The sequence below is a fragment of the Balaenoptera physalus genome, assembly GCF_965194825.1.
Source record: "Balaenoptera physalus genome assembly, chromosome: 14".
NCBI lineage: Eukaryota > Metazoa > Chordata > Mammalia > Artiodactyla > Balaenopteridae > Balaenoptera > Balaenoptera physalus.
Genome location: NC_138893.1, coordinates 93,271,376 through 93,343,464, shown reverse-complemented (window position 1 = coordinate 93,343,464; position 72,089 = coordinate 93,271,376).

Sequence of the window (72,089 nt, the reverse complement as noted above, 5' to 3'; positions counted from 1 at the left end):
ATGTTCTTGAAAATTCTGCCTGTTTTGAATTTTTTTTATCCATTCCCTACCTCAGCCAATTTTGGGGGCAGGTGTCCTTTAGAGCCCTGAGTCCTTGTGAATGGTAAGTGACCATTAGCTGTGGGTTAAAAGCTGCTCTTGCGGGAATCGGCCACAAGGCGGCAGCATTTCTGCTTTACCAAATCTGGTTACTAGGGCAACAGAGCCTTACTGGAAGTGGTGTTCTAGGTTGTAAATTAGAATGGAATGTGCGAGGAAAAAGCCCTTTAAGTGTATGTCTCCTTACTTCTTGTTGGTATTTTTAACTTAAATTTTATTTTTTATCACAGCAAACTTGATTACAATGTTTTGTTTGTTCTAGGTGTGCAAGATGTGGTTCTTTCACACATATACATATATCTATTCTTCTTTGGAGCCTTTTCCCATGTAGGTTATGACACAGTGTTGAGTAGTCTTCTCTTGGTATTGCGTAGGTCTTTGGTGATTATATATTTCACATGTGTTTGTATGTCTCTGTTAACCTCAATATGGTAATGTATCCAATCCTCACACCTTTCCATTTGGTGAACCGTAAGTTTTTTTAATGAATCTATGATAGTGTTTGTCTGTGGAAATATCTTTGTTTGTATCATTTTTTAGGTAACCCCTATATGTGATATGATAGGATATGTGTCTTTTGCTTTCTCACTTACTCCAAGTTGCGTGATTACTTCTAGACTCATCTATGGTGCTTCAAATGGCATTGTTTCATTTTTTCACTAGCTCATATTCCATCTGTACAGGTAGCAGTTCTTCTTTGTCCACGCATCTGTCGGTGGACTTTTTGGTTACTTCCATATCTTGGCTATTGTAATACTATGGAATGCAGATTTGCGTGGCTGTGTCCTTCCAATTCTGTCTTCTTAGTTTATAGGTCCAGGAATAGGTCTGCTGGATCATATGGAAGCTCAATGTTTACCTTTTAAAGGTACCTCTGTTCTGTTCTCCTTAGTGGCTCTTTCCAGGTTACGTCCCACTTAAAGTGCAGGGCATGTATTTCTTCCCAGCACCTTCAGGATTTATTCTTTGTAGTTTTTGCTGATGATTATTCTGAGTGGTGTGAGCTGATACCTCTTTGTGTTTGAATTTGCATGTGTTTCATAATGCATTGAAATTGAGCTTTAAGACATGTCCTTTTTATTTTTCCAGCTGTGATTAGAGCTTATTTCTTCAAAGTGTTTTCTTAAAGTATGTGTCACCATTTGAAATATTTTGGCCATTATCTCCTTCAAGACATTTTGAGGGTAGGTTTCATTTACAGCCCTGCAGTACTTGTTCATATGAAGTGACCATTAGCTCAGGCTTTAAACCTGCGTTTGCAGGTAACGGCCAGAGAGCGGCAGCCTTTCTACATTCCCCTTGCTGGTACTAGGGAAACAGACCTACCGGCCAGTGGTGTTCTTCGGTTATAAATTAGACTGCAATGTGCCCGGATAAACCCACAAATGTTGATGTCTCCTTGCTTTTGTTTGTTTTTAAATTTAATTTATATTTATTATTAGAGTAATATTCCATTGTGTACGTGGACCATTTCTTCTTGGTGCATTCCTCGGTTGATGGACATTTTCATTGCTTCCAAGTGCTGGCTATGGTAAATCTTGCTGGCGTACAGGTTTGCCAGCCTGTGACTTTTTGATTCTCATTTTCTCAGGTGATAGGCCAAGCAGTGGTTGTGATTAATTAACTGGTAGCTCAATGTTTCCCTTTTCAAAGCACCTACACTGTGTTTTCATTAGTGGCTCTTTACATGCCCCCCCTTAAAACCGAGGGTACGCATTTCTCCACACTCCCTTCACCGTTTATTTTTTGCAGCATTTTTCCTAATGGCCATTCTGACTCCTGTGAGCTGATAGGTTTTTGTAATATGGGTATGCATGTCATTAAAATTTTTTAAATTCGTCATATTCCTACCCCTTTTTCTTTTCTCTTAAAATAAAACCCCGTGAGTACTATATATCTCTTGAAATTGTCTTCTTCGAAGGTTGCCCTCTTGTGAAGTTTTTGGTCGATTTTTGACCCCAAAAATTTTCTGGAGGGCAGGTGTCATTTACAGAACTGCAAGTTGGTGAAAATTTAGTGACCTTTTGCAGTGGGTTCAAAGCTGCTGTTATGAGAAACGGCCACAAGGAGGTAGCATTTCTCCATTCTCCAATCTGGGTACTAGGGCAGCAGAGCCTTTCTGGAAGTCATTGTCCTAGGTTGTAAATTAGAATGGAATGTGCCAGGAGAAATCCCCATAAGTTTATGTCTCATTACTTCTTTTTGGTTTTTAAAATTTTTTTAATCTGTGTAATGTTTAGAATATTGTTTGTCCTAGGTGTACACAATCTGGTTCATTTGTACATTATGTATGTCTATTAATGTACAGATCCTCTTCCCATGTAAAATATTACAGTGTTCCATCGACCTCTCTTGCTATAGGTTCGGTCTTTTTGATACATGTATATAATATGTATTTGTATATGTAGAGTAACACTAATCTTCATTTCTCAATTTCCCCCCTCCTTTCCTTTCAGATGAGCATAGTTTGTTTTCTAAGCCTGTGAGTGTCTTTCTCTTTGGAAATATGTTCATATGTGTCAGTTATTAGATAATGCCATAAGTGATAATATAGGATATAGCTCTTTTGCTTTCCTACCTACTTCATGTTTTGTGATTATCTCCAGGCTCATCTATGGTGCCTCAAAGAGCAGTGCTTCAATGTTTTCCATGGCTAATATTCCATTGTGTACTTGGACCACTTCTTCTAGGTGCATTCCTCCGTTGATGGACATTTTCGTTGCTTCCAAGTGTTGCCTATGGTAAATATTGCTGGAGTGCAGGATTGCCAGCCTGTGATTTTTGTTTTCATTTTCTCAGGTGATAGACCCAGCAGTGGGTATGATTGATTGACTGGTATCGTAGCTCAACGTTTACCTTTTCAAGGCACCTCAATTGTGCTTTCATTACTGGCTCTTACCACGTGCCCCTTAGAATCGAGGATACGCGTTTCTCCACAATCACGTCAGCATTTATTGTTTGCAGCATTTTTGTTGATGGCCATTCTGACTGGAGTGAGCTGATAGGTTTTTGTATTTTGGGTTTACATGTCTGTAAAAATTCCTACAATTCATTATTTCTCCACGGCTTTTTCTTTTCTGTTAAAAGATAAAGCAAAAAATGTGAGTGTAATATACCTCTTCAAATTTTCTTTTTTGAAGGTTGCACTCTAGAATTTTTTGGTCGAATTTCGACCTCAGTATTTTTTGGAGGGCACGTGTCATTTACAGAACTGCAATTGGTGAATATTTAGTGAACTTTTGCAGTGGGTTTAAAGCTGCTGTTGTGGGAAATGGCCACAAGGATGAAGCATTTCTCCACTACAAATCTGGGCAATAGGGCATCAGAGCTGTTTTGGAAGTCGTTTGCCTAGGTTGTAAATTTGAATGGAATGTGCCAGGAAAACCGCCCATAAGTTTATGTCTCATTACTCCTAGTTCGTTGTTTTAATTTTTTCAATGGGGTAATGGTTAGAATGTTGCTTGTGCAAGGTGTACACACTCTGGTTCATCTTCATATTCTATATACCTATTTATGTAGAGATCCTCTTCCCGTGTAAATTATTACAGAGTGTTTCGTAAACCTTCCTTGCTATATGGTCGGTCTCTTTGATATATGTATATAATATGTATTTGTATACATATGGTAATGCTAATCTTCATTTATCCATTCCCCCCACCTTTCCTTTTAGATAAGCGTAGTTTTTTTTAAGAAGTTTGTGATTGACTTTCTCTGTGGAAATATGTTCATTTGTGTCAGTTATTAGATAACGCCTATAAGTGATATCATAGGATATAGGACTTTTGCTTACCGACTTACCTCATGTTCTGTGATTATCTCCAAGATCATCTATGGTGCCTCAAAGAGCAGTGTTTCATTGTTTTCCATGGCTAGTATTCATTGTGTACACGGACCACTTCTTCTTTATCCTTTCATCTGTTGATGGACATTTTGGTTGCTTCACTGTCTTGTATATTGTGAATAAGGCTGCAGTGCAGCTTTTGCAGCCCGGGTCTTCTTCATTCTGGTCTTCTCAGGTGAGAGGCCCATTGGTTAACCTGCTGGATTGAATGGTACCTCAATATTTCCTTTTAAACGCAGCTCCTTTCTGTTCTCATTATTAGCGTTTAACCCTTTTACATCTCACCAGCAGCTAGAGGGCATACAGTTCTCTAAAACCTCTTCAGCATTTATTGCTTGTAGACTTTTTGCCAATGGTCAGTCGACTGGTGTGAGTTGAAAAGTTTTAGTAGATTAGATTGCATGAGTCTAACACTTCCTGAGGTTGAGTTTTACCCATTTTCCTTTCTTTCGAAAGAGAGTGAGTAAAACTTGCCTCTTCATACTATGTTCTTGAAAATTCTGCCTGTTTTGAATTTTTTTTATCCATTTCCTACCTCAGCCAATTTTGGGGGCAGGTGTCCTTTAGAGCCCTGAGTCCTTGTGAATGGTAAGTGACCATTAGCTGTGGGTTAAAAGCTGCTCTTGCGGGAATCGGCCACAAGGCGGCAGCATTTCTGCTTTACCAAATCTGGTTACTAGGGCAACAGAGCCTTACTGGAAGTGGTGTTCTAGGTTGTAAATTAGAATGGAATGTGCGAGGAAAAAGCCCTTTAAGTGTATGTCTCCTTACTTCTTGTTGGTATTTTTAACTTTATTTTTATTTTTTATCACAGCAAACTTGATTACAATGTTTTGTTTGTTCTAGGTGTGCAAGATGTGGTTCTTTCACACATATACATATATCCTTTCTTCTTTGGAACCTTTTCCCATGTAGGTTATGACACAGTGTTGAGTAGTCTTCTCTTGGTGTTGCGTAGGTCTTTGGTGAATATATATTTCACATGTGTTTCTATCTCTCTGTTAACCTCAATATGGTAATGTATCCAATCCTCACACCTTTCTATTTGGTGAACCATAAGATTTATTTATTTATTTATTTTTATTTTATTATTATTTTTTTTTATTTGTTAACATTCTGATTTTTTTTAAGAAATTCACGTTCTTTTATTTATTTATTTATTTATTTATGACTGTGTTGGGTGTTCGTTTCTGTGCGAGGGCATTCTCTAGTTGTGGCAAGTGGGGACCACTCTTCATCACAGTGCGCGGGCATCTCACCATCATGGCCTCTCTTGTTGTGGAGCACAGGCTCCAGACGCGCAGGCTCAGTAATTGTGGCTCACGGGCCCTGTTGCTCCGTGGCATATGGGATCGTCCCAGACCAGGGCTCGAACCCGTGTCCCCTGCATTGGCAGGCAGATTCTCAACCACTGCGCCACCAGGGAAGCCCCAAGATTTTTAATGAATCTATGATAGTGTTTCTCTGTGGAAATATCTTTGTTTGTATCATTTTTTAGGTAACCCCTATATGTGATATGATAGGATATGTGGTTTTCGCTTTCTCACTTACTCCAAGTTGTGTGATTACTTCTATACTCATCTATGGTTCTGCAAATGACATTGTTTCATTTTTTCACTAGCTCATATTCCATCTGTACAGATAGCAGTTCTTCTTTGTCCACCCATCTGTTGGTGGACTTTTTGGTTACTTCCATATCTTGGCTATTGTAATAATATGCAATACAGATTTGCGTGCCTGTGTTCTTCCAATTTTGCCTTCTTAGGTTATAGGTCCAGGAATAGGTCTGCTGGATCATATGGTAGCTCAATGTTTACCTTTTAAAGGCACCTGTATTCTGTTCTCCTTAGTGGCCCTTTCCAGGTTACGTCCCACTTAAAGTGGAGGGTATGTATTTCTTCCCAGCACCTTCAGCATTTATTCTTTGTAGTTTTTGCTGAGGGTTATTCTGAGTGGTGTGAGCTGATACCTCTTTGTGGTTGAATTTGCATGTGTCTCATAATGCGTTGAAATTGAGTTTTAAGACATGTCCTTTTTATTTTTCCAGCTGTGATTAGAGCTTATTTCTTCAAAGTGTTTTCTTAAAGTATGTGTCACCTTTTGAAATATTTTGGCCATTATCTCCCTCAAGACATTTTGAGGGCAGGTTTCATTTACAGCCCTGCAGTACTTGTTCATATGAAGTGACCATTAGCTCAGGCTTTAAACCTGCTTTTGCAGGTATCGGCCAAAGTGCGGCAGCCTTTCTACGTTCCCCTTGCTGGTACTAGGGAAACAGACCTACCGTCCAGTGGTGTTCTTCGGTTATAAATTAGAGTGAATGTGCCCGGATAAACCCACAAATATTGATGTCTCCTTGCTTTTGTTTGTTTTTAAATTTAATTTATATTTATTATTATAGTAATATACCATTGTGTACGTAGACCACTTCTTCTTGGTGCATTCCTCAGTTGATGGACATTTTCGTTGCTTCCAAGTGCTGGCTATAGTAAATCTTGCTGGCGTACAGGTTTGCCAGCCTGTGACTTTTTGATTCTCATTTTGTCAGGTGATAGGCCAAGAAGTGATTGTGATTGATTGACTGGTATCACAATGTTTCCCTTTTCAAAGCACCTACATTGTGTTTTCATTAGTGGCTCTTTACATGCCACCCCTTACAACCGAGGGTACGCATTTCTCCACACTCCCTTCACCGTTTATTTTTTGCAGCATTTTTCCTAATAGCCATTCTGACTGCTGTGAGCTGATAGGTTTTTGTAATATGGGTATGCATGTCATTAAAATTTTTAAAATTCATCATATTCCTACGCCTTTTTCTTTTCTTTTAAAAGAAAAAACCGTGAGTACAATATAGCTCTTGAAATTGTCTTCTTCGAAGGTTGCCCTCTTCTGAAGATTTTGGTCGATTTTTGACCCCAGAAATTTTCTGGAGGGCAGTTGCCATTTACAGAACTGCAAGTTGGTGAAAATTTACTGACCTTTGGCAGTGGGTTCAAAGCTGCTGTTGTGGGAAACGGCCACAAGGAGGTAGCATTTCTCCATTCCCCAATCTGGGTACTAGGGCAGCAGAGCCTTTCTGGAAGTCATTGTCCTAGGTTGTAAATTAGAATGGAATTTGCCAGGAGAAATCCCCATAAGTTTATGTCTCATTACTTCTTCTTGGTTTTTAAATTTTTTTTAATCTGGGTAAAGTTTAGAATATTGTTTGTCCTAGGTGTACACAATCTGGTTCATTTGTACATTATGTATGTCTATTAATGTACAGATCCTCTTCCCATGTAAAATATTACAGTGTTCCGTCGACCTCCCTTGCTATATGTTCAGTCTTTTTGATACATGTATATAATATGTATTTGTATATGTATAGTAACACTAATCTTCATTTCTCAATTTCCCCCCTCCTTTCCTTTCAGATGAGCATAGTTTGTTTTCTAAGCCTGTGAGTGTCTTTCTCTTTGGAAATATGTTCATCTGTGTCAGTTATTAGATAATGCCATAAGTGATAATATAGGATATAGCTCTTTTGCTTTCCGACCTACTTCATGTTTTGTGATTATCTCCAGGCTCATCTATGGTGCCTCAAAGAGCAGTGCTTCAATGTTTTCCATGGCTAGTATTCCATTGTGTACGTGGACCACTTCTTCTTGGTGCATTCCTCTGTTGATGGACATTTTCGTTGCTTCCAAATGTTGCCTATGGTAAATATTGCTGGAGTGCAGGATTGCCAGCCTGTGATTTTTGATTTTCATTTTCTCAGGTGATAGACCCAGCAGTGGGTATGATTGATTGACTGGTATGGTAGCTCGACGTTGACCTTTTCAAGGCAACTCAATTGTGCTTTCATTAGTGGCTCTTACCACGTCCCCCTTAGAATCGAGGATACGCATTTCTCCACAATCACGTCAGCATTTATTGTTTGCAGCATTTTTGTTGATGGCCATTCTGACTGGAGTGAGCTGATAGGTTTTTGTAATTTGGGTTTACATGTCTGTAAAAATTCGTACAATTCATTATTTCTCCACGGCTTTTTCTTTTCTGTTAAAAGAAAAAAGCAAAAAATGGGACTATAATATACCTCTTCAAATTTTCTTTTTTGAAGATTGCACTCTAGAATGTTTTGGTCGAATTTCGACCTCAGTATTTTTTGGAGGGCACGTTTCATTTACAGAACTGGAATTGGTGAATATTTAGTGACCTTTTGCAGTGGGTTTAAAGCTGCTGTTGTGGGAAATGGCCACAAGGATGCAGCATTTCTACATTACAAAATCTGGGCAATAGGATATCAGAGCTGTTTTGGAAGTCGTTTGCCTAGGTTATAAATTTGAATGGAATGTGCCAGGAAAACCCCCCATAAGTTTATGTCTCATTACTCCTAGTTCGTTGTTTTAATTTTTTCAATTGGGGTAATGGTTAGAATGTTGCTTGTGCAAGGTGTACACACTCTGGTTCATCTTCATATTCTATATACCTATTTATGTAGAGATCCTCTTCCCGTGTAAATTATTACAGAGTGTTTCGTAAACCTTCCTTGCTATATGGTCGGTCTCTTTGATATATGTATATAATATGTATTTGTATACATATGGTAATGCTAATCTTCATTTATCCATTCCCCCCACCTTTCCTTTTAGATAAGCATAGTTTTTTTTAATAAGTTTGTGATTGACTTTCTCTGTGGAAATATGTTCATTTGTGTCAGTTATTAGATAACGCCTATAAGTGATATCATAGGATATAGGACTTTTGCTTTCCGACTTACCTCATGTTCTGTGATTATCTCCAAGATCATCTCTGGTGCCTCAAAGAGCAGTGTTTCATTGTTTTCCATGTCTAGTATTCATTGTGTACACGGACCACTTCTTCTTTATCCTTTCATCTGTTGATGGACATTTTGGTTGCTTCACTGTCTTGTACATTGTGAATAAGGCTGCAGTACAGCTTTTGCAGCCCGGGTCTTCTTCATTCTGGTCTTCTCAGGTGAGAGGCCCATTGGTTCACCTGCTGGATTGAATGGTCCCTCAATATTTCCTTTTAAACGCAGCTCCTTTCTGTTCTCATTATTAGCGTTTAACCCTTTTACATCTCACCAGCAGCTAGAGGGCATACAGTTCTCTAAAACCTCTTCAGCATTTATTGCTTGTAGACTTTTTGCCAATGGTCAGTCGACTGGTGTGAGTTGAAAAGTTTTAGTAGATTAGATTGCATGAGTCTAACACTTCCTGAGGTTGAGCTTTAACCATTTTCCTTTCTTTAAAAAGAGAGTGAGTAAAACTTGCCTCTTCATACTATGTTCTTGAAAATTCTGCCTGTTTTGAATTTTTTTTATCCATTCCCTACCTCAGCCAATTTTGGGGGCAGGTGTCCTTTAGAGCCCTGAGTCCTTGTGAATGGTAAGTGACCATTAGCTGTGGGTTAAAAGCTGCTCTTGTGGGAATCGGCCACAAGGCGGCAGCATTTCTGCTTTACCAAATCTGGTTACTAGGGCAACAGAGCCTTACTGGAAGTGGTGTTCTAGGTTGTAAATTAGAATGGAATGTGCGAGGAAAAAGCCCTTTAAGTGTAGGTCTCCTTACTTCTTGTTGGTATTTTTAACTTAAATTTTATTTTTTATCACAGCAAACTTGATTACAATGTTTTGTTTGTTCTAGGTGTGCAAGATGTGGTTCTTTCACACATATACATATATCTATTCTTCTTTGGAGCCTTTTCCCATGTAGGTTATGACACAGTGTTGAGTAGTCTTCTCTTGGTATTGCGTAGGTCTTTGGTGATTATATATTTCACATGTGTTTGTATGTCTCTGTTAACCTCAATATGGTAATGTATCCAATCCTCACACCTTTCCATTTGGTGAACCGTAAGTTTTTTTAATGAATCTATGATAGTGTTTGTCTGTGGAAATATCTTTGTTTGTATCATTTTTTAGGTAACCCCTATATGTGATATGATAGGATATGTGTCTTTCGCTTTCTCACTTACTCCAAGTTGCGTGATTACTTCTAGACTCATCTATGGTGCTTCAAATGGCATTGTTTCATTTTTTCACTAGCTCATATTCCATCTGTACAGGTAGCAGTTCTTCTTTGTCCACGCATCTGTCAGTGGACTTTTTGGTTACTTCCATATCTTGGCTATTGTAATACTATGGAATGCAGATTTGCGTGGCTGTGTCCTTCCAATTCTGTCTTCTTAGTTTATAGGTCCAGGAATAGGTCTGCTGGATCATATGGTAGCTCAATGTTTACCTTTTAAAGGTACCTCTGTTCTGTTCTCCTTAGTGGCTCTTTCCAGGTTACGTCCCACTTAAAGTGCAGGGCATGTATTTCTTCCCAGCACCTTCAGGATTTATTCTTTGTAGTTTTTGCTGATGATTATTCTGAGTGGTGTGAGCTGATACCTCTTTGTGTTTGAATTTGCATGTGTTTCATAATGCATTGAAATTGAGCTTTAAGACATGTCCTTTTTATTTTTCCAGCTGTGATTAGAGCTTATTTCTTCAAAGTGTTTTCTTAAAGTATGTGTCACCATTTGAAATATTTTGGCCATTATCTCCTTCAAGACATTTTGAGGGTAGGTTTCATTTACAGCCCTGCAGTACTTGTTCATATGAAGTGACCATTAGCTCAGGCTTTAAACCTGCGTTTGCAGGTAACGGCCAGAGAGCGGCAGCCTTTCTACATTCCCCTTGCTGGTACTAGGGAAACAGACCTACCGGCCAGTGGTGTTCTTCGGTTATAAATTAGACTGCAATGTGCCCGGATAAACCCACAAATGTTGATGTCTCCTTGCTTTTGTTTGTTTTTAAATTTAATTTATATTTATTATTAGAGTAATATTCCATTGTGTATGTGGACCATTTCTTCTTGGTGCATTCCTCGGTTGATGGACATTTTCATTGCTTCCAAGTGCTGGCTATGGTAAATTTTGCTGGCGTACAGGTTTGCCAGCCTGTGACTTTTTGATTCTCATTTTCTCAGGTGATAGGCCAAGCAGTGGTTGTGATTAATTGACTGATAGCTCAATGTTTCCCTTTTCAAAGCACCTACACTGTGTTTTCATTAGTGGCTCTTTACATGCCACCCCTTACAACCGAGGGTACGCATTTCTCCACACTCCCTTCACCGTTTATTTTTTGCAGCATTTTTCCTAATAGCCATTCTGACTGCTGTGAGCTGATAGGTTTTTGTAATATGGGTATGCATGTCATTAAAATTTTTAAAATTCATCATATTCCTACGCCTTTTTCTTTTCTTTTAAAAGAAAAAACCGTGAGTACAATATAGCTCTTGAAATTGTCTTCTTCGAAGGTTGCCCTCTTCTGAAGATTTTGGTCGATTTTTGACCCCAGAAATTTTCTGGAGGGCAGTTGCCATTTACAGAACTGCAAGTTGGTGAAAATTTACTGACCTTTGGCAGTGGGTTCAAAGCTGCTGTTGTGGGAAACGGCCACAAGGAGGTAGCATTTCTCCATTCCCCAATCTGGGTACTAGGGCAGCAGAGCCTTTCTGGAAGTCATTGTCCTAGGTTGTAAATTAGAATGGAATTTGCCAGGAGAAATCCCCATAAGTTTATGTCTCATTACTTCTTCTTGGTTTTTAAATTTTTTTTAATCTGGGTAAAGTTTAGAATATTGTTTGTCCTAGGTGTACACAATCTGGTTCATTTGTACATTATGTATGTCTATTAATGTACAGATCCTCTTCCCATGGAAAATATTACAGTGTTCCGTCGACCTCCCTTGCTATATGTTCAGTCTTTTTGATACATGTATATAATATGTATTTGTATATGTATAGTAACACTAATCTTCATTTCTCAATTTCCCCCCTCCTTTCCTTTCAGATGAGCATAGTTTGTTTTCTAAGCCTGTGAGTGTCTTTCTCTTTGGAAATATGTTCATCTGTGTCAGTTATTAGATAATGCCATAAGTGATAATATAGGATATAGCTCTTTTGCTTTCCGACCTACTTCATGTTTTGTGATTATCTCCAGGCTCATCTATGGTGCCTCAAAGAGCAGTGCTTCAATGTTTTCCATGGCTAGTATTCCATTGTGTACGTGGACCACTTCTTCTTGGTGCATTCCTCTGTTGATGGACATTTTCGTTGCTTCCAAATGTTGCCTATGGTAAATATTGCTGGAGTGCAGGATTGCCAGCCTGTGATTTTTGATTTTCATTTTCTCAGGTGATAGACCCAGCAGTGGGTATGATTGATTGACTGGTATGGTAGCTCGACGTTGACCTTTTCAAGGCAACTCAATTGTTCTTTCATTAGTGGCTCTTACCACGTCCCCCTTAGAATCGAGGATACGCATTTCTCCACAATCACGTCAGCATTTATTGTTTGCAGCATTTTTGTTGATGGCCATTCTGACTGGAGTGAGCTGATAGGTTTTTGTAATTTGGGTTTACATGTCTGTAAAAATTCGTACAATTCATTATTTCTCGACGGCTTTTTCTTTTCTGTTAAAAGAAAAAAGCAAAAAATGGGACTATAATATACCTCTTCAAATTTTCTTTTTTAAAGATTGCACTCTAGAATGTTTTGGTCGAATTTCGACCTCAGTATTTTTTGGAGGGCACGTTTCATTTACAGAACTGCAATTGGTGAATATTTAGTGACCTTTTGCAGTGGGTTTAAAGCTGCTGTTGTGGGAAATGGCCACAAGGATGCAGCATTTCTACATTACAAAATCTGGGCAATAGGATATCAGAGCTGTTTTGGAAGTCGTTTGCCTAGGTTATAAATTTGAATGGAATGTGCCAGGAAAACCCCCCATTTGTTTATGTCTCATTACTCCTGGTTCGTTGTTTTAATTTTTTCAATTGGGGTAATGGTTAGAATGTTGCTTGTGCAAGGTGTACACACTCTTGTTCATCTTCATATTCTATATACCTATTTATGTAGAGATCCTCTTCCCGTGTAAATTATTACAGAGTGTTTCGTAAACCTACCTTGCTATATGGTCGGTCTCCTTGATATATGTATATAATATGTATTTGTATACATATGGTAATGCTAATCTTCATTTATCCATTCCCCCCACCTTTCCTTTTAGATAAGCATAGTTTTTTTTAATAAGTTTGTGATTGACTTTCTCTGTGGAAATATGTTCATTTGTGTCAGTTATTAGATAACGCCTATAAGTGATATCATAGGATATAGGACTTTTGCTTTCCGACTTACCTCATGTTCTGTGATTATCTCCAAGATCATCTCTGGTGCCTCAAAGAGCAGTGTTTCATTGTTTTCCATGTCTAGTATTCATTGTGTACACGGACCACTTCTTCTTTATCCTTTCATCTGTTGATGGACATTTTGGTTGCTTCACTGTCTTGTACATTGTGAATAAGGCTGCAGTACAGCTTTTGCAGCCCGGTTCTTCTTCATTCTGGTCTTCTCAGGTGAGAGGCCCATTGGTTCACCTGCTGGATTGAATGGTACCTCAATATTTCCTTTTAAACGCAGCTCCTTTCTGTTCTCATTATTAGCGTTTAACCCTTTTACATCTCACCAGCAGCTAGAGGGCATACAGTTCTCTAAAACCTCTTCAGCATTTATTGCTTGTAGACTTTTTGCCAATGGTCAGTCGACTGGTGTGAGTTGAAAAGTTTTAGTAGATTAGATTGCATGAGTCTAACACTTCCTGAGGTTGAGTTTTACCCATTTTCCTTTCTTTAGAAAGAGAGTGAGTAAAATTTGCCTCTTCATACTATGTTCTTGAAAATTCTGCCTGTTTTGAATTTTTTTTATCCATTTCCTACCTCAGCCAATTTTGGGGGCAGGTGTCCTTTAGAGCCCTGAGTCCTTGTGAATGGTAAGTGACCATTAGCTGTGGGTTAAAAGCTGCTCTTGCGGGAATCGGCCACAAGGCGGCAGCATTTCTGCTTTACCAAATCTGGTTACTAGGGCAACAGAGCCTTACTGGAAGTGGTGTTCTAGGTTGTAAATTAGAATGGAATGTGCGAGGAAAAAGCCCTTTAAGTGTATGTCTCCTTACTTCTTGTTGGTATTTTTAACTTTATTTTTATTTTTTATCACAGCAAACTTGATTACAATGTTTTGTTTGTTCTAGGTGTGCAAGATGTGGTTCTTTCACACATATACATATATCCTTTCTTCTTTGGAACCTTTTCCCATGTAGGTTATGACACAGTGTTGAGTAGTCTTCTCTTGGTGTTGCGTAGGTCTTTGGTGAATATATATTTCACATGTGTTTCTATCTCTCTGTTAACCTCAATATGGTAATGTATCCAATCCTCACACCTTTCTATTTGGTGAACCATAAGATTTATTTATTTATTTATTTTTATTTTATTATTATTTTTTTTTATTTGTTAACATTCTGATTTTTTTTAAGAAATTCACGTTCTTTTATTTATTTATTTATTTATTTATGACTGTGTTGGGTGTTCGTTTCTGTGCGAGGGCATTCTCTAGTTGTGGCAAGTGGGGACCACTCTTCATCACAGTGCGCGGGCATCTCACCATCATGGCCTCTCTTGTTGTGGAGCACAGGCTCCAGACGCGCAGGCTCAGTAATTGTGGCTCACGGGCCCTGTTGCTCCGTGGCATATGGGATCGTCCCAGACCAGGGCTCGAACCCGTGTCCCCTGCATTGGCAGGCAGATTCTCAACCACTGCGCCACCAGGGAAGCCCCAAGATTTTTAATGAATCTATGATAGTGTTTCTCTGTGGAAATATCTTTGTTTGTATCATTTTTTAGGTAACCCCTATATGTGATATGATAGGATATGTGGTTTTCGCTTTCTCACTTACTCCAAGTTGTGTGATTACTTCTATACTCATCTATGGTTCTGCAAATGACATTGTTTCATTTTTTCACTAGCTCATATTCCATCTGTACAGATAGCAGTTCTTCTTTGTCCACCCATCTGTTGGTGGACTTTTTGGTTACTTCCATATCTTGGCTATTGTAATAATATGCAATACAGATTTGCGTGCCTGTGTTCTTCCAATTTTGCCTTCTTAGGTTATAGGTCCAGGAATAGGTCTGCTGGATCATATGGTAGCTCAATGTTTACCTTTTAAAGGCACCTGTATTCTGTTCTCCTTAGTGGCCCTTTCCAGGTTACGTCCCACTTAAAGTGGAGGGTATGTATTTCTTCCCAGCACCTTCAGCATTTATTCTTTGTAGTTTTTGCTGAGGGTTATTCTGAGTGGTGTGAGCTGATACCTCTTTGTGGTTGAATTTGCATGTGTCTCATAATGCGTTGAAATTGAGTTTTAAGACATGTCCTTTTTATTTTTCCAGCTGTGATTAGAGCTTATTTCTTCAAAGTGTTTTCTTAAAGTATGTGTCACCTTTTGAAATATTTTGGCCATTATCTCCCTCAAGACATTTTGAGGGCAGGTTTCATTTACAGCCCTGCAGTACTTGTTCATATGAAGTGACCATTAGCTCAGGCTTTAAACCTGCTTTTGCAGGTATCGGCCAAAGTGCGGCAGCCTTTCTACGTTCCCCTTGCTGGTACTAGGGAAACAGACCTACCGTCCAGTGGTGTTCTTCGGTTATAAATTAGAGTGAATGTGCCCGGATAAACCCACAAATATTGATGTCTCCTTGCTTTTGTTTGTTTTTAAATTTAATTTATATTTATTATTATAGTAATATACCATTGTGTACGTAGACCACTTCTTCTTGGTGCATTCCTCAGTTGATGGACATTTTCGTTGCTTCCAAGTGCTGGCTATAGTAAATCTTGCTGGCGTACAGGTTTGCCAGCCTGTGACTTTTTGATTCTCATTTTGTCAGGTGATAGGCCAAGAAGTGATTGTGATTGATTGACTGGTATCACAATGTTTCCCTTTTCAAAGCACCTACATTGTGTTTTCATTAGTGGCTCTTTACATGCCACCCCTTACAACCGAGGGTACGCATTTCTCCACACTCCCTTCACCGTTTATTTTTTGCAGCATTTTTCCTAATAGCCATTCTGACTGCTGTGAGCTGATAGGTTTTTGTAATATGGGTATGCATGTCATTAAAATTTTTAAAATTCATCATATTCCTACGCCTTTTTCTTTTCTTTTAAAAGAAAAAACCGTGAGTACAATATAGCTCTTGAAATTGTCTTCTTCGAAGGTTGCCCTCTTCTGAAGATTTTGGTCGATTTTTGACCCCAGAAATTTTCTGGAGGGCAGTTGCCATTTACAGAACTGCAAGTTGGTGAAAATTTACTGACCTTTGGCAGTGGGTTCAAAGCTGCTGTTGTGGGAAACGGCCACAAGGAGGTAGCATTTCTCCATTCCCCAATCTGGGTACTAGGGCAGCAGAGCCTTTCTGGAAGTCATTGTCCTAGGTTGTAAATTAGAATGGAATTTGCCAGGAGAAATCCCCATAAATTTATGTCTCATTACTTCTTCTTGGTTTTTAAATTTTTTTTAATCTGGGTAAAGTTTAGAATATTGTTTGTCCTAGGTGTACACAATCTGGTTCATTTGTACATTATGTATGTCTATTAATGTACAGATCCTCTTCCCATGTAAAATATTACAGTGTTCCGTCGACCTCCCTTGCTATATGTTCAGTCTTTTTGATACATGTATATAATATGTATTTGTATATGTATAGTAACACTAATCTTCATTTCTCAATTTCCCCCCTCCTTTCCTTTCAGATGAGCATAGTTTGTTTTCTAAGCCTGTGAGTGTCTTTCTCTTTGGAAATATGTTCATCTGTGTCAGTTATTAGATAATGCCATAAGTGATAATATAGGATATAGCTCTTTTGCTTTCCGACCTACTTCATGTTTTGTGATTATCTCCAGGCTCATCTATGGTGCCTCAAAGAGCAGTGCTTCAATGTTTTCCATGGCTAGTATTCCATTGTGTACGTGGACCACTTCTTCTTGGTGCATTCCTCTGTTGATGGACATTTTCGTTGCTTCCAAATGTTGCCTATGGTAAATATTGCTGGAGTGCAGGATTGCCAGCCTGTGATTTTTGATTTTCATTTTCTCAGGTGATAGACCCAGCAGTGGGTATGATTGATTGACTGGTATGGTAGCTCGACGTTGACCTTTTCAAGGCAACTCAATTGTTCTTTCATTAGTGGCTCTTACCACGTCCCCCTTAGAATCGAGGATACGCATTTCTCCACAATCACGTCAGCATTTATTGTTTGCAGCATTTTTGTTGATGGCCATTCTGACTGGAGTGAGCTGATAGGTTTTTGTAATTTGGGTTTACATGTCTGTAAAAATTCGTACAATTCATTATTTCTCCACGGCTTTTTCTTTTCTGTTAAAAGAAAAAAGCAAAAAATGGGACTATAATATACCTCTTCAAATTTTCTTTTTTAAAGATTGCACTCTAGAATGTTTTGGTCGAATTTCGACCTCAGTATTTTTTGGAGGGCACGTTTCATTTACAGAACTGCAATTGGTGAATATTTAGTGACCTTTTGCAGTGGGTTTAAAGCTGCTGTTGTGGGAAATGGCCACAAGGATGCAGCATTTCTACATTACAAAATCTGGGCAATAGGATATCAGAGCTGTTTTGGAAGTCGTTTGCCTAGGTTATAAATTTGAATGGAATGTGCCAGGAAAACCCCCCATTTGTTTATGTCTCATTACTCCTGGTTCGTTGTTTTAATTTTTTCAATTGGGGTAATGGTTAGAATGTTGCTTGTGCAAGGTGTACACACTCTTGTTCATCTTCATATTCTATATACCTATTTATGTAGAGATCCTCTTCCCGTGTAAATTATTACAGAGTGTTTCGTAAACCTACCTTGCTATATGGTCGGTCTCCTTGATATATGTATATAATATGTATTTGTATACATATGGTAATGCTAATCTTCATTTATCCATTCCCCCCACCTTTCCTTTTAGATAAGCATAGTTTTTTTTAATAAGTTTGTGATTGACTTTCTCTGTGGAAATATGTTCATTTGTGTCAGTTATTAGATAACGCCTATAAGTGATATCATAGGATATAGGACTTTTGCTTTCCGACTTACCTCATGTTCTGTGATTATCTCCAAGATCATCTCTGGTGCCTCAAAGAGCAGTGTTTCATTGTTTTCCATGTCTAGTATTCATTGTGTACACGGACCACTTCTTCTTTATCCTTTCATCTGTTGATGGACATTTTGGTTGCTTCACTGTCTTGTACATTGTGAATAAGGCTGCAGTACAGCTTTTGCAGCCCGGTTCTTCTTCATTCTGGTCTTCTCAGGTGAGAGGCCCATTGGTTCACCTGCTGGATTGAATGGTACCTCAATATTTCCTTTTAAACGCAGCTCCTTTCTGTTCTCATTATTAGCGTTTAACCCTTTTACATCTCACCAGCAGCTAGAGGGCATACAGTTCTCTAAAACCTCTTCAGCATTTATTGCTTGTAGACTTTTTGCCAATGGTCAGTCGACTGGTGTGAGTTGAAAAGTTTTAGTAGATTAGATTGCATGAGTCTAACACTTCCTGAGGTTGAGTTTTAACCATTTTCCTTTCTTTAGAAAGAGAGTGATTAAAACTTGCCTCTTCATACTATGTTCTTGAAAATTCTGCCTGTTTTGAATTTTTTTTATCCATTTCCTACCTCAGCCAATTTTGGGGGCAGGTGTCCTTTAGAGCCCTGAGTCCTTGTGAATGGTAAGTGACCATTAGCTGTGGGTTAAAAGCTGCTCTTGCGGGAATCGGCCACAAGGCGGCAGCATTTCTGCTTTACCAAATCTGGTTACTAGGGCAACAGAGCCTTACTGGAAGTGGTGTTCTAGGTTGTAAATTAGAATGGAATGTGCGAGGAAAAAGCCCTTTAAGTGTATGTCTCCTTACTTCTTGTTGGTATTTTTAACTTTATTTTTATTTTTTATCACAGCAAACTTGATTACAATGTTTTGTTTGTTCTAGGTGTGCAAGATGTGGTTCTTTCACACATATACATATATCCTTTCTTCTTTGGAACCTTTTCCCATGTAGGTTATGACACAGTGTTGAGTAGTCTTCTCTTGGTGTTGCGTAGGTCTTTGGTGAATATATATTTCACATGTGTTTCTATCTCTCTGTTAACCTCAATATGGTAATGTATCCAATCCTCACACCTTTCTATTTGGTGAACCATAAGATTTATTTATTTATTTATTTTTATTTTATTTATTTATTTTTTTATTTGTTAACATTCTGATTTTTTTTAAGAAATTCACGTTCTTTTATTTATTTATTTATTTATTTATGACTGTGTTGGGTGTTCGTTTCTGTGCGAGGGCATTCTCTAGTTGTGGCAAGTGGGGACCACTCTTCATCACAGTGCGCGGGCCTCTCACCATCATGGCCTCTCTTGTTGTGGAGCACAGGCTCCAGACGCGCAGGCTCAGTAATTGTGGCTCACGGGCCCTGTTGCTCCGTGGCATATGGGATCGTCCCAGACCAGGGCTCGAACCCGTGTCCCCTGCATTGGCAGGCAGATTCTCAACCACTGCGCCACCAGGGAAGCCCCAAGATTTTTAATGAATCTATGATAGTGTTTCTCTGTGGAAATACCTTTGTTTGTATCATTTTTTAGGTAACCCCTATATGTGATATGATAGGATATGTGGTTTTCGCTTTCTCACTTACTCCAAGTTGTGTGATTACTTCTATACTCATCTATGGTTCTGCAAATGACATTGTTTCATTTTTTCACTAGCTCATATTCCATCTGTACAGATAGCAGTTCTTCTTTGTCCACCCATCTGTTGGTGGACTTTTTGGTTACTTCCATATCTTGGCTATTGTAATAATATGCAATACAGATTTGCGTGCCTGTGTTCTTCCAATTTTGCCTTCTTAGGTTATAGGTCCAGGAATAGGTCTGCTGGATCATATGGTAGCTCAATGTTTACCTTTTAAAGGCACCTGTATTCTGTTCTCCTTAGTGGCCCTTTCCAGGTTACGTCCCACTTAAAGTGGAAGGTATGTATTTCTTCCCAGCACCTTCAGCATTTATTCTTCGTAGTTTTTGCTGAGGGTTATTCTGAGTGGTGTGAGCTGATACCTCTTTGTGGTTGAATTTGCATGTGTCTCATAATGCGTTGAAATTGAGCTTTAAGACATGTCCTTTTTATTTTTCCAGCTGTGATTAGAGCTTATTTCTTCAAAGTGTTTTCTTAAAGTATGTGTCACCTTTTGAAATATTTTGGCCATTATCTCCCTCAAGACATTTTGAGGGCAGGTTTCATTTACAGCCCTGCAGTACTTGTTCATATGAAGTGACCATTAGCTCAGGCTTTAAACCTGCTTTTGCAGGTATCGGCCAAAGTGCGGCAGCCTTTCTACGTTCCCCTTGCTGGTACTAGGGAAACAGACCTACCGTCCAGTGGTGTTCTTCGGTTATAAATTAGAGTGAATGTGCCCGGATAAAACCACAAATGTTGATGTCTCCTTGCTTTTGTTTGTTTTTAAATTTAATTTATATTTATTATTATAGTAATATACCATTGTGTACGTAGACCACTTCTTCTTGGTGCATTCCTCAGTTGATGGACATTTTCATTGCTTCCAAGTGCTGGCTATAGTAAATCTTGCTGGCGTACAGGTTTGCCAGCCTGTGACTTTTTGATTCTCATTTTGTCAGGTGATAGTCCAAGAAGTGATTGTGATTGATTGACTGGTATCACAATGTTTCCCTTTTCAAAGCACCTACATTGTGTTTTCATTAGTGGCTCTTTACATGCCACCCCTTACAACCGAGGGTACGCATTTCTCCACACTCCCTTCACCGTTTATTTTTTGCAGCATTTTTCCTAATAGCCATTCTGACTGCTGTGAGCTGATAGGTTTTTGTAATATGGGTATGCATGTCATTAAAATTTTTAAAATTCATCATATTCCTACGCCTTTTTCTTTTCTTTTAAAAGAAAAAACCGTGAGTACAATATAGCTCTTGAAATTGTCTTCTTCGAAGGTTGCCCTCTTCTGAAGATTTTGGTCGATTTTTGACCCCAGAAATTTTCTGGAGGGCAGTTGCCATTTACAGAACTGCAAGTTGGTGAAAATTTACTGACCTTTGGCAGTGGGTTCAAAGCTGCTGTTGTGGGAAACGGCCACAAGGAGGTAGCATTTCTCCATTCCCCAATCTGGGTACTAGGGCAGCAGAGCCTTTCTGGAAGTCATTGTCCTAGGTTGTAAATTAGAATGGAATTTGCCAGGAGAAATCCCCATAAGTTTATGTCTCATTACTTCTTCTTGGTTTTTAAAATTTTTTTAATCTGGGTAAAGTTTAGAATATTGTTTGTCCTAGGTGTACACAATCTGGTTCATTTGTACATTATGTATGTCTATTAATGTACAGATCCTCTTCCCATGTAAAATATTACAGTGTTCCGTCGACCTCCCTTGCTATATGTTCAGTCTTTTTGATACATGTATATAATATGTATTTGTATATGTATAGTAACACTAATCTTCATTTCTCAATTTCCCCCCTCTTTTCCTTTCAGATGAGCATAGTTTGTTTTCTAAGCCTGTGAGTGTCTTTCTCTTTGGAAATATGTTCATCTGTGTCAGTTATTAGATAATGCCATAAGTGATAATATAGGATATAGCTCTTTTGCTTTCCGACCTACTTCATGTTTTGTGATTATCTCCAGGCTCATCTATGGTGCCTCAAAGAGCAGTGCTTCAATATTTTCCATGGCTAGTATTCCATTGTGTACGTGGACCACTTCTTCTTGGTGCATTCCTCTGTTGATGGACATTTTCGTTGCTTCCAAATGTTGCCTATGGTAAATATTGCTGGAGTGCAGGATTGCCAGCCTGTGATTTTTGATTTTCATTTTCTCAGGTGATAGACCCAGCAGTGGGTATGATTGATTGACTGGTATGGTAGCTCGACGTTGACCTTTTCAAGGCAACTCAATTGTGCTTTCATTAGTGGCTCTTACCACGTCCCCCTTAGAATCGAGGATACGCATTTCTCCACAATCACGTCAGCATTTATTGTTTGCAGCATTTTTGTTGATGGCCATTCTGACTGGAGTGAGCTGATAGGTTTTTGTAATTTGGGTTTACATGTCTGTAAAAATTCGTACAATTCATTATTTCTCCACGGCTTTTTCTTTTCTGTTAAAAGAAAAAAGCAAAAAATGGGACTATAATATACCTCTTCAAATTTTCTTTTTTGTAGATTGCACTCTAGAATGTTTTGGTCGAATTTCGACCTCAGTATTTTTTGGAGGGCACGTTTCATTTACAGAACTGGAATTGGTGAATATTTAGTGACCTTTTGCAGTGGGTTTAAAGCTGCTGTTGTGGGAAATGGCCACAAGGATGCAGCATTTCTACATTACAAAATCTGGGCAATAGGATATCAGAGCTGTTTTGGAAGTCGTTTGCCTAGGTTATAAATTTGAATGGAATGTGCCAGGAAAACCCCCCATAAGTTTATGTCTCATTACTCCTAGTTCGTTGTTTTAATTTTTTCAATTGGGGTAATGGTTAGAATGTTGCTTGTGCAAGGTGTACACACTCTGGTTCATCTTCATATTCTATATACCTATTTATGTAGAGATCCTCTTCCCGTGTAAATTATTACAGAGTGTTTCGTAAACCTTCCTTGCTATATGGTCGGTCTCTTTGATATATGTATATAATATGTATTTGTATACATATGGTAATGCTAATCTTCATTTATCCATTCCCCCCACCTTTCCTTTTAGATAAGCATAGATTTTTTAATAAGTTTGTGATTGACTTTCTCTGTGGAAATATGTTCATTTGTGTCAGTTATTAGATAACGCCTATAAGTGATATCATAGGTTATAGGACTTTTGCTTTCCGACTTACCTCATGTTCTGTGATTATCTCCAAGATCATCTCTGGTGCCTCAAAGAGCAGTGTTTCATTGTTTTCCATGTCTAGTATTCATTGTGTACACGGACCACTTCTTCTTTATCCTTTCATCTGTTGATGGACATTTTGGTTGCTTCACTGTCTTGTACATTGTGAATAAGGCTGCAGTACAGCTTTTGCAGCCCGGGTCTTCTTCATTCTGGTCTTCTCAGGTGAGAGGCCCATTGGTTCACCTGCTGGATTGAATGGTCCCTCAATATTTCCTTTTAAACGCAGCTCCTTTCTGTTCTCATTATTAACGTTTAACCCTTTTACATCTCACCAGCAGCTAGAGGGCATACAGTTCTCTAAAACCTCTTCAGCATTTATTGCTTGTAGACTTTTTGCCAATGGTCAGTCGACTGGTGTGAGTTGAAAAGATTTAGTAGATTAGATTGCATGAGTCTAACACTTCCTGAGGTTGAGCTTTAACCATTTTCCTTTCTTTAAAAAGAGAGTGAGTAAAACTTGCCTCTTCATACTATGTTCTTGAAAATTCTGCCTGTTTTGAATTTTTTTTATCCATTCCCTACCTCAGCCAATTTTGGGGGCAGGTGTCCTTTAGAGCCCTGAGTCCTTGTGAATGGTAAGTGACCATTAACTGTGGGTTAAAAGCTGCTCTTGCGGGAATCGGCCACAAGGCGGCAGCATTTCTGCTTTACCAAATCTGGTTACTAGGGCAACAGAGCCTTACTGGAAGTGGTGTTCTAGGTTGTAAATTAGAATGGAATGTGCGAGGAAAAAGCCCTTTAAGTGTATGTCTCCTTACTTCTTGTTGGTATTTTTAACTTAAATTTTATTTTTTATCACAGCAAACTTGATTACAACGTTTTGTTTGTTCTAGGTGTGCAAGATGTGGTTCTTTCACACATATACATATATCTATTCTTCTTTGGAGCCTTTTCCCATGTAGGTTATGACACAGTGTTGAGTAGTCTTCTCTTGGTATTGCGTAGGTCTTTGGTGATTATATATTTCACATGTGTTTGTATGTCTCTGTTAACCTCAATATGGTAATGTATCCAATCCTCACACCTTTCCATTTGGTGAACCGTAAGTTTTTTTAATGAATCTATGATAGTGTTTGTCTGTGGAAATATCTTTGTTTGTATCATTTTTTAGGTAACCCCTATATGTGATATGATAGGATATGTGTCTTTCGCTTTCTCACTTACTCCAAGTTGCGTGATTACTTCTAGACTCATCTATGGTGCTTCAAATGGCATTGTTTCATTTTTTCACTAGCTCATATTCCATCTGTACAGGTAGCAGTTCTTCTTTGTCCACGCATCTGTCGGTGGACTTTTTGGTTACTTCCATATCTTGGCTATTGTAATACTATGGAATGCCGATTTGCGTGGCTGTGTCCTTCCAATTCTGTCTTCTTAGTTTATAGGTCCAGGAATAGGTCTGCTGCATCATATGGTAGCTCAATGTTTACCTTTTAAAGGTACCTCTGTTCTGTTCTCCTTAGTGGCTCTTTCCAGGTTACGTCCCACTTAAAGTGCAGGGCATGTATTTCTTCCCAGCACCTTCAGGATTTATTCTTTGTAGTTTTTGCTCTGATTATTCTGAGTGGTGTGAGCTGATACCTCTTTGTGTTTGAATTTGCATGTGTTTCATAATGCATTGAAATTGAGCTTTAAGACATGTCCTTTTAATTTTTCCAGCTGTGATTAGAGCTTATTTCTTCAAAGTGTTTTCTTAAAGTATGTGTCACCATTTGAAATATTTTGGCCATTATCTCCTTCAAGACATTTTGAGGGCAGGTTTCATTTACAGCCCTGCAGTACTTGTTCATATGAAGTGACCATTAGCTCAGGCTTTAAACCTGCGTTTGCAGGTAACGGCCAGAGAGCGGCAGCCTTTCTACATTCCCCTTGCTGGTACTAGGGAAACAGACCTACCGGCCAGTGGTTTTCTTCGGTTATAAATTAGAGTGCAATGTGCCCGGATAAACCCACAAATGTTGATGTCTCCTTGCTATTGTTTGTTTTTAAATTTAATTTATATTTATTATTACAGTAATATTCCATTGTGTACGTGGACCATTTCTTCTTGGTGCATTCCTCGGTTGATGGACATTTTCATTGCTTCCAAGTGCTGGCTATGGTAAATCTTGCTGGCGTACAGGTTTGCCAGCCTGTGACTTTTTGATTCTCATTTTCTCAGGTGATAGGCCAAGCAGTGGTTGTGATTGATTGACTGGTAGCTCAATGTTTCCCTTTTCAAAGCACCTACACTGTGTTTTCATTAGTGGCTCTTTCCATGCCCCCCCTTACAACCGAGGGTACGCATTTCTCCACACTCCCTTCACCGTTTATTTTTTGCAGCATTTTTCCTAATGGCCATTCTGACTGCTGTGAGCTGATAGGTTTTTGTAATATGGGTATGCATGTCATTAAAATTTTTTAAATTCGTCATATTCCTACCCCTTTTTCTTTTCTCTTAAAATAAAACCCCGTGAGTACTATATAGCTCTTGAAATTGTCTTCTTCGAAGGTTGCCCTCTTGTGAAGTTTTTGGTCGATTTTTGACCCCAAAAATTTTCTGGAGGGCAGGTGTCATTTGCAGAACTGCAAGTTGGTGAAAATTTAGTGACCTTTGGCAGTGGGTTCAAAGCTGCTGTTGTGAGAAACGGCCACAAGGAGGTAGCATTTCTCCATTCCCCAATCTGGGTACTAGGGCAGCAGAGCCTTTCTGGAAGTCATTGTCCTAGGTTGTAAATTAGAATGGAATTTGCCAGAAGAAATCCCCATAAGTTTAGGTCTCATTACTTCTTCTTGGTTTTTAAAATTTTTTTAATCTGGGTAAAGTTTAGAATATTGTTTGTCCTAGGTGTACACAATCTGGTTCATTTGTACATTCTGTATGTCTATTAATGTACAGATCCTCTTCCCATGTAAAATATTACAGTGTTCCGTCGACCTCCCTTGCTATATGTTCAGTCTTTTTGATACATGTATATAATATGTATTTGTATATGTAGAGTAACACTAATCTTCATTTCTCAATTTCCCCCCTCCTTTCCTTTCAGATGAGCATAGTTTGTTTTCTAAGCCTGTGAGTGTCTTTCTCTTTGGAAATATGTTCATCTGTGTCAGTTATTAGATAATGCCATAAGTGATAATATAGGATATAGCTCTTTTGCTTTCCGACCTACTTCATGTTTTGTGATTATCTCCAGGCTCATCTATGGTGCCTCAAAGAGCAGTGCTTCAATGTTTTCCATGGCTAGTATTCCATTGTGTACGTGGACCACTTCTTCTTGGTGCATTCCTCTGTTGATGGACATTTTCGTTGCTTCCAAATGTTGCCTATGGTAAATATTGCTGGAGTGCAGGATTGCCAGCCTGTGATTTTTGATTTTCATTTTCTCAGGTGATAGACCCAGCAGTGGGTATGATTGATTGACTGGTATGGTAGCTCGACGTTGACCTTTTCAAGGCAACTCAATTGTTCTTTCATTAGTGGCTCTTACCACGTCCCCCTTAGAATCGAGGATACGCGTTTCTCCACAATCACGTCAGCATTTATTGTTTGCAGCATTTTTGTTGATGGCCATTCTGACTGGAGTGAGCTGATAGGTTTTTGTAATTTGGGTTTACATGTCTGTAAAAATTCCTACAATTCATTATTTCTCCACGGCTTTTTCTTTTCTGTTAAAAGAAAAAAGCAAAAAATGGGACTATAATATACCTCTTCAAATTTTCTTTTTTGAAGATTGCACTCTAGAATGTTTTGGTCGAATTTCGACCTCAGTATTTTTTGGAGGGCACGTTTCATTTACAGAACTGGAATTGGTGAATATTTAGTGACCTTTTGCAGTGGGTTTAAAGCTGCTGTTGTGGGAAATGGCCACAAGGATGCAGCATTTCTACATTACGAAATCTGGGCAATAGGATATTAGAGCTGTTTTGGAAGTCGTTTGCCTAGGTTATAAATTTGAATGGAATGTGCCAGGAAAACCCCCCATAAGTTTATGTCTCATTACTCCTAGTTCGTTGTTTTAATTTTTTCAATTGGGGTAATGGTTAGAATGTTGCTTGTGCAAGGTGTACACACTCTGGTTCATCTTCATATTCTATATACCTATTTATGTAGAGATCCTCTTCCCGTGTAAATTATTACAGAGTGTTTCGTAAACCTTCCTTGCTATATGGTCGGTCTCTTTGATATATGTATATAATATGTATTTGTATACATATGGTAATGCTAATCTTCATTTATCCATTCCCCCCACCTTTCCTTTTAGATAAGCATAGTTTTTTTTAATAAGTTTGTGATTGACTTTCTCTATGGAAATATGTTCATTTGTGTCAGTTATTAGATAACGCCTATAAGTGATATCATAGGATATAGGACTTTTGCTTTCCGACTTACCTCATGTTCTGTGATTATCTCGAAGATCATCTCTGGTGCCTCAAAGAGCAGTGTTTCATTGTTTTCCATGTCTAGTATTCATTGTGTACACGGACCACTTCTTCTTTATCCTTTCATCTGTTGATGGACATTTTGGTTGCTTCACTGTCTTGTACATTGTGAATAAGGCTGCAGTACAGCTTTTGCAGCCCGGGTCTTCTTCATTCTGGTCTTCTCAGGTGAGAGGCCCATTGGTTCACCTGCTGGATTGAATGGTCCCTCAATATTTCCTTTTAAACGCAGCTCCTTTCTGTTCTCATTATTAGCGTTTAACCCTTTTACATCTCACCAGCAGCTAGAGGGCATACAGTTTTCTAAAACCTCTTCAGCATTTATTGCTTGTAGACTTTTTGCCAATGGTCAGTCGACTGGTGTGAGTTGAAAAGTTTTAGTAGATTAGATTGCATGAGTCTAACACTTCCTGAGGTTGAGCTTTAACCATTTTCCTTTCTTTAAAAAGAGAGTGAGTAAAACTTGCCTCTTCATACTATGTTCTTGAAAATTCTGCCTGTTTTGAATTTTTTTTATCCATTCCCTACCTCAGCCAATTTTGGGGACAGGTGTCCTTTAGAGCCCTGAGTCCTTGTGAATGGTAAGTGACCATTAGCTGTGGGTTAAAAGCTGCTCTTGCGGGAATCGGCCACAAGGCGGCAGCATTTCTGCTTTACCAAATCTGGTTACTAGGGCAACAGAGCCTTACTGGAAGTGGTGTTCTAGGTTGTAAATTAGAATGGAATGTGCGAGGAAAAAGCCCTTTAAGTGTATGTCTCCTTACTTCTTGTTGGTATTTTTAACTTAAATTTTATTTTTTATCACAGCAAACTTGATTACAATGTTTTGTTTGTTCTAGGTGTGCAAGATGTGGTTCTTTCACACATATACATATATCTATTCTTCTTTGGAGCCTTTTCCCATGTAGGTTATGACACAGTGTTGAGTAGTCTTCTCTTGGTATTGCGTAGGTCTTTGGTGATTATATATTTCACATGTGTTTGTATGTCTCTGTTAACCTCAGTATGGTAATGTATCCAATCCTCACACCTTTCCATTTGGTGAACCGTAAGTTTTTTTAATGAATCTATGATAGTGTTTGTCTGTGGAAATATCTTTGTTTGTATCATTTTTTAGGTAACCCCTATATGTGATATGATAGGATATGTGTCTTTTGCTTTCTCACTTACTCCAAGTTGCGTGATTACTTCTAGACTCATCTATGGTGCTTCAAATGGCATTGTTTCATTTTTTCACTAGCTCATATTCCATCTGTACAGGTAGCAGTTCTTCTTTGTCCACGCATCTGTCGGTGGACTTTTTGGTTACTTCCATATCTTGGCTATTGTAATACTATGGAATGCAGATTTGCGTGGCTGTGTCCTTCCAATTCTGTCTTCTTAGTTTATAGGTCCAGGAATAGGTCTGCTGGATCATATGGTAGCTCAATGTTTACCTTTTAAAGGTACCTCTGTTCTGTTCTCCTTAGTTGCTCTTTCCAGGTTACGTCCCACTTAAAGTGCAGGGCATGTATTTCTTCCCAGCACCTTCAGGATTTATTCTTTGTAGTTTTTGCTGATGATTATTCTGAGTGGTGTGAGCTGATACCTCTTTGTGTTTGAATTTGCATGTGTTTCATAATGCATTGAAATTGAGCTTTAAGACATGTCCTTTTTATTTTTCCAGCTGTGATTAGAGCTTATTTCTTCAAAGTGTTTTCTTAAAGTATGTGTCACCATTTGAAATATTTTGGCCATTATCTCCTTCAAGACATTTTGAGGGTAGGTTTCATTTACAGCCCTGCAGTACTTGTTCATATGAAGTGACCATTAGCTCAGGCTTTAAACCTGCGTTTGCAGGTAACGGCCAGAGAGCGGCAGCCTTTCTACATTCCCCTTGCTGGTACTAGGGAAACAGACCTACCGGCCAGTGGTGTTCTTCGGTTATAAATTAGACTGCAATGTGCCCGGATAAACCCACAAATGTTGATGTCTCCTTGCTTTTGTTTGTTTTTAAATTTAATTTATATTTATTATTAGAGTAATATTCCATTGTGTATGTGGACCATTTCTTCTTGGTGCATTCCTCGGTTGATGGACATTTTCATTGCTTCCAAGTGCTGGCTATGGTAAATTTTGCTGGCGTACAGGTTTGCCAGCCTGTGACTTTTTGATTCTCATTTTCTCAGGTGATAGGCCAAGCAGTGGTTGTGATTAATTGACTGGTAGCTCAATGTTTCCCTTTTCAAAGCACCTACACTGTGTTTTCATTAGTGGCTCTTTACATGCCACCCCTTACAACCGAGGGTACGCATTTCTCCACACTCCCTTCACCGTTTATTTTTTGCAGCATTTTTCCTAATAGCCATTCTGACTGCTGTGAGCTGATAGGTTTTTGTAATATGGGTATGCATGTCATTAAAATTTTTAAAATTCATCATATTCCTACGCCTTTTTCTTTTCTTTTAAAAGAAAAAACCGTGAGTACAATATAGCTCTTGAAATTGTCTTCTTCGAAGGTTGCCCTCTTCTGAAGATTTTGGTCGATTTTTGACCCCAGAAATTTTCTGGAGGGCAGTTGCCATTTACAGAACTGCAAGTTGGTGAAAATTTACTGACCTTTGGCAGTGGGTTCAAAGCTGCTGTTGTGGGAAACGGCCACAAGGAGGTAGCATTTCTCCATTCCCCAATCTGGGTACTAGGGCAGCAGAGCCTTTCTGGAAGTCATTGTCCTAGGTTGTAAATTAGAATGGAATTTGCCAGGAGAAATCCCCATAAGTTTATGTCTCATTACTTCTTCTTGGTTTTTAAATTTTTTTTAATCTGGGTAAAGTTTAGAATATTGTTTGTCCTAGGTGTACACAATCTGGTTCATTTGTACATTATGTATGTCTATTAATGTACAGATCCTCTTCCCATGTAAAATATTACAGTGTTCCGTCGACCTCCCTTGCTATATGTTCAGTCTTTTTGATACATGTATATAATATGTATTTGTATATGTATAGTAACACTAATCTTCATTTCTCAATTTCCCCCCTCCTTTCCTTTCAGATGAGCATAGTTTGTTTTCTAAGCCTGTGAGTGTCTTTCTCTTTGGAAATATGTTCATCTGTGTCAGTTATTAGATAATGCCATAAGTGATAATATAGGATATAGCTCTTTTGCTTTCCGACCTACTTCATGTTTTGTGATTATCTCCAGGCTCATCTATGGTGCCTCAAAGAGCAGTGCTTCAATGTTTTCCATGGCTAGTATTCCATTGTGTACGTGGACCACTTCTTCTTGGTGCATTCCTCTGTTGATGGACATTTTCGTTGCTTCCAAATGTTGCCTATGGTAAATATTGCTGGAGTGCAGGATTGCCAGCCTGTGATTTTTGATTTTCATTTTCTCAGGTGATAGACCCAGCAGTGGGTATGATTGATTGACTGGTATGGTAGCTCGACGTTGACCTTTTCAAGGCAACTCAATTGTTCTTTCATTAGTGGCTCTTACCACGTCCCCCTTAGAATCGAGGATACGCGTTTCTCCACAATCACGTCAGCATTTATTGTTTGCAGCATTTTTGTTGATGGCCATTCTGACTGGAGTGAGCTGATAGGTTTTTGTAATTTGGGTTTACATGTCTGTAAAAATTCGTACAATTCATTATTTCTCGACGGCTTTTTCTTTTCTGTTAAAAGAAAAAAGCAAAAAATGGGACTATAATATACCTCTTCAAATTTTCTTTTTTAAAGATTGCACTCTAGAATGTTTTGGTCGAATTTCGACCTCAGTATTTTTTGGAGGGCACGTTTCATTTACAGAACTGCAATTGGTGAATATTTAGTGACCTTTTGCAGTGGGTTTAAAGCTGCTGTTGTGGGAAATGGCCACAAGGATGCAGCATTTCTACATTACAAAATCTGGGCAATAGGATATCAGAGCTGTTTTGGAAGTCGTTTGCCTAGGTTATAAATTTGAATGGAATGTGCCAGGAAAACCCCCCATTTGTTTATGTCTCATTACTCCTGGTTCGTTGTTTTAATTTTTTCAATTGGGGTAATGGTTAGAATGTTGCTTGTGCAAGGTGTACACACTCTTGTTCATCTTCATATTCTATATACCTATTTATGTAGAGATCCTCTTCCCGTGTAAATTATTACAGAGTGTTTCGTAAACCTACCTTGCTATATGGTCGGTCTCCTTGATATATGTATATAATATGTATTTGTATACATATGGTAATGCTAATCTTCATTTATCCATTCCCCCCACCTTTCCTTTTAGATAAGCATAGTTTTTTTTAATAAGTTTGTGATTGACTTTCTCTGTGGAAATATGTTCATTTGTGTCAGTTATTAGATAACGCCTATAAGTGATATCATAGGATATAGGACTTTTGCTTTCCGACTTACCTCATGTTCTGTGATTATCTCCAAGATCATCTCTGGTGCCTCAAAGAGCAGTGTTTCATTGTTTTCCATGTCTAGTATTCATTGTGTACACGGACCACTTCTTCTTTATCCTTTCATCTGTTGATGGACATTTTGGTTGCTTCACTGTCTTGTACATTGTGAATAAGGCTGCAGTACAGCTTTTGCAGCCCGGGTCTTCTTCATTCTGGTCTTCTCAGGTGAGAGGCCCATTGGTTCACCTGCTGGATTGAATGGTACCTCAATATTTCCTTTTAAACGCAGCTCCTTTCTGTTCTCATTATTAGCGTTTAACCCTTTTACATCTCACCAGCAGCTAGAGGGCATACAGTTCTCTAAAACCTCTTCAGCATTTATTGCTTGTAGACTTTTTGCCAATGGTCAGTCGACTGGTGTGAGTTGAAAAGTTTTAGTAGATTAGATTGCATGAGTCTAACACTTCCTGAGGTTGAGTTTTAACCATTTTCCTTTCTTTAGAAAGAGAGTGATTAAAACTTGCCTCTTCATACTATGTTCTTGAAAATTCTGCCTGTTTTGAATTTTTTTTATCCATTTCCTACCTCAGCCAATTTTGGGGGCAGGTGTCCTTTAGAGCCCTGAGTCCTTGTGAATGGTAAGTGACCATTAGCTGTGGGTTAAAAGCTGCTCTTGCGGGAATCGGCCACAAGGCGGCAGCATTTCTGCTTTACCAAATCTGGTTACTAGGGCAACAGAGCCTTACTGGAAGTGGTGTTCTAGGTTGTAAATTAGAATGGAATGTGCGAGGAAAAAGCCCTTTAAGTGTATGTCTCCTTCCTTCTTGTTGGTATTTTTAACTTTATTTTTATTTTTTATCACAGCAAACTTGATTACAATGTTTTGTTTGTTCTAGGTGTGCAAGATGTGGTTCTTTCACACATATACATATATCCTTTCTTCTTTGGAACCTTTTCCCATGTAGGTTATGACACAGTGTTGAGTAGTCTTCTCTTGGTGTTGCGTAGGTCTTTGGTGAATATATATTTCACATGTGTTTCTATCTCTCTGTTAACCTCAATATGGTAATGTATCCAATCCTCACACCTTTCTATTTGGTGAACCATAAGATTTATTTATTTATTTATTTTTATTTTATTTATTTTTTTTTTATTTGTTAACATTCTGATTTTTTTTAAGAAATTCACGTTCTTTTATTTATTTATTTATTTATTTATGACTGTGTTGGGTGTTCGTTTCTGTGCGAGGGCATTCTCTAGTTGTGGCAAGTGGGGACCACTCTTCATCACAGTGCGCGGGCCTCTCACCATCATGGCCTCTCTTGTTGTGGAGCACAGGCTCCAGACGCGCAGGCTCAGTAATTGTGGCTCACGGGCCCTGTTGCTCCGTGGCATATGGGATCGTCCCAGACCAGGGCTCGAACCCGTGTCCCCTGCATTGGCAGGCAGATTCTCAACCACTGCGCCACCAGGGAAGCCCCAAGATTTTTAATGAATCTATGATAGTGTTTCTCTGTGGAAATATCTTTGTTTGTATCATTTTTTAGGTAACCCCTATATGTGATATGATAGGATATGTGGTTTTCGCTTTCTCACTTACTCCAAGTTGTGTGATTACTTCTATACTCATCTATGGTTCTGCAAATGACATTGTTTCATTTTTTCACTAGCTCATATTCCATCTGTACAGATAGCAGTTCTTCTTTGTCCACCCATCTGTTGGTGGACTTTTTGGTTACTTCCATATCTTGGCTATTGTAATAATATGCAATACAGATTTGCGTGCCTGTGTTCTTCCAATTTTGCCTTCTTAGGTTATAGGTCCAGGAATAGGTCTGCTGGATCATATGGTAGCTCAATGTTTACCTTTTAAAGGCACCTCTGTTCTGTTCTCCTTAGTGGCCCTTTCCAGGTTACGTTCCACTTAAAGTGGAGGGTATGTATTTCTTCCCAGCACCTTCAGCATTTATTCTTTGTAGTTTTTGCTGAGGGTTATTCTGAGTGGTGTGAGCTGATACCTCTTTGTGGTTGAATTTGCATGTGTCTCATAATGCGTTGAAATTGAGCTTTAAGACATGTCCTTTTTATTTTTCCAGCTGTGATTAGAGCTTATTTCTTCAAAGTGTTTTCTTAAAGTATGTGTCACCTTTTGAAATATTTTGGCCATTATCTCCCTCAAGACATTTTGAGGGCAGGTTTCATTTACAGCCCTGCAGTACTTGTTCATATGAAGTGACCATTAGCTCAGGCTTTAAACCTGCTTTTGCAGGTATCGGCCAAAGTGCGGCAGCCTTTCTACGTTCCCCTTGCTGGTACTAGGGAAACAGACCTACCGTCCAGTGGTGTTCTTCGGTTATAAATTAGAGTGAATGTGCCCGGATAAAACCACAAATGTTGATGTCTCCTTGCTTTTGTTTGTTTTTAAATTTAATTTATATTTATTATTATAGTAATATACCATTGTGTACGTAGACCACTTCTTCTTGGTGCATTCCTCAGTTGATGGACATTTTCATTGCTTCCAAGTGCTGGCTATAGTAAATCTTGCTGGCGTACAGGTTTGCCAGCCTGTGACTTTTTGATTCTCATTTTGTCAGGTGATAGTCCAAGAAGTGATTGTGATTGATTGACTGGTATCACAATGTTTCCCTTTTCAAAGCACCTACATTGTGTTTTCATTAGTGGCTCTTTACATGCCACCCCTTACAACCGAGGGTACGCATTTCTCCACACTCCCTTCACCGTTTATTTTTTGCAGCATTTTTCCTAATAGCCATTCTGACTGCTGTGAGCTGATAGGTTTTTGTAATATGGGTATGCATGTCATTAAAATTTTTAAAATTCATCATATTCCTACGCCTTTTTCTTTTCTTTTAAAAGAAAAAACCGTGAGTACAATATAGCTCTTGAAATTGTCTTCTTCGAAGGTTGCCCTCTTCTGAAGATTTTGGTCGATTTTTGACCCCAGAAATTTTCTGGAGGGCAGTTGCCATTTACAGAACTGCAAGTTGGTGAAAATTTACTGACCTTTGGCAGTGGGTTCAAAGCTGCTGTTGTGGGAAACGGCCACAAGGAGGTAGCATTTCTCCATTCCCCAATCTGGGTACTAGGGCAGCAGAGCCTTTCTGGAAGTCATTGTCCTAGGTTGTAAATTAGAATGGAATTTGCCAGGAGAAATCCCCATAAGTTTATGTCTCATTACTTCTTCTTGGTTTTTAAAATTTTTTTAATCTGGGTAAAGTTTAGAATATTGTTTGTCCTAGGTGTACACAATCTGGTTCATTTGTACATTATGTATGTCTATTAATGTACAGATCCTCTTCCCATGTAAAATATTACAGTGTTCCGTCGACCTCCCTTGCTATATGTTCAGTCTTTTTGATACATGTATATAATATGTATTTGTATATGTATAGTAACACTAATCTTCATTTCTCAATTTCCCCCCTCTTTTCCTTTCAGATGAGCATAGTTTGTTTTCTAAGCCTGTGAGTGTCTTTCTCTTTGGAAATATGTTCATCTGTGTCAGTTATTAGATAATGCCATAAGTGATAATATAGGATATAGCTCTTTTGCTTTCCGACCTACTTCATGTTTTGTGATTATCTCCAGGCTCATCTATGGTGCCTCAAAGAGCAGTGCTTCAATATTTTCCATGGCTAGTATTCCATTGTGTACGTGGACCACTTCTTCTTGGTGCATTCCTCTGTTGATGGACATTTTCGTTGCTTCCAAATGTTGCCTATGGTAAATATTGCTGGAGTGCAGGATTGCCAGCCTGTGATTTTTGATTTTCATTTTCTCAGGTGATAGACCCAGCAGTGGGTATGATTGATTGACTGGTATGGTAGCTCGACGTTGACCTTTTCAAGGCAACTCAATTGTGCTTTCATTAGTGGCTCTTACCACGTCCCCCTTAGAATCGAGGATACGCATTTCTCCACAATCACGTCAGCATTTATTGTTTGCAGCATTTTTGTTGATGGCCATTCTGACTGGAGTGAGCTGATAGGTTTTTGTAATTTGGGTTTACATGTCTGTAAAAATTCGTACAATTCATTATTTCTCCACGGCTTTTTCTTTTCTGTTAAAAGAAAAAAGCAAAAAATGGGACTATAATATACCTCTTCAAATTTTCTTTTTTGTAGATTGCACTCTAGAATGTTTTGGTCGAATTTCGACCTCAGTATTTTTTGGAGGGCACGTTTCATTTACAGAACTGGAATTGGTGAATATTTAGTGACCTTTTGCAGTGGGTTTAAAGCTGCTGTTGTGGGAAATGGCCACAAGGATGCAGCATTTCTACATTACAAAATCTGGGCAATAGGATATCAGAGCTGTTTTGGAAGTCGTTTGCCTAGGTTATAAATTTGAATGGAATGTGCCAGGAAAACCCCCCATAAGTTTATGTCTCATTACTCCTAGTTCGTTGTTTTAATTTTTTCAATTGGGGTAATGGTTAGAATGTTGCTTGTGCAAGGTGTACACACTCTGGTTCATCTTCATATTCTATATACCTATTTATGTAGAGATCCTCTTCCCGTGTAAATTATTACAGAGTGTTTCGTAAACCTTCCTTGCTATATGGTCGGTCTCTTTGATATATGTATATAATATGTATTTGTATACATATGGTAATGCTAATCTTCATTTATCCATTCCCCCCACCTTTCCTTTTAGATAAGCATAGATTTTTTAATAAGTTTGTGATTGACTTTCTCTGTGGAAATATGTTCATTTGTGTCAGTTATTAGATAACGCCTATAAGTGATATCATAGGTTATAGGACTTTTGCTTTCCGACTTACCTCATGTTCTGTGATTATCTCCAAGATCATCTCTGGTGCCTCAAAGAGCAGTGTTTCATTGTTTTCCATGTCTAGTATTCATTGTGTACACGGACCACTTCTTCTTTATCCTTTCATCTGTTGATGGACATTTTGGTTGCTTCACTGTCTTGTACATTGTGAATAAGGCTGCAGTACAGCTTTTGCAGCCCGGGTCTTCTTCATTCTGGTCTTCTCAGGTGAGAGGCCCATTGGTTCACCTGCTGGATTGAATGGTCCCTCAATATTTCCTTTTAAACGCAGCTCCTTTCTGTTCTCATTATTAACGTTTAACCCTTTTACATCTCACCAGCAGCTAGAGGGCATACAGTTCTCTAAAACCTCTTCAGCATTTATTGCTTGTAGACTTTTTGCCAATGGTCAGTCGACTGGTGTGAGTTGAAAAGATTTAGTAGATTAGATTGCATGAGTCTAACACTTCCTGAGGTTGAGCTTTAACCATTTTCCTTTCTTTAAAAAGAGAGTGAGTAAAACTTGCCTCTTCATACTATGTTCTTGAAAATTCTGCCTGTTTTGAATTTTTTTTATCCATTCCCTACCTCAGCCAATTTTGGGGGCAGGTGTCCTTTAGAGCCCTGAGTCCTTGTGAATGGTAAGTGACCATTAACTGTGGGTTAAAAGCTGCTCTTGCGGGAATCGGCCACAAGGCGGCAGCATTTCTGCTTTACCAAATCTGGTTACTAGGGCAACAGAGCCTTACTGGAAGTGGTGTTCTAGGTTGTAAATTAGAATGGAATGTGCGAGGGAAAAAGCCCTTTAAGTGTATGTCTCCTTACTTCTTGTTGGTATTTTTAACTTAAATTTTATTTTTTATCACAGCAAACTTGATTACAACGTTTTGTTTGTTCTAGGTGTGCAAGATGTGGTTCTTTCACACATATACATATATCTATTCTTCTTTGGAGCCTTTCCCATGTAGGTTATGACACAGTGTTGAGTAGTCTTCTCTTGGTATTGCGTAGGTCTTTGGTGATTATATATTTCACATGTGTTTGTATGTCTCTGTTAACCTCAATATGGTAATGTATCCAATCCTCACACCTTTCCATTTGGTGAACCGTAAGTTTTTTTAATGAATCTATGATAGTGTTTGTCTGTGGAAATATCTTTGTTTGTATCATTTTTTAGGTAACCCCTATATGTGATATGATAGGATATGTGTCTTTCGCTTTCTCACTTACTCCAAGTTGCGTGATTACTTCTAGACTCATCTATGGTGCTTCAAATGGCATTGTTTCATTTTTTCACTAGCTCATATTCCATCTGTACAGGTAGCAGTTCTTCTTTGTCCACGCATCTGTCGGTGGACTTTTTGGTTACTTCCATATCTTGGCTATTGTAATACTATGGAATGCCGATTTGCGTGGCTGTGTCCTTCCAATTCTGTCTTCTTAGTTTATAGGTCCAGGAATAGGTCTGCTGCATCATATGGTAGCTCAATGTTTACCTTTTAAAGGTACCTCTGTTCTGTTCTCCTTAGTGGCTCTTTCCAGGTTACGTCCCACTTAAAGTGCAGGGCATGTATTTCTTCCCAGCACCTTCAGGATTTATTCTTTGTAGTTTTTGCTCTGATTATTCTGAGTGGTGTGAGCTGATACCTCTTTGTGTTTGAATTTGCATGTGTTTCATAATGCATTGAAATTGAGCTTTAAGACATGTCCTTTTTATTTTTCCAGCTGTGATTAGAGCTTATTTCTTCAAAGTGTTTTCTTAAAGTATGTGTCACCATTTGAAATATTTTGGCCATTATCTCCTTCAAGACATTTTGAGGGCAGGTTTCATTTACAGCCCTGCAGTACTTGTTCATATGAAGTGACCATTAGCTCAGGCTTTAAACCTGCGTTTGCAGGTAACGGCCAGAGAGCGGCAGCCTTTCTACATTCCCCTTGCTGGTACTAGGGAAACAGACCTACCGGCCAGTGGTTTTCTTCGGTTATAAATTAGAGTGCAATGTGCCCGGATAAACCCACAAATGTTGATGTCTCCTTGCTATTGTTTGTTTTTAAATTTAATTTATATTTATTATTACAGTAATATTCCATTGTGTACGTGGACCATTTCTTCTTGGTGCATTCCTCGGTTGATGGACATTTTCATTGCTTCCAAGTGCTGGCTATGGTAAATCTTGCTGGCGTACAGGTTTGCCAGCCTGTGACTTTTTGATTCTCATTTTCTCAGGTGATAGGCCAAGCAGTGGTTGTGATTGATTGACTGGTAGCTCAATGTTTCCCTTTTCAAAGCACCTACACTGTGTTTTCATTAGTGGCTCTTTCCATGCCCCCCCTTACAACCGAGGGTACGCATTTCTCCACACTCCCTTCACCGTTTATTTTTTGCAGCATTTTTCCTAATGGCCATTCTGACTGCTGTGAGCTGATAGGTTTTTGTAATATGGGTATGCATGTCATTAAAATTTTTTAAATTCGTCATATTCCTACCCCTTTTTCTTTTCTCTTAAAATAAAACCCCGTGAGTACTATATAGCTCTTGAAATTGTCTTCTTCGAAGGTTGCCCTCTTGTGAAGTTTTTGGTCGATTTTTGACCCCAAAAATTTTCTGGAGGGCAGGTGTCATTTGCAGAACTGCAAGTTGGTGAAAATTTAGTGACCTTTGGCAGTGGGTTCAAAGCTGCTGTTGTGAGAAAAGGCCACAAGGAGGTAGCATTTCTCCATTCCCCAATCTGGGTACTAGGGCAGCAGAGCCTTTCTGGAAGTCATTGTCCTAGGTTGTAAATTAGAATGGAATTTGCCAGAAGAAATCCCCATAAGTTTAGGTCTCATTACTTCTTCTTGGTTTTTAAAATTTTTTTAATCTGGGTAAAGTTTAGAATATTGTTTGTCCTAGGTGTACACAATCTGGTTCATTTGTACATTCTGTATGTCTATTAATGTACAGATCCTCTTCCCATGTAAAATATTACAGTGTTCCGTCGACCTCCCTTGCTATATGTTCAGTCTTTTTGATACATGTATATAATATGTATTTGTATATGTAGAGTAACACTAATCTTCATTTCTCAATTTCCCCCCTCCTTTCCTTTCAGATGAGCATAGTTTGTTTTCTAAGCCTGTGAGTGTCTTTCTCTTTGGAAATATGTTCATCTGTGTCAGTTATTAGATAATGCCATAAGTGATAATATAGGATATAGCTCTTTTGCTTTCCGACCTACTTCATGTTTTGTGATTATCTCCAGGCTCATCTATGGTGCCTCAAAGAGCAGTGCTTCAATGTTTTCCATGGCTAGTATTCCATTGTGTACGTGGACCACTTCTTCTTGGTGCATTCCTCTGTTGATGGACATTTTCGTTGCTTCCAAATGTTGCCTATGGTAAATATTGCTGGAGTGCAGGATTGCCAGCCTGTGATTTTTGATTTTCATTTTCTCAGGTGATAGACCCAGCAGTGGGTATGATTGATTGACTGGTATGGTAGCTCGACGTTGACCTTTTCAAGGCAACTCAATTGTTCTTTCATTAGTGGCTCTTACCACGTCCCCCTTAGAATCGAGGATACGCGTTTCTCCACAATCACGTCAGCATTTATTGTTTGCAGCATTTTTGTTGATGGCCATTCTGACTGGAGTGAGCTGATAGGTTTTTGTAATTTGGGTTTACATGTCTGTAAAAATTCCTACAATTCATTATTTCTCCACGGCTTTTTCTTTTCTGTTAAAAGAAAAAAGCAAAAAATGGGACTATAATATACCTCTTCAAATTTTCTTTTTTGAAGATTGCACTCTAGAATGTTTTGGTCGAATTTCGACCTCAGTATTTTTTGGAGGGCACGTTTCATTTACAGAACTGGAATTGGTGAATATTTAGTGACCTTTTGCAGTGGGTTTAAAGCTGCTGTTGTGGGAAATGGCCACAAGGATGCAGCATTTCTACATTACGAAATCTGGGCAATAGGATATTAGAGCTGTTTTGGAAGTCGTTTGCCTAGGTTATAAATTTGAATGGAATGTGCCAGGAAAACCCCCCATAAGTTTATGTCTCATTACTCCTAGTTCGTTGTTTTAATTTTTTCAATTGGGGTAATGGTTAGAATGTTGCTTGTGCAAGGTGTACACACTCTGGTTCATCTTCATATTCTATATACCTATTTATGTAGAGATCCTCTTCCCGTGTAAATTATTACAGAGTGTTTCGTAAACCTTCCTTGCTATATGGTCGGTCTCTTTGATATATGTATATAATATGTATTTGTATACATATGGTAATGCTAATCTTCATTTATCCATTCCCCCCACCTTTCCTTTTAGATAAGCATAGTTTTTTTTAATAAGTTTGTGATTGACTTTCTCTATGGAAATATGTTCATTTGTGTCAGTTATTAGATAACGCCTATAAGTGATATCATAGGATATAGGACTTTTGCTTTCCGACTTACCTCATGTTCTGTGATTATCTCCAAGATCATCTCTGGTGCCTCAAAGAGCAGTGTTTCATTGTTTTCCATGTCTAGTATTCATTGTGTACACGGACCACTTCTTCTTTATCCTTTCATCTGTTGATGGACATTTTGGTTGCTTCACTGTCTTGTACATTGTGAATAAGGCTGCAGTACAGCTTTTGCAGCCCGGGTCTTCTTCATTCTGGTCTTCTCAGGTGAGAGGCCCATTGGTTCACCTGCTGGATTGAATGGTCCCTCAATATTTCCTTTTAAACGCAGCTCCTTTCTGTTCTCATTATTAGCGTTTAACCCTTTTACATCTCACCAGCAGCTAGAGGGCATACAGTTTTCTAAAACCTCTTCAGCATTTATTGCTTGTAGACTTTTTGCCAATGGTCAGTCGACTGGTGTGAGTTGAAAAGTTTTAGTAGATTAGATTGCATGAGTCTAACACTTCCTGAGGTTGAGCTTTAACCATTTTCCTTTCTTTAAAAAGAGAGTGAGTAAAACTTGCCTCTTCATACTATGTTCTTGAAAATTCTGCCTGTTTTGAATTTTTTTTATCCATTCCCTACCTCAGCCAATTTTGGGGACAGGTGTCCTTTAGAGCCCTGAGTCCTTGTGAATGGTAAGTGACCATTAGCTGTGGGTTAAAAGCTGCTCTTGCGGGAATCGGCCACAAGGCGGCAGCATTTCTGCTTTACCAAATCTGGTTACTAGGGCAACAGAGCCTTACTGGAAGTGGTGTTCTAGGTTGTAAATTAGAATGGAATGTGCGAGGAAAAAGCCCTTTAAGTGTATGTCTCCTTACTTCTTGTTGGTATTTTTAACTTAAATTTTATTTTTTATCACAGCAAACTTGATTACAATGTTTTGTTTGTTCTAGGTGTGCAAGATGTGGTTCTTTCACACATATACATATATCTATTCTTCTTTGGAGCCTTTTCCCATGTAGGTTATGACACAGTGTTGAGTAGTCTTCTCTTGGTATTGCGTAGGTCTTTGGTGATTATATATTTCACATGTGTTTGTATGTCTCTGTTAACCTCAGTATGGTAATGTATCCAATCCTCACACCTTTCCATTTGGTGAACCGTAAGTTTTTTTAATGAATCTATGATAGTGTTTGTCTGTGGAAATATCTTTGTTTGTATCATTTTTTAGGTAACCCCTATATGTGATATGATAGGATATGTGTCTTTTGCTTTCTCACTTACTCCAAGTTGCGTGATTACTTCTAGACTCATCTATGGTGCTTCAAATGGCATTGTTTCATTTTTTCACTAGCTCATATTCCATCTGTACAGGTAGCAGTTCTTCTTTGTCCACGCATCTGTCGGTGGACTTTTTGGTTACTTCCATATCTTGGCTATTGTAATACTATGGAATGCAGATTTGCGTGGCTGTGTCCTTCCAATTCTGTCTTCTTAGTTTATAGGTCCAGGAATAGGTCTGCTGGATCATATGGTAGCTCAATGTTTACCTTTTAAAGGTACCTCTGTTCTGTTCTCCTTAGTTGCTCTTTCCAGGTTACGTCCCACTTAAAGTGCAGGGCATGTATTTCTTCCCAGCACCTTCAGGATTTATTCTTTGTAGTTTTTGCTGATGATTATTCTGAGTGGTGTGAGCTGATACCTCTTTGTGTTTGAATTTGCATGTGTTTCATAATGCATTGAAATTGAGCTTTAAGACATGTCCTTTTTATTTTTCCAGCTGTGATTAGAGCTTATTTCTTCAAAGTGTTTTCTTAAAGTATGTGTCACCATTTGAAATATTTTGGCCATTATCTCCTTCAAGACATTTTGAGGGTAGGTTTCATTTACAGCCCTGCAGTACTTGTTCATATGAAGTGACCATTAGCTCAGGCTTTAAACCTGCGTTTGCAGGTAACGGCCAGAGAGCGGCAGCCTTTCTACATTCCCCTTGCTGGTACTAGGGAAACAGACCTACCGGCCAGTGGTGTTCTTCGGTTATAAATTAGACTGCAATGTGCCCGGATAAACCCACAAATGTTGATGTCTCCTTGCTTTTGTTTGTTTTTAAATTTAATTTATATTTATTATTAGAGTAATATTCCATTGTGTATGTGGACCATTTCTTCTTGGTGCATTCCTCGGTTGATGGACATTTTCATTGCTTCCAAGTGCTGGCTATGGTAAATTTTGCTGGCGTACAGGTTTGCCAGCCTGTGACTTTTTGATTCTCATTTTCTCAGGTGATAGGCCAAGCAGTGGTTGTGATTAATTGACTGGTAGCTCAATGTTTCCCTTTTCAAAGCACCTACACTGTGTTTTCATTAGTGGCTCTTTACATGCCACCCCTTACAACCGAGGGTACGCATTTCTCCACACTCCCTTCACCGTTTATTTTTTGCAGCATTTTTCCTAATAGCCATTCTGACTGCTGTGAGCTGATAGGTTTTTGTAATATGGGTATGCATGTCATTAAAATTTTTAAAATTCATCATATTCCTACGCCTTTTTCTTTTCTTTTAAAAGAAAAAACCGTGAGTACAATATAGCTCTTGAAATTGTCTTCTTCGAAGGTTGCCCTCTTCTGAAGATTTTGGTCGATTTTTGACCCCAGAAATTTTCTGGAGGGCAGTTGCCATTTACAGAACTGCAAGTTGGTGAAAATTTACTGACCTTTGGCAGTGGGTTCAAAGCTGCTGTTGTGGGAAACGGCCACAAGGAGGTAGCATTTCTCCATTCCCCAATCTGGGTACTAGGGCAGCAGAGCCTTTCTGGAAGTCATTGTCCTAGGTTGTAAATTAGAATGGAATTTGCCAGGAGAAATCCCCATAAGTTTAGGTCTCATTACTTCTTCTTGGTTTTTAAATTTTTTTTAATCTGGGTAAAGTTTAGAATATTGTTTGTCCTAGGTGTACACAATCTGGTTCATTTGTACATTATGTATGTCTATTAATGTACAGATCCTCTTCCCATGTAAAATATTACAGTGTTCCGTCGACCTCCCTTGCTATATGTTCAGTCTTTTTGATACATGTATATAATATGTATTTGTATATGTATAGTAACACTAATCTTCATTTCTCAATTTCCCCCCTCCTTTCCTTTCAGATGAGCATAGTTTGTTTTCTAAGCCTGTGAGTGTCTTTCTCTTTGGAAATATGTTCATCTGTGTCAGTTATTAGATAATGCCATAAGTGATAATATAGGATATAGCTCTTTTGCTTTCCGACCTACTTCATGTTTTGTGATTATCTCCAGGCTCATCTATGGTGCCTCAAAGAGCAGTGCTTCAATGTTTTCCATGGCTAGTATTCCATTGTGTACGTGGACCACTTCTTCTTGGTGCATTCCTCTGTTGATGGACATTTTCGTTGCTTCCAAATGTTGCCTATGGTAAATATTGCTGGAGTGCAGGATTGCCAGCCTGTGATTTTTGATTTTCATTTTCTCAGGTGATAGACCCAGCAGTGGGTATGATTGATTGACTGGTATGGTAGCTCGACGTTGACCTTTTCAAGGCAACTCAATTGTTCTTTCATTAGTGGCTCTTACCACGTCCCCCTTAGAATCGAGGATACGCGTTTCTCCACAATCACGTCAGCATTTATTGTTTGCAGCATTTTTGTTGATGGCCATTCTGACTGGAGTGAGCTGATAGGTTTTTGTAATTTGGGTTTACATGTCTGTAAAAATTCGTACAATTCATTATTTCTCGACGGCTTTTTCTTTTCTGTTAAAAGAAAAAAGCAAAAAATGGGACTATAATATACCTCTTCAAATTTTCTTTTTTAAAGATTGCACTCTAGAATGTTTTGGTCGAATTTCGACCTCAGTATTTTTTGGAGGGCACGTTTCATTTACAGAACTGCAATTGGTGAATATTTAGTGACCTTTTGCAGTGGGTTTAAAGCTGCTGTTGTGGGAAATGGCCACAAGGATGCAGCATTTCTACATTACAAAATCTGGGCAATAGGATATCAGAGCTGTTTTGGAAGTCGTTTGCCTAGGTTATAAATTTGAATGGAATGTGCCAGGAAAACCCCCCATTTGTTTATGTCTCATTACTCCTGGTTCGTTGTTTTAATTTTTTCAATTGGGGTAATGGTTAGAATGTTGCTTGTGCAAGGTGTACACACTCTTGTTCATCTTCATATTCTATATACCTATTTATGTAGAGATCCTCTTCCCGTGTAAATTATTACAGAGTGTTTCGTAAACCTACCTTGCTATATGGTCGGTCTCCTTGATATATGTATATAATATGTATTTGTATACATATGGTAATGCTAATCTTCATTTATCCATTCCCCCCACCTTTCCTTTTAGATAAGCATAGTTTTTTTTAATAAGTTTGTGATTGACTTTCTCTGTGGAAATATGTTCATTTGTGTCAGTTATTAGATAACGCCTATAAGTGATATCATAGGATATAGGACTTTTGCTTTCCGACTTACCTCATGTTCTGTGATTATCTCCAAGATCATCTCTGGTGCCTCAAAGAGCAGTGTTTCATTGTTTTCCATGTCTAGTATTCATTGTGTACACGGACCACTTCTTCTTTATCCTTTCATCTGTTGATGGACATTTTGGTTGCTTCACTGTCTTGTACATTGTGAATAAGGCTGCAGTACAGCTTTTGCAGCCCGGGTCTTCTTCATTCTGGTCTTCTCAGGTGAGAGGCCCATTGGTTCACCTGCTGGATTGAATGGTACCTCAATATTTCCTTTTAAACGCAGCTCCTTTCTGTTCTCATTATTAGCGTTTAACCCTTTTACATCTCACCAGCAGCTAGAGGGCATACAGTTCTCTAAAACCTCTTCAGCATTTATTGCTTGTAGACTTTTTGCCAATGGTCAGTCGACTGGTGTGAGTTGAAAAGTTTTAGTAGATTAGATTGCATGAGTCTAACACTTCCTGAGGTTGAGTTTTAACCATTTTCCTTTCTTTAGAAAGAGAGTGATTAAAACTTGCCTCTTCATACTATGTTCTTGAAAATTCTGCCTGTTTTGAATTTTTTTTATCCATTTCCTACCTCAGCCAATTTTGGGGGCAGGTGTCCTTTAGAGCCCTGAGTCCTTGTGAATGGTAAGTGACCATTAGCTGTGGGTTAAAAGCTGCTCTTGCGGGAATCGGCCACAAGGCGGCAGCATTTCTGCTTTACCAAATCTGGTTACTAGGGCAACAGAGCCTTACTGGAAGTGGTGTTCTAGGTTGTAAATTAGAATGGAATGTGCGAGGAAAAAGCCCTTTAAGTGTATGTCTCCTTCCTTCTTGTTGGTATTTTTAACTTTATTTTTATTTTTTATCACAGCAAACTTGATTACAATGTTTTGTTTGTTCTAGGTGTGCAAGATGTGGTTCTTTCACACATATACATATATCCTTTCTTCTTTGGAACCTTTTCCCATGTAGGTTATGACACAGTGTTGAGTAGTCTTCTCTTGGTGTTGCGTAGGTCTTTGGTGAATATATATTTCACATGTGTTTCTATCTCTCTGTTAACCTCAATATGGTAATGTATCCAATCCTCACACCTTTCTATTTGGTGAACCATAAGATTTATTTATTTATTTATTTTTATTTTATTTATTTTTTTTTTATTTGTTAACATTCTGATTTTTTTTAAGAAATTCACGTTCTTTTATTTATTTATTTATTTATTTATGACTGTGTTGGGTGTTCGTTTCTGTGCGAGGGCATTCTCTAGTTGTGGCAAGTGGGGACCACTCTTCATCACAGTGCGCGGGCCTCTCACCATCATGGCCTCTCTTGTTGTGGAGCACAGGCTCCAGACGCGCAGGCTCAGTAATTGTGGCTCACGGGCCCTGTTGCTCCGTGGCATATGGGATCGTCCCAGACCAGGGCTCGAACCCGTGTCCCCTGCATTGGCAGGCAGATTCTCAACCACTGCGCCACCAGGGAAGCCCCAAGATTTTTAATGAATCTATGATAGTGTTTCTCTGTGGAAATATCTTTGTTTGTATCATTTTTTAGGTAACCCCTATATGTGATATGATAGGATATGTGGTTTTCGCTTTCTCACTTACTCCAAGTTGTGTGATTACTTCTATACTCATCTATGGTTCTGCAAATGACATTGTTTCATTTTTTCACTAGCTCATATTCCATCTGTACAGATAGCAGTTCTTCTTTGTCCACCCATCTGTTGGTGGACTTTTTGGTTACTTCCATATCTTGGCTATTGTAATAATATGCAATACAGATTTGCGTGCCTGTGTTCTTCCAATTTTGCCTTCTTAGGTTATAGGTCCAGGAATAGGTCTGCTGGATCATATGGTAGCTCAATGTTTACCTTTTAAAGGCACCTCTGTTCTGTTCTCCTTAGTGGCCCTTTCCAGGTTACGTCCCACTTAAAGTGGAGGGTATGTATTTCTTCCCAGCACCTTCAGCATTTATTCTTTGTAGTTTTTGCTGAGGGTTATTCTGAGTGGTGTGAGCTGATACCTCTTTGTGGTTGAATTTGCATGTGTCTCATAATGCGTTGAAATTGAGCTTTAAGACATGTCCTTTTTATTTTTCCAGCTGTGATTAGAGCTTATTTCTTCAAAGTGTTTTCTTAAAGTATGTGTCACCTTTTGAAATATTTTGGCCATTATCTCCCTCAAGACATTTTGAGGGCAGGTTTCATTTACAGCCCTGCAGTACTTGTTCATATGAAGTGACCATTAGCTCAGGCTTTAAACCTGCTTTTGCAGGTATCGGCCAAAGTGCGGCAGCCTTTCTACGTTCCCCTTGCTGGTACTAGGGAAACAGACCTACCGTCCAGTGGTGTTCTTCGGTTATAAATTAGAGTGAATGTGCCCGGATAAAACCACAAATGTTGATGTCTCCTTGCTTTTGTTTGTTTTTAAATTTAATTTATATTTATTATTATAGTAATATACCATTGTGTACGTAGACCACTTCTTCTTGGTGCATTCCTCAGTTGATGGACATTTTCATTGCTTCCAAGTGCTGGCTATAGTAAATCTTGCTGGCGTACAGGTTTGCCAGCCTGTGACTTTTTGATTCTCATTTTGTCAGGTGATAGTCCAAGAAGTGATTGTGATTGATTGACTGGTATCACAATGTTTCCCTTTTCAAAGCACCTACATTGTGTTTTCATTAGTGGCTCTTTACATGCCACCCCTTACAACCGAGGGTACGCATTTCTCCACACTCCCTTCACCGTTTATTTTTTGCAGCATTTTTCCTAATAGCCATTCTGACTGCTGTGAGCTGATAGGTTTTTGTAATATGGGTATGCATGTCATTAAAATTTTTAAAATTCATCATATTCCTACGCCTTTTTCTTTTCTTTTAAAAGAAAAAACCGTGAGTACAATATAGCTCTTGAAATTGTCTTCTTCGAAGGTTGCCCTCTTCTGAAGATTTTGGTCGATTTTTGACCCCAGAAATTTTCTGGAGGGCAGTTGCCATTTACAGAACTGCAAGTTGGTGAAAATTTACTGACCTTTGGCAGTGGGTTCAAAGCTGCTGTTGTGGGAAACGGCCACAAGGAGGTAGCATTTCTCCATTCCCCAATCTGGGTACTAGGGCAGCAGAGCCTTTCTGGAAGTCATTGTCCTAGGTTGTAAATTAGAATGGAATTTGCCAGGAGAAATCCCCATAAGTTTATGTCTCATTACTTCTTCTTGGTTTTTAAAATTTTTTTAATCTGGGTAAAGTTTAGAATATTGTTTGTCCTAGGTGTACACAATCTGGTTCATTTGTACATTATGTATGTCTATTAATGTACAGATCCTCTTCCCATGTAAAATATTACAGTGTTCCGTCGACCTCCCTTGCTATATGTTCAGTCTTTTTGATACATGTATATAATATGTATTTGTATATGTATAGTAACACTAATCTTCATTTCTCAATTTCCCCCCTCCTTTCCTTTCAGATGAGCATAGTTTGTTTTCTAAGCCTGTGAGTGTCTTTCTCTTTGGAAATATGTTCATCTGTGTCAGTTATTAGATAATGCCATAAGTGATAATATAGGATATAGCTCTTTTGCTTTCCGACCTACTTCATGTTTTGTGATTATCTCCAGGCTCATCTATGGTGCCTCAAAGAGCAGTGCTTCAATGTTTTCCATGGCTAGTATTCCATTGTGTACGTGGACCACTTCTTCTTGGTGCATTCCTCTGTTGATGGACATTTTCGTTGCTTCCAAATGTTGCCTATGGTAAATATTGCTGGAGTGCAGGATTGCCAGCCTGTGATTTTTGATTTTCATTTTCTCAGGTGATAGACCCAGCAGTGGGTATGATTGATTGACTGGTATGGTAGCTCGACGTTGACCTTTTCAAGGCAACTCAATTGTGCTTTCATTAGTGGCTCTTACCACGTCCCCCTTAGAATCGAGGATACGCATTTCTCCACAATCACGTCAGCATTTATTGTTTGCAGCATTTTTGTTGATGGCCATTCTGACTGGAGTGAGCTGATAGGTTTTTGTAATTTGGGTTTACATGTCTGTAAAAATTCGTACAATTCATTATTTCTCCACGGCTTTTTCTTTTCTGTTAAAAGAAAAAAGCAAAAAATGGGACTATAATATACCTCTTCAAATTTTCTTTTTTGAAGATTGCACTCTAGAATGTTTTGGTCGAATTTCGACCTCAGTATTTTTTGGAGGGCACGTTTCATTTACAGAACTGGAATTGGTGAATATTTCGTGACCTTTTGCAGTGGGTTTAAAGCTGCTGTTGTGGGAAATGGCCACAAGGATGCAGCATTTCTACATTACAAAATCTGGGCAATAGGATATCAGAGCTGTTTTGGAAGTCGTTTGCCTAGGTTATAAATTTGAATGGAATGTGCCAGGAAAACCCCCCATAAGTTTATGTCTCATTACTCCTAGTTCGTTGTTTTAATTTTTTCAATTGGGGTAATGGTTAGAATGTTGCTTGTGCAAGGTGTACACACTCTGGTTCATCTTCATATTCTATATACCTATTTATGTAGAGATCCTCTTCCCGTGTAAATTATTACAGAGTGTTTCGTAAACCTTCCTTGCTATATGGTCGGTCTCTTTGATATATGTATATAATATGTATTTGTATACATATGGTAATGCTAATCTTCATTTATCCATTCCCCCCACCTTTCCTTTTAGATAAGCATAGTTTTTTTTAATAAGTTTGTGATTGACTTTCTCTGTGGAAATATGTTCATTTGTGTCAGTTATTAGATAACGCCTATAAGTGATATCATAGGATATAGGACTTTTGCTTTCCGACTTACCTCATGTTCTGTGATTATCTCCAAGATCATCTCTGGTGCCTCAAAGAGCAGTGTTTCATTGTTTTCCATGTCTAGTATTCATTGTGTACACGGACCACTTCTTCTTTATCCTTTCATCTGTTGATGGACATTTTGGTTGCTTCACTGTCTTGTACATTGTGAATAAGGCTGCAGTACAGCTTTTGCAGCCCGGGTCTTCTTCATTCTGGTCTTCTCAGGTGAGAGGCCCATTGGTTCACCTGCTGGATTGAATGGTACCTCAATATTTCCTTTTAAACGCAGCTCCTTTCTGTTCTCATTATTAGCGTTTAACCCTTTTACATCTCACCAGCAGCTAGAGGGCATACAGTTCTCTAAAACCTCTTCAGCATTTATTGCTTGTAGACTTTTTGCCAATGGTCAGTCGACTGGTGTGAGTTGAAAAGTTTTAGTAGATTAGATTGCATGAGTCTAACACTTCCTGAGGTTGAGTTTTAACCATTTTCCTTTCTTTAGAAAGAGAGTGATTAAAACTTGCCTCTTCATACTATGTTCTTGAAAATTCTGCCTGTTTTGAATTTTTTTTATCCATTTCCTACCTCAGCCAATTTTGGGGGCAGGTGTCCTTTAGAGCCCTGAGTCCTTGTGAATGGTAAGTGACCATTAGCTGTGGGTTAAAAGCTGCTCTTGCGGGAATCGGCCACAAGGCGGCAGCATTTCTGCTTTACCAAATCTGGTTACTAGGGCAACAGAGCCTTACTGGAAGTGGTGTTCTAGGTTGTAAATTAGAATGGAATGTGCGAGGAAAAAGCCCTTTAAGTGTATGTCTCCTTACTTCTTGTTGGTATTTTTAACTTTATTTTTATTTTTTATCACAGCAAACTTGATTACAATGTTTTGTTTGTTCTAGGTGTGCAAGATGTGGTTCTTTCACACATATACATATATCCTTTCTTCTTTGGAACCTTTTCCCATGTAGGTTATGACACAGTGTTGAGTAGTCTTCTCTTGGTGTTGCGTAGGTCTTTGGTGAATATATATTTCACATGTGTTTCTATCTCTCTGTTAACCTCAATATGGTAATGTATCCAATCCTCACACCTTTCTATTTGGTGAACCATAAGATTTATTTATTTATTTATTTTTATTTTATTTATTTTTTTTTTATTTGTTAACATTCTGATTTTTTTTAAGAAATTCACGTTCTTTTATTTATTTATTTATTTATTTATGACTGTGTTGGGTGTTCGTTTCTGTGCGAGGGCATTCTCTAGTTGTGGCAAGTGGGGACCACTCTTCATCACAGTGCGCGGGCCTCTCACCATCATGGCCTCTCTTGTTGTGGAGCACAGGCTCCAGACGCGCAGGCTCAGTAATTGTGGCTCACGGGCCCTGTTGCTCCGTGGCATATGGGATCGTCCCAGACCAGGGCTCGAACCCGTGTCCCCTGCATTGGCAGGCAGATTCTCAACCACTGCGCCACCAGGGAAGCCCCAAGATTTTTAATGAATCTATGATAGTGTTTCTCTGTGGAAATATCTTTGTTTGTATCATTTTTTAGGTAACCCCTATATGTGATATGATAGGATATGTGGTTTTCGCTTTCTCACTTACTCCAAGTTGTGTGATTACTTCTATACTCATCTATGGTTCTGCAAATGACATTGTTTCATTTTTTCACTAGCTCATATTCCATCTGTACAGATAGCAGTTCTTCTTTGTCCACCCATCTGTTGGTGGACTTTTTGGTTACTTCCATATCTTGGCTATTGTAATAATATGCAATACAGATTTGCGTGCCTGTGTTCTTCCAATTTTGCCTTCTTAGGTTATAGGTCCAGGAATAGGTCTGCTGGATCATATGGTAGCTCAATGTTTACCTTTTAAAGGCACCTGTATTCTGTTCTCCTTAGTGGCCCTTTCCAGGTTACGTCCCACTTAAAGTGGAGGGTATGTATTTCTTCCCAGCACCTTCAGCATTTATTCTTTGTAGTTTTTGCTGAGGGTTATTCTGAGTGGTGTGAGCTGATACCTCTTTGTGGTTGAATTTGCATGTGTCTCATAATGCGTTGAAATTGAGCTTTAAGACATGTCCTTTTTATTTTTCCAGCTGTGATTAGAGCTTATTTCTTCAAAGTGTTTTCTTAAAGTATGTGTCACCTTTTGAAATATTTTGGCCATTATCTCCCTCAAGACATTTTGAGGGCAGGTTTCATTTACAGCCCTGCAGTACTTGTTCATATGAAGTGACCATTAGCTCAGGCTTTAAACCTGCTTTTGCAGGTATCGGCCAAAGTGCGGCAGCCTTTCTACGTTCCCCTTGCTGGTACTAGGGAAACAGACCTACCGTCCAGTGGTGTTCTTCGGTTATAAATTAGAGTGAATGTGCCCGGATAAAACCACAAATGTTGATGTCTCCTTGCTTTTGTTTGTTTTTAAATTTAATTTATATTTATTATTATAGTAATATACCATTGTGTACGTAGACCACTTCTTCTTGGTGCATTCCTCAGTTGATGGACATTTTCATTGCTTCCAAGTGCTGGCTATAGTAAATCTTGCTGGCGTACAGGTTTGCCAGCCTGTGACTTTTTGATTCTCATTTTGTCAGGTGATAGTCCAAGAAGTGATTGTGATTGATTGACTGGTATCACAATGTTTCCCTTTTCAAAGCACCTACATTGTGTTTTCATTAGTGGCTCTTTACATGCCACCCCTTACAACCGAGGGTACGCATTTCTCCACACTCCCTTCACCGTTTATTTTTTGCAGCATTTTTCCTAATAGCCATTCTGACTGCTGTGAGCTGATAGGTTTTTGTAATATGGGTATGCATGTCATTAAAATTTTTAAAATTCATCATATTCCTACGCCTTTTTCTTTTCTTTTAAAAGAAAAAACCGTGAGTACAATATAGCTCTTGAAATTGTCTTCTTCGAAGGTTGCCCTCTTCTGAAGATTTTGGTCGATTTTTGACCCCAGAAATTTTCTGGAGGGCAGTTGCCATTTACAGAACTGCAAGTTGGTGAAAATTTACTGACCTTTGGCAGTGGGTTCAAAGCTGCTGTTGTGGGAAACGGCCACAAGGAGGTAGCATTTCTCCATTCCCCAATCTGGGTACTAGGGCAGCAGAGCCTTTCTGGAAGTCATTGTCCTAGGTTGTAAATTAGAATGGAATTTGCCAGGAGAAATCCCCATAAGTTTATGTCTCATTACTTCTTCTTGGTTTTTAAAATTTTTTTAATCTGGGTAAAGTTTAGAATATTGTTTGTCCTAGGTGTACACAATCTGGTTCATTTGTACATTCTGTATGTCTATTAATGTACAGATCCTCTTCCCATGTAAAATATTACAGTGTTCCGTCGACCTCCCTTGCTATATGTTCAGTCTTTTTGATACATGTATATAATATGTATTTGTATATGTATAGTAACACTAATCTTCATTTCTCAATTTCCCCCCTCCTTTCCTTTCAGATGAGCATAGTTTGTTTTCTAAGCCTGTGAGTGTCTTTCTCTTTGGAAATATGTTCATCTGTGTCAGTTATTAGATAATGCCATAAGTGATAATATAGGATATAGCTCTTTTGCTTTCCGACCTACTTCATGTTTTGTGATTATCTCCAGGCTCATCTATGGTGCCTCAAAGAGCAGTGCTTCAATGTTTTCCATGGCTAGTATTCCATTGTGTACGTGGACCACTTCTTCTTGGTGCATTCCTCTGTTGATGGACATTTTCGTTGCTTCCAAATGTTGCCTATGGTAAATATTGCTGGAGTGCAGGATTGCCAGCCTGTGATTTTTGATTTTCATTTTCTCAGGTGATAGACCCAGCAGTGGGTATGATTGATTGACTGGTATGGTAGCTCGACGTTGACCTTTTCAAGGCAACTCAATTGTGCTTTCATTAGTGGCTCTTACCACGTCCCCCTTAGAATCGAGGATACGCATTTCTCCACAATCACGTCAGCATTTATTGTTTGCAGCATTTTTGTTGATGGCCATTCTGACTGGAGTGAGCTGATAGGTTTTTGTAATTTGGGTTTACATGTCTGTAAAAATTCGTACAATTCATTATTTCTCCACGGCTTTTTCTTTTCTGTTAAAAGAAAAAAGCAAAAAATGGGACTATAATATACCTCTTCAAATTTTCTTTTTTGAAGATTGCACTCTAGAATGTTTTGGTCGAATTTCGACCTCAGTATTTTTTGGAGGGCACGTTTCATTTACAGAACTGGAATTGGTGAATATTTCGTGACCTTTTGCAGTGGGTTTAAAGCTGCTGTTGTGGGAAATGGCCACAAGGATGCAGCATTTCTACATTACAAAATCTGGGCAATAGGATATCAGAGCTGTTTTGGAAGTCGTTTGCCTAGGTTATAAATTTGAATGGAATGTGCCAGGAAAACCCCCCATAAGTTTATGTCTCATTACTCCTAGTTCGTTGTTTTAATTTTTTCAATTGGGGTAATGGTTAGAATGTTGCTTGTGCAAGGTGTACACACTCTGGTTCATCTTCATATTCTATATACCTATTTATGTAGAGATCCTCTTCCCGTGTAAATTATTACAGAGTGTTTCGTAAACCTTCCTTGCTATATGGTCGGTCTCTTTGATATATGTATATAATATGTATTTGTATACATATGGTAATGCTAATCTTCATTTATCCATTCCCCCCACCTTTCCTTTTAGATAAGCATAGTTTTTTTTAATAAGTTTGTGATTGACTTTCTCTGTGGAAATATGTTCATTTGTGTCAGTTATTAGATAACGCCTATAAGTGATATCATAGGTTATAGGACTTTTGCTTTCCGACTTACCTCATGTTCTGTGATTATCTCCAAGATCATCTCTGGTGCCTCAAAGAGCAGTGTTTCATTGTTTTCCATGTCTAGTATTCATTGTGTACACGGACCACTTCTTCTTTATCCTTTCATCTGTTGATGGACATTTTGGTTGCTTCACTGTCTTGTACATTGTGAATAAGGCTGCAGTACAGCTTTTGCAGCCCGGGTCTTCTTCATTCTGGTCTTCTCAGGTGAGAGGCCCATTGGTTCACCTGCTGGATTGAATGGTCCCTCAATATTTCCTTTTAAACGCAGCTCCTTTCTGTTCTCATTATTAACGTTTAAACCTTTTACATCTCACCAGCAGCTAGAGGGCATACAGTTCTCTAAAACCTCTTCAGCATTTATTGCTTGTAGACTTTTTGCCAATGGTCAGTCGACTGGTGTGAGTTGAAAAGTTTTAGTAGATTAGATTGCATGAGTCTAACACTTCCTGAGGTTGAGCTTTAACCATTTTCCTTTCTTTAAAAAGAGAGTGAGTAAAACTTGCCTCTTCATACTATGTTCTTGAAAATTCTGCCTGTTTTGAATTTTTTTTATCCATTCCCTACCTCAGCCAATTTTGGGGGCAGGTGTCCTTTAGAGCCCTGAGTCCTTGTGAATGGTAAGTGACCATTAGCTGTGGGTTAAAAGCTGCTCTTGCGGGAATCGGCCACAAGGCGGCAGCATTTCTGCTTTACCAAATCTGGTTACTAGGGCAACAGAGCCTTACTGGAAGTGGTGTTCTAGGTTGTAAATTAGAATGGAATGTGCGAGGAAAAAGCCCTTTAAGTGTATGTCTCCTTACTTCTTGTTGGTATTTTTAACTTAAATTTTATTTTTTATCACAGCAAACTTGATTACAATGTTTTGTTTGTTCTAGGTGTGCAAGATGTGGTTCTTTCACACATATACATATATCTATTCTTCTTTGGAGCCTTTTCCCATGTAGGTTATGACACAGTGTTGAGTAGTCTTCTCTTGGTATTGCGTAGGTCTTTGGTGATTATATATTTCACATGTGTTTGTATGTCTCTGTTAACCTCAATATGGTAATGTATCCAATCCTCACACCTTTCCATTTGGTGAACCGTAAGTTTTTTTAATGAATCTATGATAGTGTTTGTCTGTGGAAATATCTTTGTTTGTATCATTTTTTAGGTAACCCCTATATGTGATATGATAGGATATGTGTCTTTCGCTTTCTCACTTACTCCAAGTTGCGTGATTACTTCTAGACTCATCTATGGTGCTTCAAATGGCATTGTTTCATTTTTTCACTAGCTCATATTCCATCTGTACAGGTAGCAGTTCTTCTTTGTCCACGCATCTGTCGGTGGACTTTTTGGTTACTTCCATATCTTGGCTATTGTAATACTATGGAATGCAGATTTGCGTGGCTGTGTCCTTCCAATTCTGTCTTCTTAGTTTATAGTTCCAGGAATAGGTCTGCTGGATCATATGGTAGCTCAATGTTTACCTTTTAAAGGTACCTCTGTTCTGTTCTCCTTAGTGGCTCTTTCCAGGTTACGTCCCACTTAAAGTGCAGGGCATGTATTTCTTCCCAGCACCTTCAGGATTTATTCTTTGTAGTTTTTGCTGATGATTATTCTGAGTGGTGTGAGCTGATACCTCTTTGTGTTTGAATTTGCATGTGTTTCATAATGCATTGAAATTGAGCTTTAAGACATGTCCTTTTTATTTTTCCAGCTGTGATTAGAGCTTATTTCTTCAAAGTGTCTTCTTAAAGTATGTGTCACCATTTGAAATATTTTGGCCATTATCTCCTTCAAGACATTTTGAGGGTAGGTTTCATTTACAGCCCTGCAGTACTTGTTCATATGAAGTGACCATTAGCTCAGGCTTTAAACCTGCGTTTGCAGGTAACGGCCAGAGAGCGGCAGCCTTTCTACATTCCCCTTGCTGGTACTAGGGAAACAGACCTACCGGCCAGTGGTGTTCTTCGGTTATAAATTAGACTGCAATGTGCCCGGATAAACCCACAAATGTTGATGTCTCCTTGCTTTTGTTTGTTTTTAAATTTAATTTATATTTATTATTAGAGTAATATTCCATTGTGTATGTGGACCATTTCTTCTTGGTGCATTCCTCGGTTGATGGACATTTTCATTGCTTCCAAGTGCTGGCTATGGTAAATTTTGCTGGCGTACAGGTTTGCCAGCCTGTGACTTTTTGATTCTCATTTTCTCAGGTGATAGGCCAAGCAGTGGTTGTGATTAATTGACTGGTAGCTCAATGTTTCCCTTTTCAAAGCACCTACACTGTGTTTTCATTAGTGGCTCTTTACATGCCCCCCCTTAAAACCGAGGGTACGCATTTCTCCACACTCCCTTCACCGTTTATTTTTTGCAGCATTTTTCCTAATGGCCATTCTGACTGCTGTGAGCTGATAGGTTTTTGTAATATGGGTATGCATGTCATTAAAATTTTTTAAATTTGTCATATTCCTACCCCTTTTTCTTTTCTCTTAAAATAAAACCCCGTGAGTACTATATATCTCTTGAAATTGTCTTCTTCGAAGGTTGCCCTCTTGTGAAGTTTTTGGTCGATTTTTGACCCCAAAAATTTTCTGGAGTGCAGGTGTCATTTACAGAACTGCAAGTTGGTGAAAATTTAGTGACCTTTTGCAGTGGGTTCAAAGCTGCTGTTATGAGAAACGGCCACAAGGAGGTAGCATTTCTCCATTCTCCAATCTGGGTACTAGGGCAGCAGAGCCTTTCTGGAAGACATTGTCCTAGGTTGTAAATTAGAATGGAATGTGTAAGGAGAAATCCCCATAAGTTTATGTCTCATTACTTCTTTTTGGTTTTTAAAATTTTTTAATCTGTGTAATGTTTAGAATATTGTTTGTCCTAGGTGTACACAATCTGGTTCATTTGTACATTATGTATGTCTATTAATGTACAGATCATCTTCCCATGGAAAATATTACAGTGTTCCGTCGACCTCTCTTGCTATATGTTCTGTCTTTTTGATACATGTATATAATATGTATTTGTATATGTAGAGTAACACTAATCTTCATTTCTCAATTTCCTCCCTCCTTTCCTTTCAGATGAGCATAGTTTGTTTTCTAAGCCTTTGAGTGTCTTTCTCTTTGGAAATATGTTCATCTGTGTCAGTTATTAGATAATGCCATAAGTGATAATATAGGATATAGCTCTTTTGCTTTCCTACCTACTTCATGTTTTGTGATTATCTCCAGGCTCATCTATGGTGCCTCAAAGAGCAGTGCTTCAATGTTTTCCATGGCTAATATTCCATTGTGTACTTGGACCACTTCTTCTAGGTTCATTCCTCTGTTGATGGACATTTTCGTTGCTTCCAAGTGTTGCCTATGGTAAATATTGCTGGAGTGCAGGATTGCCAGCCTGTGATTTTTGTTTTCATTTTCTCAGGTGATAGACACAGCAGTGGGTATGATTGATTGACTGGTATCGTAGCTCAACGTTTACCTTTTCAAGGCACCTCAATTGTGCTTTCATTAGTGGCTCTTACCACGTGCCCCTTAGAATCGAGGATACGCATTTCTCCACAATCACGTCAGCATTTATTGTTTGCAGCATTTTTGTTGATGGCCATTCTGACTGGAGTGAGCTGATAGGTTTTTGTATTTTGGGTTTACATGTCTGTAAAAATTCCTACAATTCATTATTTCTCCACGGCTTTTTCTTTTCTGTTAAAAGATAAAGCAAAAAATGTGAGTGTAATATACCTCTTCAAATTTTCTTTTTTGAAGGTTGCACTCTAGAATTTTTTGGTCGAATTTCGACCTCAGTATTTTTTGGAGGGCACGTGTCATTTACAGAACTGCAATTGGTGAATATTTAGTGAACTTTTGCAGTGGGTTTAAAGCTGCTGTTGTGGGAAATGGTCACAAGGATGAAGCATTTCTCCATTACAAATCTGGGCAATAGGGCATCAGAGCTGTTTTGGAAGTCGTTTGCCTAGGTTGTAAACTTGAATGGAATGTGCCAGGAAAACCGCCCATAAGTTTATGTCTCATTACTCCTAGTTCGTTGTTTTAATTTTTTCAATTGGGGTAATGGTTAGAATGTTGCTTGTGCAAGGTGTACACACTCTGGTTCATCTTCATATTCTATATACCTATTTATGTAGAGATCCTCTTCCCGTGTAAATTATTACAGAGTGTTTCGTAAACCTTCCTTGCTATATGGTCGGTCTCTTTGATATATGTATATAATATGTATTTGTATACATATGGTAATGCTAATCTTCATTTATCCATTCCCCCCACCTTTCCTTTTAGATAAGCATAGTTTTTTTAATAAGTTTGTGATTGACTTTCTCTGTGGAAATATGTTCATTTGTGTCAGTTATTAGATAACGCCTATAAGTGATATCATAGGATATAGGACTTTTGCTTACCGACTTACCTCATGTTCTGTGATTATCTCCAAGATCATCTCTGGTGCCTCAAAGAGCAGTGTTTCATTGTTTTTCATGGCTAGTATTCATTGTGTACACGGACCACTTCTTCTTTATCCTTTCATCTGTTGATGGACATTTTGGTTGCTTCACTGTCTTGTATATTGTGAATAAGGCTGCAGTGCAGCTTTTGCAGCCCGGGTCTTCTTCATTCTGGTCTTCTCAGGTGAGAGGCCCATTGGTTCACCTGCTGGATTGAATGGTACCTCAATATTTCCTTTTAAACGCAGCTCCTTTCTGTTCTCATTATTAGCATTTAACCCTTTTACATCTCACCAGCAGCTAGAGGGCATACAGTTCTCTAAAACCTCTTCAGCATTTATTGCTTGTAGACTTTTTGCCAATGGTCAGTCGACTGGTGTGAGTTGAAAAGTTTTAGTAGATTAGATTGCATGAGTCTAACACTTCCTGAGGTTGAGCTTTAACCATTTTCCTTTCTTTAAAAAGAGAGTGAGTAAAACTTGCCTCTTCATACTATGTTCTTGAAAATTCTGCCTGTTTTGAATTTTTTTTATCCATTTCCTACCTCAGCCAATTTTGGGGGCAGGTGTCCTTTAGAGCCCTGAGTCCTTGTGAATGGTAAGTGACCATTAGCTGTGGGTTAAAAGCTGCTCTTGCGGGAATCGGCCACAAGGCGGCAGCATTTCTGCTTTACCAAATCTGGTTACTAGGGCAACAGAGCCTTACTGGAAGTGGTGTTCTAGGTTGTAAATTAGAATGGAATGTGCGAGGAAAAAGCCCTTTAAGTGTATGTCTCCTTACTTCTTGTTGGTATTTTTAACTTAAATTTTATTTTTTATCACAGCAAACTTGATTACAATGTTTTGTTTGTTCTAGGTGTGCAAGATGTGGTTCTTTCACACATATACATATATCTATTCTTCTTTGGAGCCTTTTCCCATGTAGGTTATGACACAGTGTTGAGTACTCTTCTCTTGGTGTTGCGTAGGTCTTTGGTGATTATATATTTCACATGTGTTTCTATCTCTCTGTTAACCTCAATATGGTAATGTATCCAATCCTCACACCTTTCTATTTGGTGAACCATAAGATTTATTTATTTATTTATTTTTATTTTATTATTATTTTTTTTTATTTGTTAACATTCTGATTTTTTTTTTAGAAATTCACGTTCTTTTATTTATTTATTTATTTATTTATTTATGACTGTGTTGGGTCTTCATTTCTGTGCGAGGGCTTTCTCTAGTTGTGGCAAGTGGGGACCACTCTTCATCGCGGTGCCCGGGCCTCTCACCATCGTGGCCTCTCTTGTTGTGGAGCACAGGCCCCAGACGCGCAGGCTCAGTAATTGTGGCTCACGGGCCCAGTTGCTCCGTGGCATGTGGGATCATCCCAGACCAGGGCTCGAACCCCTGTCCCCTGCATTGGCAGGTAGATTCTCAACCACTGCGCCACCAGGGAAGCCCCAAGATTTTTAATGAATCTATGATAGTGTTTCTCTGTGGAAATATCTTTGTTTGTATCATTTTTTAGGTAACCCCTATATGTGATATGATAGGATATGTGTCTTTCGCTTTCTCACTTACTCCAAGTTGCGTGATTACTTCTAGACTCATCTATGGTGCTGCAAATGGCATTGTTTCATTTTTTCACTAGCTCTTATTCCATCTGTACAGGTAGCAGTTCTTCTTTGTCCACCCATCTGTTGGTGGACTTTTTGGTTACTTCCATATCATGGCTATTGTAATACTATGGAATGCAGATTTGCGGGGCTGTGTCCTTCCAATTCTGTCTTCTTAGTTTATAGGTCCAGGAATAGGTCTGCTGGATCATATGGTAGCTCAATGTTTACCTTTTAAAGGCACCTCTGTTCTGTTCTCCTTAGTGGCTCTTAACAGGTTACGTCCCACTTAAAGTGCAAGGCATGTATTTCTTCCCAGCACCTTCAGGATTTATTCTTTGTAGTTTTTGCTCTGATTATTCTGAGTGGTGTGAGCTGATACCTCTTTGTGTTTGAATTTGCATGTGTTTCATAATGCATTGAAATTGAGCTTTAAGACATGTCCTTTTTATTTTTCCAGCTGTGATTAGAGCTTATTTCTTCAAAGTGTTTTCTTAAAGTATGTGTCACCATTTGAAATATTTTGGCCATTATCTCCTTCAAGACATTTTGAGGGCAGGTTTCATTTACAGCCCTGCAGTACTTGTTCATATGAAGTGACCATTAGCTCAGGCTTTAAACCTGCGTTTGCAGGTAACGGCCAGAGAGCGGCAGCCTTTCTACATTCCCCTTGCTGGTACTAGGGAAACAGACCTACCGGCCAGTGGTGTTCTTCGGTTATAAATTAGAGTACAATGTGCCCGGATAAACCCACAAATGTTGATGTCTCCTTGCTATTGTTTGTTTTTAAATTTAATTTATATTTATTATTAGAGTAATATTCCATTGTGTACGTGGACCATTTCTTCTTCGTGCATTCCTCGGTTGATGGACATTTTCATTGCTTCCAAGTGCTGGCTATGGTAAATCTTGCTGGCGTACAGGTTTGCCAGCCTGTGACTTTTTGATTCTCATTTTGTCAGGTGATAGTCCAAGAAGTGATTGTGATTGATTGACTGGTATCACAATGTTTCCCTTTTCAAAGCACCTACATTGTGTTTTCATTAGTGGCTCTTTACATGCCACCCCTTACAACCGAGGGTACGCATTTCTCCACACTCCCTTCACCGTTTATTTTTTGCAGCATTTTTCCTAATAGCCATTCTGACTGCTGTGAGCTGATAGGTTTTTGTAATATGGGTATGCATGTCATTAAAATTTTTAAAATTCATCATATTCCTACGCCTTTTTCTTTTCTCTTAAAATAAAACCCCGTGAGTACTATATAGCTCTTGAAATTGTCTTCTTCGAAGGTTGCCCTCTTCTGAAGATTTTGGTCGATTTTTGACCCCAGAAATTTTCTGGAGGGCAGTTGCCATTTACAGAACTGCAAGTTGGTGAAAATTTACTGACCTTTGGCAGTGGGTTCAAAGCTGCTGTTGTGGGAAACGGCCACAAGGAGGTAGCATTTCTCCATTCCCCAATCTGGGTACTAGGGCAGCAGAGCCTTTCTGGAAGTCATTGTCCTAGGTTGTAAATTAGAATGGAATTTGCCAGAAGAAATCCCCATAAGTTTAGGTCTCATTACTTCTTCTTGGTTTTTAAAATTTTTTTAATCTGGGTAAAGTTTAGAATATTGTTTGTCCTAGGTGTACACAATCTGGTTCATTTGTACATTCTGTATGTCTATTAATGTACAGATCCTCTTCCCATGTAAAATATTACAGTGTTCCGTCGACCTCCCTTGCTATATGTTCAGTCTTTTTGATACATGTATATAATATGTATTTGTATATGTATAGTAACACTAATCTTCATTTCTCAATTTCTCCCCTCCTTTCCTTTCAGATGAGCATAGTTTGTTTTCTAAGCCTGTGAGTGTCTTTCTCTTTGGAAATATGTTCATCTGTGTCAGTTATTAGATAATGCCATAAGTGATAATATAGGATATAGCTCTTTTGCTTTCCGACCTACTTCATGTTTTGTGATTATCTCCAGGCTCATCTATGGTGCCTCAAAGAGCAGTGCTTCAATGTTTTCCATGGCTAGTATTCCATTGTGTACGTGGACCACTTCTTCTTGGTGCATTCCTCTGTTGATGGACATTTTCGTTGCTTCCAAGTGTTGCCTAAGGTAAATATGGCTGGAGTGCAGGATTGCCAGCCTGTGATTTTTGATTTTCATTTTCTCAGGTGATAGACCCAGCAGTGGGTATGATTGATTGACTGGTAGGGTAGCTCGACGTTGACCTTTTCAAGGCAACTCAATTGTGCTTTCATTAGTGGCTCTTACCACGTCCCCCTTAGAATCGAGGATACGCATTTCTCCACAATCACGTCAGCATTTATTGTTTGCAGCATTTTTGTTGATGGTCATTCTGACTGGAGTGAGCTGATAGGTTTTTGTAATTTGGGTTTACATGTCTGTAAAAATTCCGACAATTCATTATTTCTCCACGGCTTTTTCTTTTCTGTTAAAAGAAAAAAGCAAAAAATGGGACTATAATATACCTCTTCAAATTTTCTTTTTTGAAAATTGCACTCTAGAATGTTTTGGTCGAATTTCGACCTCAGTATTTTTTGGAGGGCACGTTTCATTTACAGAACTGCAATTGGTGAATATTTAGTGACCTTTTGCAGTGGGTTTAAAGCTGCTGTTGTGGGAAATGGCCACAAGGATGCAGCATTTCTACATTACAAAATCTGGGCAATAGGATATCAGAGCTGTTTTGGAAGTCGTTTGCCTAGGTTATAAATTTGAATGGAATGTGCCAGGAAAACCCCCCATAAGTTTAGGTCTCATTACTCCTAGTTCGTTGTTTTAATTTTTTCAATTGGGGTAATGGTTAGAATGTTGCTTGTGCAAGGTGTACACACTCTGGTTCATCTTCATATTCTATATACCTATTTATGTAGAGATCCTCTTCCCGTGTAAATTATTACAGAGTGTTTCGTAAACCTACCTTGCTATATGGTCGGTCTCTTTGATATATGTATATAATATGTATTTGTATACATATGGTAATGCTAATCTTCATTTATCCATTCCCCCCACCTTTCCTTTTAGATAAGCATAGTTTTTTTAATAAGTTTGTGATTGACTTTCTCTGTGGAAATATGTTCATTTGTGTCAGTTATTAGATAACGCCTATAAGTGATATCATAGGATATAGGACTTTTGCTTACCGACTTACCTCATGTTCTGTGATTATCTCCAAGATCATCTCTGGTGCCTCAAAGAGCAGTGTTTCATTGTTTTTCATGGCTAGTATTCATTGTGTACACGGACCACTTCTTCTTTATCCTTTCATCTGTTGATGGACATTTTGGTTGCTTCACTGTCTTGTATATTGTGAATAAGGCTGCAGTGCAGCTTTTGCAGCCCGGGTCTTCTTCATTCTGGTCTTCTCAGGTGAGAGGCCCATTGGTTCACCTGCTGGATTGAATGGTACCTCAATATTTCCTTTTAAACGCAGCTCCTTTCTGTTCTCATTATTAGCATTTAACCCTTTTATATCTCACCAGCAGCTAGAGGGCATACAGTTCTCTAAAACCTCTTCAGCATTTATTGCTTGTAGACTTTTTGCCAATGGTCAGTCGACTGGTGTGAGTTGAAAAGTTTTAGTAGATTAGATTGCATGAGTCTAACACTTCCTGAGGTTGAGCTTTAACCATTTTCCTTTCTTTAAAAAGAGAGTGAGTAAAACTTGCCTCTTCATACTATGTTCTTGAAAATTCTGCCTGTTTTGAATTTTTTTTATCCATTTCCTACCTCAGCCAATTTTGGGGGCAGGTGTCCTTTAGAGCCCTGAGTCCTTGTGAATGGTAAGTGACCATTAGCTGTGGGTTAAAAGCTGCTCTTGCGGGAATCGGCCACAAGGCGGCAGCATTTCTGCTTTACCAAATCTGGTTACTAGGACAACAGAGCCTTACTGGAAGTGGTGTTCTAGGTTGTAAATTAGAATGGAATGTGCGAGGAAAAAGCCCTTTAAGTGTATGTCTCCTTACTTCTTGTTGGTATTTTTAACTTAAATTTTATTTTTTATCACAGCAAACTTGATTACAATGTTTTGTTTGTTCTAGGTGTGCAAGATGTGGTTCTTTCACACATATACATATATCTATTCTTCTTTGGAGCCTTTTCCCATGTAGGTTATGACACAGTGTTGAGTACTCTTCTCTTGGTGTTGCGTAGGTCTTTGGTGATTATATATTTCACATGTGTTTCTATCTCTCTGTTAACCTCAATATGGTAATGTATCCAATCCTCACACCTTTCTATTTGGTGAACCATAAGATTTATTTATTTATTTTTTTTTTTTTTTTATTTTTTTTTTTTAAAGTTTGTTAACATTCTGATTTTTTTTTTAGAAATTCACGTTCTTTTATTTATTTATTTATTTATTTATTTATTTATTTATGACTGTGTTGGGTCTTCATTTCTGTGCGAGGGCTTTCTCTAGTTGTGGCAAGTGGGGACCACTCTTCATCGCGGTGCCCGGGCCTCTCACCATCGTGGCCTCTCTTGTTGTGGAGCACAGGCCCCAGACGCGCAGGCTCAGTAATTGTGGCTCACGGGCCCAGTTGCTCCGTGGCATGTGGGATCTTCCCAGACCAGGGCTCGAACCCCTGTCCCCTGCATTGGCAGGTAGATTCTCAACCACTGCGCCACCAGGGAAGCCCCAAGATTTTTAATGAATCTATGATAGTGTTTCTCTGTGGAAATATCTTTGTTTGTATCATTTTTTAGGTAACCCCTATATGTGATATGATAGGATATGTGTCTTTCGCTTTATCACTTACTCCAAGTTGCGTGATTACTTCTAGACTCATCTATGGTGCTGCAAATGGCATTGTTTCATTTTTTCACTAGCTCTTATTCCATCTGTACAGGTAGCAGTTCTTCTTTGTCCACCCATCTGTTGGTGGACTTTTTGGTTACTTCCATATCATGGCTATTGTAATACTATGGAATGCAGATTTGCGGGGCTGTGTCCTTCCAATTCTGTCTTCTTAGTTTATAGGTCCAGGAATAGGTCTGCTGGATCATATGGTAGCTCAATGTTTACCTTTGAAAGGCACCTCTGTTCTGTTCTCCTTAGTGGCTCTTAACAGGTTACGTCCCACTTAAAGTGCAGGGCATGTATTTCTTCCCAGCACCTTCAGGATTTATTCTTTGTAGTTTTTGCTCTGATTATTCTGAGTGGTGTGAGCTGATACCTCTTTGTGTTTGAATTTGCATGTGTTTCATAATGCATTGAAATTGAGCTTTAAGACATGTCCTTTTTATTTTTCCAGCTGTGATTAGAGCTTATTTCTTCAAAGTGTTTTCTTAAAGTATGTGTCACCATTTGAAATATTTTGGCCATTATCTCCTTCAAGACATTTTGAGGGCAGGTTTCATTTACAGCCCTGCAGTACTTGTTCATATGAAGTGACCATTAGCTCAGGCTTTAAACCTGCGTTTGCAGGTAACGGCCAGAGAGCGGCAGCCTTTCTACATTCCCCTTGCTGGTACTAGGGAAACAGACCTACCGGCCAGTGGTGTTCTTCGGTTATAAATTAGAGTGCAATGTGCCCGGATAAACCCACAAATGTTGATGTCTCCTTGCTATTGTTTGTTTTTAAATTTAATTTATATTTATTATTAGAGTAATATTCCATTGTGTACGTGGACCATTTCTTCTTCGTGCATTCCTCGGTTGATGGACATTTTCATTGCTTCCAAATGCTGGCTATGGTAAATCTTGCTGGCGTACAGGTTTGCCAGCCTGTGACTTTTTGATTCTCATTTTGTCAGGTGATAGTCCAAGAAGTGATTGTGATTGATTGACTGGTATCACAATGTTTCCCTTTTCAAAGCACCTACATTGTGTTTTCATTAGTGGCTCTTTACATGCCACCCCTTACAACCGAGGGTACGCATTTCTCCACACTCCCTTCACCGTTTATTTTTTGCAGCATTTTTCCTAATAGCCATTCTGACTGCTGTGAGCTGATAGGTTTTTGTAATATGGGTATGCATGTCATTAAAATTTTTAAAATTCATCATATTCCTACGCCTTTTTCTTTTCTCTTAAAATAAAACCCCGTGAGTACTATATAGCTCTTGAAATTGTCTTCTTCGAAGGTTGCCCTCTTCTGAAGATTTTGGTCGATTTTTGACCCCAGAAATTTTCTGGAGGGCAGTTGCCATTTACAGAACTGCAAGTTGGTGAAAATTTACTGACCTTTGGCAGTGGGTTCAAAGCTGCTGTTGTGGGAAACGGCCACAAGGAGGTAGCATTTCTCCATTCCCCAATCTGGGTACTAGGGCAGCAGAGCCTTTCTGGAAGTCATTGTCCTAGGTTGTAAATTAGAATGGAATTTGCCAGGAGAAATCCCCATAAGTTTAGGTCTCATTACTTCTTCTTGGTTTTTAAATTTTTTTTAATCTGGGTAAAGTTTAGAATATTGTTTGTCCTAGGTGTACACAATCTGGTTCATTTGTACATTATGTATGTCTATTAATGTACAGATCCTCTTCCCATGTAAAAATAAAATATTACAGTGTTCCGTCGACCTCCCTTGCTATATGTTCAGTCTTTTTGATACATGTATATAATATGTATTTGTATATGTAGAGTAACACTAATCTTCATTTCTCAATTTCCCCCCTCCTTTCCTTTCAGATGAGCATAGTTTGTTTTCTAAGCCTGTGAGTGTCTTTCTCTTTGGAAATATGTTCATCTGTGTCAGTTATTAGATAATGCCATAAGTGATAATATAGGATATAGCTCTTTTGCTTTCCGACCTACTTCATGTTTTGTGATTATCTCCAGGCTCATCTATGGTGCCTCAAAGAGCAGTGCTTCAATGTTTTCCATGGCTAGTATTCCATTGTGTACGTGGACCACTTCTTCTTGGTGCATTCCTCTGTTGATGGACATTTTCGTTGCTTCCAAATGTTGCCTATGGTAAATATTGCTGGAGTGCAGGATTGCCAGCCTGTGATTTTTGATTTTCATTTTCTCAGGTGATAGACCCAGCAGTGGGTATGATTTATTGACTGGTAGGGTAGCTCGACGTTGACCTTTTCAAGGCAACTCAATTGTGCTTTCATTAGTGGCTCTTACCACGTCCCCCTTAGAATCGAGGATACGCATTTCTCCACAATCACGTCAGCATTTATTGTTTGCAGCATTTTTGTTGATGGTCATTCTGACTGGAGTGAGCTGATAGGTTTTTGTAATTTGGGTTTACATGTCTGTAAAAATTCCTACAATTCATTATTTCTCCACGGCTTTTTCTTTTCTGTTAAAAGAAAAAAGCAAAAAATGGGACTATAATATACCTCTTCAAATTTTCTTTTTTGAAAATTGCACTCTAGAATGTTTTGGTCGAATTTCGACCTCAGTATTTTTTGGAGGGCACGTTTCATTTACAGAACTGCAATTGGTGAATATTTAGTGACCTTTTGCAGTGGGTTTAAAGCTGCTGTTGTGGGAAATGGCCACAAGGATGCAGCATTTCTACATTACAAAATCTGGGCAATAGGATATCAGAGCTGTTTTGGAAGTCGTTTGCCTAGGTTATAAATTTGAATGGAATGTGCCAGGAAAACCCCCCATAAGTTTATGTCTCATTACTCCTAGTTCGTTGTTTTAATTTTTTCAATTGGGGTAATGGTTAGAATGTTGCTTGTGCAAGGTGTACACACTCTGGTTCATCTTCATATTCTATATACCTATTTATGTAGAGATCCTCTTCCCGTGTAAATTATTACAGAGTGTTTCGTAAACCTACCTTGCTATATGGTCGGTCTCTTTGATATATGTATATAATATGTATTTGTATACATATGGTAATGCTAATCTTCATTTATCCATTCCCCCCACCTTTCCTTTTAGATAAGCATAGTTTTTTTTAATAAGTTTGTGATTGACTTTCTCTGTGGAAATATGTTCATTTGTGTCAGTTATTAGATAACGCCTATAAGTGATATCATAGGATATAGGACTTTTGCTTTCCGACTTACCTCATGTTCTGTGATTATCTCCAAGATCATCTCTGGTGCCTCAAAGAGCAGTGTTTCATTGTTTTCCATGTCTAGTATTCATTGTGTACACGGACCACTTCTTCTTTATCCTTTCATCTGTTGATGGACATTTTGGTTGCTTCACTGTCTTGTACATTGTGAATAAGGCTGCAGTACAGCTTTTGCAGCCCGGGTCTTCTTCATTCTGGTCTTCTCAGGTGAGAGGCCCATTGGTTCACCTGCTGGATTGAATGGTACCTCAATATTTCCTTTTAAACGCAGCTCCTTTCTGTTCTCATTATTAGCGTTTAACCCTTTTACATCTCACCAGCAGCTAGAGGGCATACAGTTCTCTAAAACCTCTTCAGCATTTATTGCTTGTAGACTTTTTGCCAATGGTCAGTCGACTGGTGTGAGTTGAAAAGTTTTAGTAGATTAGATTGCATGAGTCTAACACTTCCTGAGGTTGAGCTTTAACCATTTTCCTTTCTTTAAAAAGAGAGTGAGTAAAACTTGCCTCTTCATACTATGTTCTTGAAAATTCTGCCTGTTTTGATTTTTTTTTATCCATTCCCTACCTCAGCCAATTTTGGGGGCAGGTGTCCTTTAGAGCCCTGAGTCCTTGTGAATGGCAAGTGACCATTAGCTGTGGGTTAAAAGCTGCTCTTGCGGGAATCGGCCACAAGGCGGCAGCATTTCTGCTTTACCAAATCTGGTTACTAGGGCAACAGAGCCTTACTGGAAGTGGTGTTCTAGGTTGTAAATTAGAATGGAATGTGCGAGGAAAAAGCCCTTTAAGTGTATGTCTCCTTACTTCTTGTTGGTATTTTTAACTTAAATTTTATTTTTTATCACAGCAAACTTGATTACAATGTTTTGTTTGTTCTAGGTGTGCAAGATGTGGTTCTTTCACACATATACATATATCTATTCTTCTTTGCAGCCTTTTCCCATGTAGGTTATGACACAGTGTTGAGTAGTCTTCTCTTGGTATTGCGTAGGTCTTTGGTGATTATATATTTCACATGTGTTTCTATCTCTCTGTTAACCTCAATATGGTAATGTATCCAATCCTCACACCTTTCTATTTGGTGAACCATAAGATTTATTTATTTATTTATTTTTTTTTTTTTATTTTTTTTTTTAAAGTTTGTTAACATTCTGATTTTTTTTTTAGAAATTCACGTTCTTTTATTTATTTATTTATTTATTTATTTATTTATTTATGACTGTGTTGGGTCTTCATTTCTGTGCGAGGGCTTTCTCTAGTTGTGGCAAGTGGGGACCACTCTTCATCGCGGTGCCCGGGCCTCTCACCATCGTGGCCTCTCTTGTTGTGGAGCACAGGCCCCAGACGCGCAGGCTCAGTAATTGTGGCTCACGGGCGCAGTTGCTCCGTGGCATGTGGGATCTTCCCAGACCAGGGCTCGAACCCCTGTCCCCTGCATTGGCAGGTAGATTCTCAACCACTGCGCCACCAGGGAAGCCCCAAGATTTTTAATGAATCTATGATAGTGTTTCTCTGTGGAAATATCTTTGTTTGTATCATTTTTTAGGTAACCCCTATATGTGATATGATAGGATATGTGTCTTTCGCTTTCTCACTTACTCCAAGTTGCGTGATTACTTCTAGACTCATCTATGGTGCTGCAAATGGCATTGTTTCATTTTTTCACTAGCTCTTATTCCATCTGTACAGGTAGCAGTTCTTCTTTGTCCACCCATCTGTTGGTGGACTTTTTGGTTACTTCCATATCATGGCTATTGTAATACTATGGAATGCAGATTTGCGGGGCTGTGTCCTTCCAATTCTGTCTTCTTAGTTTATAGGTCCAGGAATAGGTCTGCTGGATCATATGGTAGCTCAATGTTTACCTTTTAAAGGCACCTCTGTTCTGTTCTCCTTAGTGGCTCTTAACAGGTTACGTCCCACTTAAAGTGTAGGGCATGTATTTCTTCCCAGCACCTTCAGGATTTATTCTTTGTAGTTTTTGCTCTGATTATTCTGAGTGGTGTGAGCTGATACCTCTTTGTGTTTGAATTTGCATGTGTTTCATAATGCATTGAAATTGAGCTTTAAGACATGTCCTTTTTATTTTTCCAGCTGTGATTAGAGCTTATTTCTTCAAAGTGTTTTCTTAAAGTATGTGTCACCATTTGAAATATTTTGGCCATTATCTCCTTCAAGACATTTTGAGGGCAGGTTTCATTTACAGCCCTGCAGTACTTGTTCATATGAAGTGACCATTAGCTCAGGCTTTAAACCTGCGTTTGCAGGTAACGGCCAGAGAGCGGCAGCCTTTCTACATTCCCCTTGCTGGTACTAGGGAAACAGACCTACCGGCCAGTGGTGTTCTTCGGTTATAAATTAGAGTGCAATGTGCCCGGATAAACCCACAAATGTTGATGTCTCCTTGCTATTGTTTGTTTTTAAATTTAATTTATATTTATTATTAGAGTAATATTCCATTGTGTACGTGGACCATTTCTTCTTCGTGCATTCCTCGGTTGATGGACATTTTCATTGCTTCCAAATGCTGGCTATGGTAAATCTTGCTGGCGTACAGGTTTGCCAGCCTGTGACTTTTTGATTCTCATTTTGTCAGGTGATAGTCCAAGAAGTGATTGTGATTGATTGACTGGTATCACAATGTTTCCCTTTTCAAAGCACCTACATTGTGTTTTCATTAGTGGCTCTTTACATGCCACCCCTTACAACCGAGGGTACGCATTTCTCCACACTCCCTTCACCGTTTATTTTTTGCAGCATTTTTCCTAATAGCCATTCTGACTGCTGTGAGCTGATAGGTTTTTGTAATATGGGTATGCATGTCATTAAAATTTTTAAAATTCATCATATTCCTACGCCTTTTTCTTTTCTCTTAAAATAAAACCCCGTGAGTACTATATAGCTCTTGAAATTGTCTTCTTCGAAGGTTGCCCTCTTCTGAAGATTTTGGTCGATTTTTGACCCCAGAAATTTTCTGGAGGGCAGTTGCCATTTACAGAACTGCAAGTTGGTGAAAATTTACTGACCTTTGGCAGTGGGTTCAAAGCTGCTGTTGTGGGAAACGGCCACAAGGAGGTAGCATTTCTCCATTCCCCAATCTGGGTACTAGGGCAGCAGAGCCTTTCTGGAAGTCATTGTCCTAGGTTGTAAATTAGAATGGAATTTGCCAGGAGAAATCC